The sequence below is a fragment of the Oreochromis aureus genome, linkage group 17 (assembly GCF_013358895.1).
Source record: "Oreochromis aureus strain Israel breed Guangdong linkage group 17, ZZ_aureus, whole genome shotgun sequence".
NCBI classification, from domain to species: Eukaryota; Metazoa; Chordata; class Actinopteri; order Cichliformes; family Cichlidae; genus Oreochromis; species Oreochromis aureus.
Genome location: NC_052958.1, coordinates 1,017,837 through 1,089,925, shown reverse-complemented (window position 1 = coordinate 1,089,925; position 72,089 = coordinate 1,017,837). Strand labels below are relative to the sequence as shown.

The 72,089-nt window shown below is 41.5% G+C and overlaps 2 protein-coding genes across 2 annotated transcripts in view; one reads left to right on the top strand and one right to left on the bottom strand.

The window, feature by feature from the left end:
- Positions 1-19,963: 19,963 nt before the first annotated feature.
- LOC116309636 (transmembrane protein 178B) lies at positions 19,964-51,790 on the top strand. The gene is made up of 3 exons (XM_031726303.2): positions 19,964-20,053; positions 48,897-49,034; positions 50,745-51,790. Exons 2-3 carry the CDS (start codon positions 48,908-48,910, stop codon positions 50,993-50,995), a joined length of 378 nt encoding a protein of 125 aa, XP_031582163.2. The 5' UTR covers positions 19,964-20,053; positions 48,897-48,907; the 3' UTR covers positions 50,996-51,790.
- Positions 51,791-71,543: 19,753 nt separating this feature from the next.
- The window catches only part of LOC116309644 (toll-like receptor 1), a 3,634-nt gene continuing 3,088 nt past the window's right edge, over positions 71,544-72,089 (bottom strand). Inside the window, exon 2 of the mRNA XM_031726312.2 lies at positions 71,544-72,089. This exon is cut by the window's right edge and continues 2,759 nt beyond it. The gene's annotated coding sequence lies outside the window, so the exon portion shown is untranslated.

Here is a 72,089-nt window from a genome sequence, read left to right as displayed (position 1 = left end):
AAAAGAATAAGACTATCATCCCGTACAAGTTCTGGGTAATTTATTATGTCTAAAATTAATCTTATGTTGTTTGAGATATGACGATTCTGCATGAATCCAGATTGACTCTCATCAATAACTTTATCTAATACGGGTTTTATTCTATTAGCCAGAACTTGTGCCAGTATCTTATAATCATTATTCAGTAAAGAGATTGGTCGCCAATTGTCTAAGAGCAAAGGATCCTTTCCTGGTTTTGGAATGAGGGTGATCAAACCTTGACATAAAGTGGGAGGGAGTGCACCTCCATCCATACTTTCCTTAAAAACTTCTAAAAGAAACGGAGCTAAACTGTCAGCGAACTGTTTGTAAAACTCGGCAGTAAGGCCGTCAGTTCCAGGTGATTTGTTAATCTTTAGATGTTTTATAGCATCTGCAACCTCGATCAAAGAAATTGATCTGTCGCAAAGCTGACTTTCCTCCTCATTCAGCTGAGTGATTTTGTCTAAAGAATTAAAAAAAGTCAGACAAGCTTCAGGGCAATAACTAGAAGAATAAAGTTTGCAATAAAAGTTTGAACAATATTTTGCTATGGTATCCTTATCATTAGAAATTGTCCCATTAATATTTAGTTGTAGGATAGAGTTGGTGTTAGATTGATGCTTTTCAAGTCTGAAAAAATAGGCTGAATTCTGCTCTCCTTCTTCGAGCCATTTTCTGCGAGACCGAATAAATGCTCCGTCAGCTTTGCGTTTGTAAATCTCATCTAACCTGTGCTGCAGGTCAACCAGTTCTATCTTATCAGATTCACTGAGGGTGTCTATTGGTTTGGAAATAAGGCATGTGATCTTTTGTATCACTTGTGTCTCATCAGATCTTCTTTTTTTGCCAAATCACTGCTGTATTTTCTAGAGAATTTTCCAATTTCATATTTCAAAAGTTCCCAGTTGCTACAAAATGTAAGCTACACAGATTATGCTACAGAAATCACCACTGTGTGCTGTGCTGCAACAGGAAGAGGAAGTGATGCAATACTGCAGTGAGAGCCAACATCCGGGGTATCCAGTGTTTTTTTCCACCTGCAGTCCAAAGACATGCATGGGTCACTTTAACTGGCAGTAAGTGTGAATGTTCATGGCTGTATGTCTCTCTTTGTTAGCCTGGTGATAGATGGATGACTCGTCTGGGGTGCACCCCATGATGAGGAAAATGAAAAATGAATGAATGTTTGCCTTTACTGATAAAAGTTTACATTTGGTAACAATAGGATAGAACAGAATAGGATAGTCCTTTATTGTCATTGTACATGTACAACAAAATGTTTAAAGTTCATTTGACTGAGAATCGCGTTACTAGAAGAATATTTATTTTTCATCATATTTATCGACTGAAAGCTGAAGGAGCCTGTTTGAGATGGAAGTTCTGTGTGGATCTTTTTACCTTCGTGGTTGTCATGGTACGACCGAATTCTTTTTGACTGATGTTTTTATTTCATAGTTGCATAGCTACATATTGCACTATATGGTACAGGATAGTACAGATGATATGCAGGGCTGTTTTGTCTCACCTTGTATGTAGATGCCGGTGACGCCCTGGAACAGGTATGAATCAGAAAATCAAACAGGCACATGAGAGCAGCTGCAGTTTACTAATGTCAATCTGAGCCCTGCCAGGTGCTTGGGCTTTAGCTTCACACATACGGCTCACTCTATAGGCCTGGAAGCATTTCTAAACAGGATTATAATGTTTATCTACGTCCTCCATTAGACACATAAAATCAGCAAAGTCAGCCACAGAAATATCATACTTCAAGTGTCTGAACACTAACCCCAAAACAGTACCTTAAGAATAAAAGCAAAAGATGTATGAACTTTGTGTGATGACCAGTAGCCCTGTGATAGGTTGTCCAGGGTATACACCCCCTCTATGGCAGCTGGGATTGGCTCCAAACAATCTACAATCTGCAAAGTCAAACAAAAGATTCAAAGAAACATGACGGTTATTGTAGAACAAATACATTTTGTACTGTGGACCCTTGTTGCTAGGGTGACCCGATCCCAACTAAGTAAAAACAGAGCAAGAAAATGTTTGTATGGGACACAGTACTGATGCAAAAATACTTTTGCACACAAATTTGCACACATATGTGTGCAAATCATATCACCAAAAATTTGCATGGCAGACAGTAACGATACAATAAGTGAGAAATGGAGGAAGAAGTACCTACTTATTAATCCCTACCACATCCTCAACACTCTATCAATTGATGTGTTTAGATATCAATTTTCACAATTTTATGTGCCATTAGTCATCAATTTCATTAAGTTTGAATTCTTCCAAAACCAGGTTTCAAAATATTTTTTTGAATGAATAAAACTGGAAAACTGTTCCACAGTTTTACTCCACAAATAGAAATAAAAAAGGTTTGAAGGGTCGTTTGTGAACTAAGAGTTCTTAAGTTTAATTTTCCCTTCTGGTTAGAGTCCCCTTCTCTGTTAAAAAACATTGCATGGTAACAGATTATCAGGTTTTATACATCATACAGTTTTTTGTTTTAGGAGGTCCATGAAGTTTGACTTCAATTCAATTCAATTCAATTTTTAATTCAATTTTATTTATATAGCGCCAAATCACAACAAAAGTCGCCTCAACATGTTTTATATTGTACAGTATACTCTATAATAACAGATACAGAGAAAAACCCAACAATCATATGACCCCCTATGAGCAAGCACTTTGGCGACAGTGGGAAGGAAAAACTCCCTTTTAACAGGAAGAAACCTCCGGCAGAACCAGGCTCAGGGAGGGGCGGGGCCATCTGCTGTGACCGGTTGGGGTGAGAGAAGGAAGACAGGATAAAGACATGCTGTGGAAGAGAGACAGAGATTAATAACAGATATGATTCGATGCAGAGAGGTCTATTAACACATAGTGAGTGAGAAAGGTGACTGGAAAGGAAAAACTCAATGCATCATGGGAATCCCCCGGCAGCCTACGTCTATTGGAGGATAGAGTTATGGTCAACAGTATCGAATGCTGCACTGAGGTCTAGCAGGACAAGCACAGAGATGAGTCCACTGTCAGAGGCCATAAGAAGATCATTTGTAACCTTCACTAAAGCTGTTTCTGTGCTGTGATGAGCTCTGAAACCTGACTGAAACTCTTCGAAAACAGAACTTTAGTGTAGTCTCCAAATCCTGCTTGATTAATAACTTCATTTCTTTTTTCGGAGGTTTCTCACATAAACTATGTGGGTTAAATGTTTTCTATTTAGCATGTGAAGGAGTGAACACAACGCTCATAAGAAAGCCTGAAGAGAAGATGAAGGTTGCTTGGTAGTCTTCTTACATCATGTACATGTCCTTTTTAATCCCAGTAACTGTTTTTACAGATGCTCTGCTGTCTGTGAATCATCAAGTTTCTTTTGAGCTTCACATGTATTATGAAACTGAAATACACCACTATATTCAATAGTACATATAGTAGTGTATATATTACTACTACTAGTATTAGTATTGATAGTAGTAGCAGTAGTAACACTTAGAGGGGGTAACTCTTACATGCTCATTATCATTCCCAACGTGTACCATACCAACGATTTGCCACGCCCCTAGGCGGAGTCCAGCTGTCCATTCCAGCCCTAGCCCTAACCTTAACCCTATCACATGGTGTTTTCCAAAGTGATTAACATACATAATGCTTTGTTAGGCTGATTTTCATGTGACACGTAAAACACATGTATAGATTCATGCCAACCCGCTCTCATGCCTCCCAGTGCGTAACACACTGAGGATCTGTCACAGTCGTCGGTGTGTTACGTGTTGAACCTGGGCAGTGTGCGGTTGGCCAAAACCCATCCTACAGACAATCTTGTGAAATGTTAGTATGTAAGATGAAGATGTTTTGGATTTTTTTCATATAAACCTTCTACCGTTTTTATTATTTAGTCATTGCAGTCTTGTGTATGTCACGATACATTCTCCACGAGTGCACTAACCTTGTTGCAGCTGGTCTGAAGTACTACGTACCTTTGAAAGTGAATGAACTCTAAAATGTAACAAACTCTTTGATATAATTGATTTTATTATGTTGGGCTTTGAAAAATTATTTATCCAATAGATTTGAATGGGTCTTTGCTTTATTCTTTTGTGTTCTGTCTGCTTAATATTTCATTTCTTCTGTAATCAGGAGTGCCTGAGGTCAAAGATGTTCAAAAAAAAAAAAAGTAAAGGCCCTACAAACTCCAACAACATGACAGTCTCCAGTGAGCAAGCAAAAAGCAGCAGTGGAGTTCCTTTAAAGTTTGATTGCAGCATTAGTGAGGCAGTGCAGAGACATTTAGAGGGATGCCGTCCATCATGGGTGTCATGCTGTCCTGTTGAGGTGAATTTGTGGTTTAGTAGACAGCCTTCTGCGGCTTGCTGTGACATTTTAGAAGCCCTCCTTTTAAAGTGCAGCCGGCATCACAGCAAAAGGCAAGAAATGATGATCTGTGGGCTCCGATCATCACGCTGAAGCCAGGCAGCCTCTTGCCTCCTTACCTTTTGAGAAGCTCAGTACTGATAGATGTGTATTTGTTGCATGTACGTGAACTATATGTTTAACTTTATGAAGACCAGTTAGAGATCCAACACAGCTGAACTGGACTAAATTCCTCTCAGTCCCCCACCAGTCACATTTTTTTGAGTTTGTCAGTGGTCCTGGCTTCAAAAAGCTGTTCTTACAAATCACATTATCATGGACACCTCAAATTTGTAAGAAGACACTATTTTAAGATTCATATTGTGTGATAGTCAGTGATGATTGAAGAAGAATGCTAATGCCCCCCCTCACTGAGCTCATCTATCTGCTGCAGGGCCCTGTGGACTACAGACTGCCTGCAGCTGCTGTCTCACTAGGATGGCCTGCTGTGACCGCACGGACCCATTATGTTACAAAGAAATAAATTGATGCAATATAAAAAGAGTAAGCACATATGGTAAACTCCTCTGACACAATAATTCTGTCCAGCAGTGCATTTGTGTTACAAAGAGAAATGTCTTCGTAACAGAGCATTTGATTTTGAAACAGGTTGGTCTTCCTATAGTCTGATGGAAACCATCAGACTATCACTGACTGTTTAAATGACAAATACATCCTGGATTCTAATGTTCTTGACAAGCGATGAGAAAGCTTCTTTATCTCAGTGTGGTCTGATAAAAAAAAACAAAAAACGACCTATCTATCAATACATACAAACATAATCTGGTTCTTAACATGAATTATGACACCATAACAGGCCAGGCACCCCTACAGATGTGGCTGTAGGTCAACGGTAGCGCAGACCACCTACTAATTTAGAAGTTTGGTGGTTCTCCAGTTGGCATGCTGTAACAGCGGTCTGGCAAGGAAGGAGCGGCTAGCAGCTCCAGCAGGCATGTGGTGTGGAGGTTAGGCGGACAACTCGACGGCCAGTCAGTTAAATAGAACAGTAGACCTTTATTTGCTGTTAACAGAACAAGACCATACAAGCCAGGTCTCCACGGCTCTAACCTATCGGTACATACATGTGGCGGGGTTAGGTAGTCGCCACTCCAGCCCGTTACAATGGTACAGTTTCTCTAAACAGACCCATGGAGAGCAGCATGCTCTGCTGTAATGGCTGCCGCTGCACTCACACTAGGAGACTCTCCAACTACCACAACAATAGGAGGACGCCCCCTAGTGGTACTATGCCATAATAAGGGTTGTTACAATGCCAAACATCCTTGGGCAAGATACAAACCCCAAGTTGTTCTCTGATGCATCCATCGAACTATGGATGTGTGTGAATGATAGAGCAGCGGTCCCCAACCCTCGGGCCACAGAACGGTACCGGGCTGCGAGAGTTGAGGCTCGGGTGTGAAATTTATGGTTTTCAGGGTTTTTATCGTTAACTCGGTTTCCCTGGGTCTTTTCCTGTGTTGTAGTTGTGCGTCTTATTTTGAAAGAAATGTTTACGCATTACCATAGCGACCAGAGAGCATTAAGGGGCAGAGAGGAGGATGTTACTCTCAGCTTTGTTGGCGCATTTCAGGAGGACGCTGCTAATAAAGTTACACAATTACACAGTGACTTTGCGTTTATTATTATATTTACAAAATACCACAGTTTTTGTCTCGGTCATATCATTTTATTTAGTTGTATTTATCTGCGACACCTTAAAGGCCGGTCCGTGAAAATATTGTCTGACATTAAACCGTCCGTGGCGCAAAAAGGGTTGGAGAGCGCTGGATTAGAGTGCTCAGAGTAGAAAAGTGCTACCTGAACCAGTCTGTTTACCATTTACCATCCATGTAAACACAATGTATATGATTAGGTTCAAGAAGCATTCTAGTCCTTTCCCCTCACTTTTGTTTGACCTTGAGCGACAGTAATAACATTAAATGACATTTAAGACAGTGTGGCTTGTGTGGCAGTTTTATTCATATCACAGAGCCAAGTTGTTGAAAATGAAAAATATCATTTGTAATAACAAACTGATGGTTCCAGACCACAGAGGGCACACAGATGCACATGTGCATATGTTGACAGGAGGAACATGAGCACACTCATATTTTCATTTTGGTGTCAGGTATGTGATTGTAACTGTGTCTGTATCTGCTGGTTACTTCCTGGATTTGCAGTGCTGGACATCGACACCACAGGTTTAATAATAGCAACAAGCTTAGACTCGAGGCCTGCCAGACCGCTCTCTCGTTGTACGAATAGGCAGGGCACAAAGAGGATCGGAGAGGCGGAGAGCTTAGCGGACACAAAAAAAATCATGAAACAGGAAAGACAGAAGGAGAGAAGAGGCAGACAGGGAGCGCAGTCTGCAGCAGTTCTTGAGGAAGGCTGTCATCATTATGCAAATTTGATGCAAATTTCACACTTTCGACTGATTGGAAATGGGACTTTGCATCAAGGCAGGGACAATATGATGGAGAGCAATAAGCTAAACACATAAAGAGAGGATGAAACCAATCAAGACTGTCCCAGTGACAGAGCTGGCCTCATGTTAAAAACGAGGCCACACCCATCGCTGACAAATTCACCTTTCCACTCCCATCTGTCCCTGTGTTGTAATGCCAAGTCCCATGCCAGTGTCACTATAACTGGACTTACCCATTCAGGACTGAAAGTCTGTTCAATCACTATGAGATGAGGTGGTGATAATGATCATTAGAGTGATTAATACTGTTTTTTTGATACATCCATTACAGCACTTGAATTATAAAAGGTTGATAGCATGTACAGCAGGTAAAATAAGTAATAAGGATGACACAATAACACCTTTACAAAATATATTTGTAAATCCTCACCAGATGTTGGTAACAACACATCCGATCACACATGGGACCATAGATGTCCATAAGTTAATTTATGTGTAAGAAATGGCACCGTGAAAAAGCATTGTACTAAGTATAGTAAGACGTTTACTGAAATGTCTTTAATACTTTGTACAGAGGCTTTTGTTAGTGATGACAGCTTCCTGCCTCCACACTTCACTGTTGGTATGGTGGTTTTGGGGTGATATGCAGTTTCTTTTGCTCTCCAAATATGGTGTTTATTGTGGCCTCCAAAGAGTTTAAATTTGGATTGAGCAGACTATATTCCCCCAGGATTTTACAGGCTTGTCTAAATGCTGTTCAGCAAACTTTAAATGCACTTCAGCGTGCTGTCAAGGCCAGTATGTGAACGTGGACCTAAAAATGCAGAACCAGCAGGAATCACGCTAACACTGACTTTATTTACAAGAGCACAGGTGGAGTGAGTTCATGTAGAATATCACAGGTGCTAACTACACAGGGGTAACTCGAGCGGGGGTCTCTGAAATAGAGGCAGAGAAAGATTATCTGTGGGACCGAGGACTGAAACTGAGGACAGATTAAACTGTCTGATCTGATGAAGCTTACCTCGAGAATGTTGGAGAGTGGCTCGGGAGGGGATGGCTGAGTGGGATCGGGTGACGTCCTGGATGGAGCCTTTTGGGACAGACAGCAAGGAAATGGTCAGAGTGGTGAGCAAAGAGCGACCAATCTCCATAGGCTCGGGAGCAGCCTGGAGCTGAAGACGTGGGAGCAGAAACCGCAAGAGAACTACAGGGTGGTCTGTGGGATCTGTAGCTTCTTTCAGCCTCTCTCTCCTTGAAGTGATTATCATTGCGAAGGGAGGGAGGGAGAGAGAGAGAGAGAGAGAGAGAGCGAGAGAGAGCGAGAGACTCATCATAGGAGCAGGACTGTAATGATCAGGAGGACAAATATACTTCAGCCTAACTCAATTCCATACCTCTCAATCTCCCAATTAGGTAAGATAATTTTAGGGATTATTTTACCTAATTTGGGTAATTGGGGTGATTAGGGAGAGAGCGTGGGGACCAACCAAAAACTAAATCGCACTGTAGTAAGAACCCTCCGCAGCAACCTTGCTCCCCAGCGAACAGCTCAGGGTCTGGGGTTGAAGCATCGCGAAACAACAGGGCTGCCTGGGGCTCACTAGAAATGACATCCAGGGGTGTGGAGCTTTTGGGGGCAATAAACGGAGCAGGCTGGGAAGGAACAGGTACCAAAGTAGGTTGCAGTCCTTGAAGGGATGCGAGAATCTTCTCTTGCCCGTCACTAATAGCTTTATACTGAGTTATCAAAAACTGGATGGATCGTTCATGGCACCTAACAGGTATCCCTGTTTTGCGATCACTGCCCGAACTTGATCTGCAGAATCCATTCTGCTTTGACCAAGGCGGGCCCGGAAGCCAGTCTGTGAAAGAGGACCTAAAAATGCAGAACCAAACATGAACAGCAGGAATCATGTTAACACAGACTTTATTTACAAGAACACAGGTGGAGTGAGCTCACAAGGGGATATGTGCGTAGAATATCACAGGTGCTAACTATACTCAGGGGAATGCTCGGGGTGCAGGTAACTCGAGCTGTGGTCTCTGAAATGGAATGAGAGAAAGATTAGCTGAGTGACCGGGGACTGAAACCGGGGGGTGGCTGAGTGGGACCAGCTGAGCGTCCTGGATACCTCTGGCTCGGAGGTACAACCTGAGATGTTTGGCAGTCCGAGGCAGAGGTGACTGGAGGGCAGGCAGGTGAGTTGAGTGCGTCCAAAAGCACAGCCAGTGCACAGAATCTCCAGTCAGGCCAGCGTTCAGGTGAGGAACAGGCAAACTGCATGACTATGACAGATCTGAGGAGATACTAGGAGCACAAGGAACACAAGGCGAGTCACAAGATTGATGAGACCAGGTTGATGGAAACTCCGCCCAGGGGTGGCCAAAACATGGAAAACCCACACAGCACTCACCAAGCCTGTGACATATGCTTTTTCTTCACCAGTGGAGTCTTACATGGTGAGCATGCATACAGGCCATGGTGGTGAAAGCATTTCTTTTTGTTACTTTCTACAAGTGGGCCTTGCTCTGGGACAACTCTTCTCCTGATTCTTTTCACTTTTCTGTCTGAAGTCTTACAGGGAGCAGCTGGTCGTGGCCAGATTGTGGTGAAATGGGTTTTTTCCACTTCACGATTATGGCCTCAACAGTGGAACCTTCACCAGTTTAGAAATTCTTCTGTAACCAGTGCCACCAGTATGTTTTGCAACAATAAGGTTGTGAAGGTCTTCAGCGAGTGTGTGACACCTCAGTAATGTGAGACCTTTTTATAGGCATCAGGATTGAACCAGCTGATATTAATTTGCTCTAAGTGGTAGGACTGCTTTCTAATTACTGATAGATTTCATTTTCATAACTTTCCATGCATTGTGACATTTCTCGTTATTACATGTAACTTAATTTATGGACATGTTTAGTTTGATTTTAGTCCATGTGTGGTTTGGACGGGTTGTTATCGACATTTGATGAGAATTTTAAGTCAAAAGCACCTGTAGCTACAATTCAAACAACCAGTGATGAAAATAATTATATATGTAAATGTCTCCCGCAGACTGGCTGTGTGTCCATGTAGCATTCAGATTACAGTCAATCAATCAATCAATCAATCAATCAATCAATCAACCACTGCGCTGCAGATGGTGAAGTAGATCATGTATATCTCTCTTTTGATGATTTTTTAGAGAAAAATTTGAAATGAAGGAAGATTGAAATCAGTCTATAATCAGCTGGATTATTGGCTTTTTAAGTAAAGCAATCACTTGACTGTGTCCTCGGTTTTAACCTAGTTTATATGTTTTGTTCACTCTTGGGCACATTTTCAGAGATCAGATTTCTCCTTCCACTGAAACACATGCTCACTAACCATGTTAGCTAGGAGTTCCACTGTCAGGTTAAATAAAGGCTCCAAACAAAATCTAAATTTTAATGGTAATATTGCATAAAGTGCTTTGAGTCACTTCCTTAAAGGTTGTAATTGTGCCACTGACATGAACAAGCTCCCCCACTCATGTGATAAAGCCTCCAACACCCATCTGTGTCTCTGTGTCTCAACTGGGAAAACACAGCATCAGGGATGGCTGTCTGCTTTCCCTTCTAATCCTACTGGCAGGAGGAAGGAGGATGGACAGAGGGAGAGATGAAGTGTGTCATGCAAACATGAGTCCATGCAGGGCTTGAACTATAGCATGACCTTCCATCTGGCAGAGGACTGTCTAACCTTTCTACCATGACCACCAAAGAACAAAGAAAAAGTAAAAGCTCAGGTTTCCACTGGGAATGTTTCGCAGTCTACATAAAACCAGCAACTGGCAAAACCATACTCGTCAGTCGGACTGCCAGGCAGAGGAGTGCGATTCCTCAGCCCAGAGAACACACGTCCTCTGCTCTGATGTCCAGCATGGTTTACAGCAGTGTGTCTGATGCTTTGCTTTTGGTGATGTAAGGCGTGCATGCAGCTGTGTAGCCGTGGAATCCCATTCCCCACTGTTCTCTGGGAAATCTGAATGCAACTGGAGGTTTGGAGGTTGGTGACCTCTGCACGTCCACTGGACCTGCTCTGTGATTTCATGTGGCCCAGCACTTTGTGTCTGAGCTGCTGTCACTTCCACTTTGTTATAATACCACTAATAGTTAACTGTGGAAATCTCAGTATTGAGGAAATGAGCGACCCATTCTTTCACAGATGTCTGCAGAAGCAGTCTGCAGGCCTGGGTGATTGATTTTATACATCTGTGATCATGGAAGTGACTGGAACACCTGAATCCAATGATTTGAATGGATGAGTGAATATCTTTGGCAGTTTGTGCAGTTTGTGTATATATTTGTCTCTGTCTGTCCTTCATAATAATCTGAGAGGATAATCCAATATTTCACTAAATTAATGTTTAAAGGACAATTTTAGTTTTTATCATTTCGCCTGACTCAGAGGTGTTTAAGTCTGAGAGTTAGGAATAAATATAAGCACAGAACTCGGGTTTAGGCTTAAGCTATAAGATCATCAGGCACAGGTAGCTGCTCTGTTCCAGGATCATGTTTAATTCTTATAAAACAATAAAGTTGTTTTAAAATTGTTTGCAGCCAAAACAAGAAAATCCAGGAACAAATTTGTATCTAAGACACTACAGACTACACACTGATGCTCATCTGGGAAACACAGAGACACACACACATTTACACTCTGATGGATGAATCAGAGAGCACCCTGGGCTCATTGCAGGCAGACTGGAACAGCCAGGGATCAAACCACCAACCTTCAGATTGGTACATGACCTGTTCTACCTCTAGAGCCATAGTCACCCCAGATCTTCCAAGAATTTTGACGCAATATTTCAGATTTGTCAGTAGGCAGAGGGCCTTTTAAAACAAAGTTGAAGAATAGTTGTGATAGTCGTGATAAGCAGGAACGCTCAGCTCTCTCTTCACCATGACGGACCGGTACAGCATCACTGCAGCCGCAGCACCGATCCGTCTCCTGCTCCTTTCTCCGCTTACTCGTGAACAAGACCCAGAGATACTTAAAATCCAGGGCAGGAACTCACCCCTGACCCGGAGTGGGCACTCGAACCCTTTTCCCAGCTGAGGACCACGGCCTCAGATTTGGAGGTGCTGATTCTCATTCCCACCGCTTCACACTCGGCTGGAAGTCCCTCCAGTACGAAAGAATAATACATATGAATACATTAGATTCATACAGGAGTGTGGAGGATATTTCAGGTAGGATTTCAGGTAACCATCGAAAGATCCATCCTCTCCTGCAGAAAGTAGCAGCAAGCCGGAGTCTTATTAACTGTATGTACACATAACAACTCTTCATCTTCATATTCAAGTAAGCAGAGTAACAATAAGATTCCAATGAACCTTTAATGTGATGCAGTGGTGTTTGACCTTTGGTCTTCTTCATTCTAAGGCCTTTGAGCCCAAAAATGAAGCATTAGACATCCAGAGACTGAAAACAGGAAAGCACTCACATGAGTGGATGTGCATAGAAATGCACACAGCCCCACTGGTTCAGTATCACTTCCAGTCACTATCAGTAATGGAGAGGAAATGGTGTCTGGCTCAGAGATGTTTGCAGAAGGCTGAAGGGCAATTTAACTAAAATGACTGAGATAGAAATCCATTTGGGTTTGTGGGAGCAGTGTGCCTGAGTCTAACTGCTGGAAGGAGGATATCTCAGTGAAAGGATGTAATGTAATGTGTTTGCCAGCACACAAATATGCCAAAGGGTTGGAATTTGGCTTGCTTAAGCATTTCTGTCCACAGAGACAAGCACTGGAGAGGTTAGCACTTCTCAGGAAATCAAATGTGGAAACACAGGCAGCTTCAGGCGAAGGGGAGAGCAGAAGGATGCCAAATGTTTCATACAAACTCATTCCCTTCCCCCACTTCAAACATGGACTAGATTACCGATTCTCCCCATTACTCAAAACATAACCTGCCTAACCTGATTTAAGTAATTATGTTGATTTAGCAAAAGCAGATTGTCTCCAAATTATTTTGTGTTGGTGAAACACAACAATCCAACAGGTCATATTGAAAAAGTTATTTAAATAAAAAGTCAAACAGAGCTTATAGGTTTTTGAATATACTGCCCCCTTGTAGCAGGAAACATTGACAGTTGCTGAAACTGTCAGAAACAATAACTGTGGTTGAATTTAAGTGACTTTTTAAGGATCAAGAAAATAGTGCAAGCGCTCTTAAAGTTGCAGCGAAATTCAGTTGAAACCAAACACTTTTTGGACAGAGACCAGACTTCTGAATCTTGTCTGAGAGTTGCAGATAGAATCATTTATATTTACTATATGATGGATCGCTGCTGCTGTTGCAGTGATGCTGTACCAGTCCGTCGTGAAGAGAGAGCTGAGTATAAAAGCAAAGCTCTCAATTTACCGGTCGATCTATGTCCCTGCCCTCACCTATGGTCAGAGCTGTGGGTAGGGACTCAAAGAACGAGATCGCCAATACAAGCAGCAAAAATGAGCTTCCTCCGAAGGGTGGCTGGCCTGTACCTTAGAGATAGGGTGAGAAGTTCAGCCATCCGGGAGGGGCTCAGAGTAGAGCCGCTGCTCCTCCACATCGAAGGGAGCCAGCTGAGGTGGTTCGGGCGTCTCACAAGGATGCCTCCTGGATGCCTAATGGGTGAGGTGTTCCAGGCATGTCTCACCGCGAGGAGGCCCCCGGGCAGACCCAGGACAACCTGGGGGGATTATGTCTCTTGGCTGGCCTGGGAACACCTTGGTGTTCCCCCGAACAAGCTCATCACTAACAGCGGATATGGATAACGATTCAAGAGTGTTGTTACCGTCAGCCACCTCCTGTACGTGGATGATATCAAGGTGCATGTCAGAAGGAAGCGAGACATTGAGTCATTCATCAGGACATGAATAGGCCCGTTTGGATAAGTGTGACCAAACGGTTGCAAAGAGAGGAAAGGTGATCCTGACTGAAGGCGTGCAGTTACCAGAAGGCAGATTAGCAGATATACAATACAGCAACAAGAACCTCGGTATCCTGCACACCAAATGGGAACCAGCTATGGCCAAAAACCTCCTGAAGACTTGAGAAGCCACCTGAACAGTATGAATAAGAGTCAAGCCATCATTATATATGCCCTACAGCTGCTACCAGTCGGTCGCAGGAGGAGATAGATGCCACTGATATCAACTCCTCACAGTGTCCACAGTGAAAAGTGGGTTCTTTTTCAGCAAGTCAGAATGTGGTATCGAGGACGTACGACTCCAAGAAGAGGAGGAGACATTAACACCCAAATTTTATTTGCGTTCTATACTTTTGACATCATGGCTTCGTAAAGATCTCAATGAACAAACTGTCGTTTTTTAAAATTATTTTTTCTATTCCAGTGTCATATTAATTCAGTTTCTCTATATTTTGTGTGTTGCTGTGTTTTCAGCTCGGTGTCACATTATAGTCCTTATATGTACTGTGTCTAATAATGCAAGCACCTCTATAGGAGTTTGTTGATGGAACAAACTGACAGTAGTGCAATCTCTGTTATCAAATTTTAACATTGTGTATTTATACACTAAGAACATACAGTAGTGCTGTGCTTCTTTTCATCTTTCCAAACACTGATTGTTCTGACTCATGCCAAGGCCACGCATCACTCCTATATGATTGGTTCTGATTAGCAGCACATGGTGGAGAGGATGTTTATTTTCTAAATACTTTGCCTGATTGACTTCAGTTACTAATATGTTAATATATTTTGCATTCCAACACTCATAATTTAATTATTTCAATGTTAATAGTATCAGAGGTCATGACTAAAACCTAATATCTTATATTTCTGGGATTACTTTTTTATTAATCTGATTCTGTTTGTTGTGTTTTAGATATAAAATTAGATTGCTAATTGAACAAAAGGAAGCAAAAGGACAACGATGCCAAGTGTAGCAGAAAGCATTGAATTGAAGTGAATTGAAGTGAATTCAGTTTTATTTATATTGAGCCAACTTACAGTGGCGGACACCTCAGGGCACTAACTTCAGCTGTCGCAGTGGCCCAACGTCCAGACCTTAACCCAACTAAAATCCTGTGACAGAAACCTCAGTGACCTGAAGGAAAGTTGGCCATAATTCCTCCATAATGATTATGTGACACAGAAAATTATTACTTCAAGTTACTGATGCTAAAGGTGGTTCAATCTATAAGCCCGTTAATCATGAGGCGCACACTGCAGAGACCTGTGTGAAATGCTCTTATTGAACAGCCTTTTCACACTGAAACAGTAAGCGCTCCTTTGTATTTATTTAGCCAAGCAGAGTTTTGTAATGTAGTTTGTTATAGTTGATCACAGCTCCTCTCTCGCTCTCTCCTCTCAGCTCTATCTCTACTAAAATTACAAAATGTTGCCACTTTTGAGCAAATATTTGGAAGATAGCGAATCAAACTGCAGTGTGTCAACAAAAAACAAACAAACAAACAAGGCAGCACGGTGGTTAGCACTGTTACCTCACAGCAAGAAGGTCCTGGGTTCAGTTCCACCATCAGGCCGGGGTCTCTGTGTGGAGTTTGCATGTTCTCCCCGTGTTTGGGTGGGATCTCCCCGGGTACTCCGGCTTCCTCCCACAGTCCACAGGTGTGAGTGCAAATGATTGTGTCATGTCTACGTGTTAGCCCCGCGACAGGCGGGCGACCTGTTCAGGGTGTACCCCGCCTCTCGCCTCTGGGATAAGCTTCAGCGCCCCCCACGACCCTGAACAGGATAAGCGGAGGCGAACAGATGGACAAACAAACAAAAACTGACTGCTCTTCAACATGGAGGAGTTGTGTGACAGTGCTGTCAATCCTCCAGAGTAGCTCTGTAGGGAAAATGTATGTGGAAGTATGACCTGCTTATCTGCTTTCCACACAAGACATGGAGAACGTGATTGCAATAGAAGAGCCAAGCTCGATGTTTACAATGTCGGCCAAATACTTGGCTGTGATGCATTTAATGTAGCTTGAATTGTTCATTATAGAGACCATTTAACTCCTCCTTCCTTTGTTTTCTTGAGTACAAAGCTTGATACATTGTAAATAAAGATGAAAAAAAAAATTTGCTCTGCGTTATTTTATTTAAAGTTTATTTAAAGAATCTCTGGATAATATTAAATGTTTTCTGATATAGATATAGTATTTGAGCATTTTATTTAGTCTTTTAAAAATAATGTTTATGAAGTAGCTGTGCTCTCTGTGATTGGAAATACTGGTAAATGTCACTGGATTACATTAATGATGAAGAAAACTTAAAAAAATAAAAAACAAGGAGATTCTTGGCCAACCAATGCTGTAGACTGTCCTCGCCTCTAAGTGATTAATAGTGATTAATCCTGCTCTGCCCATTTGTAAATAGCATTGAAGCAGAAAGTGGGAACTACTTGTTTTGTAAGTTTTCTTTGGGTAGGGAGTTAGGGGTAGGACTGCTTCAGTTTGCTTGTTTTGTTTGTTATTTGGTCCTTGGTTCACCGTGGAGTTTATGCTTTCGGTATTATAGGCAGAGCAATAAACGTCACCTTTATCTGTGAACTGGCCTTTGCTTTTCTGACTTTGGGGAGCAGGACGGGGACACCTGTTTGTTAACCCTTATGTTACGCTCACATAAACCACGGTGTAGCAGTGTGTGTGTGTGTGTGTGTGTGTGTGTGTGTGTTTTCAGGGCTGAGGAAATGCATGTGGTGATATGATTGTCTTGTTTGTGTAATTCAAACCTCCAAAGAGTCTAACACTATAATTTTTAGTGAGCCACGTAGCCTTGCCAAAGAGAACAAGAGCAAACATGAGTAATGGTGTCAAAAGGAAACGGCTCTTTTTCTACCAGCCAGGAAATTACAGCCTCATTATGAACATACAGCATCACAGTCACTGTGTGTGGGACCAGGCCACAGAGCTACAAGAGGAATGTATGTAAAGGCTACACTAAGCTAGAAAAAATCAGACGAAACAATTGCCTTTATCAAATAGTTGACAATGGAGCAAGCAGAAAATGCAAAGATGGAAAGATATCTTCATCATATTCATGAAGTATTTTAACTTTGGTAACAATAGAAATTCCAAAACATGCCAAAAAACCCTGTATTTTTCCAATTTATTGAGTAATTGGGCTTTAAATGTACGTAACAACAGCACACATGGGAATTTTTTATGTGCAATGCTGCGGCAGTGCACAGTATGAAGATGTTGGAATTAATTATGGAACATCAGTTAGCTTAAACATAACCATTACACTTAACAAAGGGTAATAGAAAAACAATGAGAGTTGGATAGTCACATAGCCAGCCATGTGTGTCCTGTCCAGAGTCACATGCTGCCAGGGTGGCCACAAGTTTCCAGTCTAAGAGCACTGGAGTGATGGGTGGTATGCAGTAACACTTACGTCTGACAGCGAGGCGGATCCTCGTTTGATTCCTGGTTAGGGTCTTTCTGTCAGGTCAACTGATCTCTGCTGGTAATGGTCATGATTTTGTGATGTTTGAGTAATAAAAGACATTTTTCCTCTGTGTGGATTTTATTTATTAAGTGCTCTGAGTAGTGAGTCAGACTAGAAATGGACTATTTAAGTACCAGTCCATTCTAACAGCCAAATCCACATGTGGAGAGGCTTCAAAGCAAACAAGCAGCCCACTACCATCACCTGCCCCTACACCTCCCCAACAGCACCCTCCACCCAGATTGTAGAGATCACAGTGGATAACAGCGATCTCAGCGACTGACAATGTAGTGTTTATGCCACTGCTGCCTAAATTAACAGTATTGGTAATTACCATAATAATTTGTTATCTTTCTGTAATGGCCAGTCCACTAGTATGCTAGTGCACTAGTTCTTTAATACTATGCACAAGTTCGGGCAAGGACGTGTTGCGGGTTCAAATATTGAGGATGAGCACAAAAACAACAATGGTCGAGAAGAGTTGGTCAAACAATGATTTTTACTGAACACACGAGTGGGGAGATGAACACTGCACACACCAGCATTGATCTCCGCCCAAGACTACACAAGCAGTTGTTTTATAACATCAGGGTATTAGAACGCCCCGTCATGCGTCAAGCAGGTACAATACAATCAATGTTGACGACTTTTGACACATTTAAAAAGAACATTCTGTCCGTCTCGAGGCCAGGTGCTTCCTGTTAATCTTCTAACTCTCACTTATCTCCTGGAACAAACTGCCCCTTATGCAGACATCATTTTGCAGCTACAAGGTTTTGCAAACTATTATTTGAACTCTTACCTAAACATGAGTCTAACGACTGTTTGTGTGTGTGTGTGTGTGTGTGTGTGTGTGTGTGTGTGTCTCAACCTCAAACGCACTCTGTCTCACCCCGCCGACAACCTTACAGACAGAGGCCACTCTCATGTGTGTAATAACCTAAATGAAACTATATATGTAATATGTTGAATAAATGTTTTAATCAAATGCCACTACTCGAAGCTTAATAAAAAGGATATAAATGAATAAAAGATAATAATGAATAACATGGTATATGTGTTTAGATTGTTTGGACATAGCGCCAAACAAAGCTTACGACCCTCAATTAACTGACTGAGCTTCAACTCTTTAAATAAGCACAAAATGCAAGGTGTGTAGAAAATGATTATGACTGCACCTGTAATAAAGATTAATATGTGATTATGATAACACCTGTAAAACAAGTTTTAACGTAAGGCCAACAGCTTCAATAAATGCTTTGATGAAATGATAATAAATGTAATGGTAATGATGATGGTTATGAATAGTAGCAGTAAAATATTTGTCTAAACTCCACACTCCCGCTCTTGACCTCTTGACCACAAGAGGTCACCATATGTTGCGTTGTGTCACTCCTCGGCCCACTCAGCTGCTTCCATGTCCATCAATGGCATCATGGGCCCGGGTCACCGTTCCCAGGTCCACTGTCCTCATTCTGACCCTCTCTAGCCGTCCTCTGGCCCAGGGGATGAGACAACAACCTCTGAGACATGAGATAAAAACAAACACCTTTCCCTGCTACGCCTCCCTCACTTATTATGTTCCTCAGTTGGTCTCTTAATTATTTAAACTTGGTTCAAGCTATCATGTTTGGGACTCTCTAATGGCCTTGGCTCCCTATTTCGTCTGCCTTCAACAACGGTGGGAGTGAAGCTCCCGTGGAATGTGCTCTCTGTCTCCTCTACTATCAGAAAAGGCACGGTCCTGAAAACAGTATTTCTTATAACTCAGCAGTATAATGCATCATAAACAATATCATTCATTCACACTGAATCAGCAGCCTAATGCAATACAAATCAGTCTAATAAGTGTAATAATTATCACCTTCTTCTAATTCAGGAGAATAATGCAAACTAAAACTACATAATAATTTCACAATCATTAATCAGGGGTATAACATGGCATAAGATAATATCACAATCTCACAGACGCCTCCTGTGTGAGGTGTTCTGGCCTAGGGCAGACCCAGGCCAGCCAAGAGACGCCTTGGTGTTCCCCCGGACCAGCTGGAAGAGGTGACCGGGGAGAGGGAGGTCTGGGCTTCTCTGCTTAGGCTGCTGCCCCACGACCCGGCCCCAGATAAGAGGAAGAAGATGGATGGATGGATTATATTTAGTTTTTATACACACTTGCCTTCCTGAACGTGAATTTAATTTGCTATTTTCCTCATAAGTAATGATATAATTTTTAGTTTTGAACAAGTATTTGACAGATTTCTAAAATATTTGTGCTTTCTTGTTTTTATGTTAGATGGTCTATCCAACACTGTGCTGTTATGAGTGCACACTGAGTGGCTCTCCTGATTGATTAGTTAATAGTTTTAGAACAACATAATTTTTCACGCAGCCATTGCGTTACCGCTGTAGTTTGTAGAGATGTTAAAAGAGTTTCTTCACCACTGACACAGGAAGCTCTTATTTCAGGGACGACACCTGATTGTGTGTCCACTGCAAACGCAGCCTCTCCAGCTGAATCACATCTGTGCTGAAGCTTCTGTTCAGTCTGTGTATCGTTAGAGTGAATGTTTGTGTAAATATTCTGTTTATAAAAACAAACAAACAAACAAACCATACAAAAACCTTTTGTTCCTTTGCAGGTTCCATTGCTCGGTGCTCCTACATCAAGTATCACTATTCCTCAGCGACGATACCCAAAAACCTCTCCTACAACATCACCAAGACAATAAGGCAGGACGAATGGCACGCCCTCCGTAAGTCTGCTACTTTTTTTTCCTTCTGAGACTTAAAATCCTTTCATTTTATGTAGAGATGATTTGGGTTGAGTACATTTGTTTTCTGTCCCTACCACGCAGTTACATGTTCATATTTACTAATGAACAGATTCAGAATTCTTCTGTCTCAATAATGACTTTACTGACTTTTCTCCCTTCAAATTACAGTTTCAGCCATTAATAATATTCAAAGGAAAAAGTGGTTAAAATGCAGGAAACCTCTACTACAATTAAACCTTAATTAAATCAATCAATGCATTATTATTTTTCCTTTAATTCATCAACACAGGTTCTCACTGCTGTTCTGCTGTTGACTAAGAGACAAATTGTTTTCTGAAATTTACTTCTGTGGGACAAAGTTCGCTGTAGATGAATCAAAGCAGGAGGTCCACCATGGCGCGCTCACTTCTTCCGTTCATCTGTTCACCACTTTGTTTTGGAACAAGAAATTCTATCCACTTTTGACAATAATCCAATAATTAAGGATTAATTAAGGACTGCTCAAAGAGCGGTCATCTGATTTTGGGGTATTTTCAGGGGGTTCTGTCTATTATTGTCGGGTCTTTACTTTAAAATATAAAACATGCTGAGGTGATTGTTGTTGTGATTTGGAACTAGATGAATAAAGTTAAAATTAACTGAAATACTAGAAACGATCTTTAACATCAGTGTCTCCAACAGCAGTGTGGTGACTTGTAGAGATTCAGTCACTAAGCCACTGAGCCAAATGGAAATACACTCAAACTATCAGTCTGAAGAGTCTTTACCTGTCAGGTGACAGAAAAGCTCTGCTCTGCTATAAAACCACAAAGGAGTGTCATCTTCACAACTTTGACCCTCAGATCTTTCTAGAATATGTTGAAGGTTGAAGCTATGGATGTATTTGCAATTTTCTTTTTATGTTATCTGAATAAATAGTTAGTGTGCATCAAGTTCTTGGACTTGCACCATAAATGACAGAATTTTATAAGAAATTGCAAAATTTACATGTAGAAACTGGAACTTCACCCACTGATTCAGTCCAATGTGAATGTCACTGCAAAACCATGAAAGAAAGAAGAAGAAACAGCCTCTGACATCCTGATGAAGGCAAGACAGCTAAAACACTGGACACAGCTAGCTAATGCTTAGACATTACACCGAAAGCTTAGTGCTCAGAGTTTTTCTGGCAAGGCCAACACTGCAGAATGATTGTTGACAGGAAAGTTCTAGTTTAATGCTTAATCTTCTCTAAATATGTTGACACAGTTTTTTGCTTTACAGTCATAACACACTGGTGTCGGGGTGGGGGGATAATGTGTTCTCAGGTTCAGGATCGGGCCTTTTGAAGACTTGCACAATCACTGACAGCATTAAAAGCTCTTAGGTTATATTATGTAAAGGTGTCTCATGCAACCAAAACATCTGTGAACATCGAGGCATGGACACTAGACTCCAGAAGGTGTCCTGTGGTGTGTGGCACCAGGACACAGGGCACATGGGACACCACTCACAGAAAACATCAAACTGTTCTTGATGTTTTTAAAAAAATGTTTTTCTGTAATATTTAATTTGTTATGTTTAGTATATTCTCTGTTACTTTGCAGTTTATGTTTTATTTACCCTGCAATGATAAAAATCCTGGTTCTGTAGTTGGTGTGGCCTTTTTGTGTCTTCCTCTGTGGTTGTTTTCTTGTTTAGCTTTGTATTTCCAGTCATTGCTGGTTGATGCACAAAGACAGCAGTAAAGTCAGTGTTACCGCAGACATTAGCTTTAGAACTGTAGTCCACTGTGAGATACAAGAGAGGCTTAAGTTGCAATTATAGGCGTAATCAGCACTGTGTGAACACATTTAGTTAAAATGTAACAAACATTCATTTACATTATAGTTCTGTGTTGCACTTACTTATAAATACAGTATATTTTCTGCAGTCAGTAGCAGATCCTCTGTTTGTTTTTCCATGTCTTTGGCAGTTCATGGCTTTACATTCTGCAGACTCAACTCTATCAAGTTTTAAGAGGAGATTATTGAGCCCAAATCATATTAGGCTTTTTAGTTGCAGCCGAGGACAAAAGCCATCACATTGGTCTCAATAAGGGAAATAGTGGATGTATCCAACATCTATAAAATGCACTGTAGGTTTGACTAACACACATAGAAATGGGATGGATGCATCTCATCTCTATTATCTTGGCAAAGACAAAGAAACATGTAGCTCATAGTTATGACAGGAAGGTCAAACCTTTCCAGTCCAAGATGTTTAATATCTTTACTTCAGTGACAGGTTCGGTGACTCGGTGAAATATGAGTGTGGTCCGATTCAACAGATGGACAGACAGTAGCTCAACTTGCCTACAAACCACTGGCTCAGTGCATCACAGTTAGTTGCATCTGGGGCTGCACAGCCGCAGACCTGTCAGGGTGTCCACGGCTGACAGTACCAACAGCAGGCACGTTTGCATCAGAACTGGACCACGGAGCAAGAGGGTATCTGGGTCTGATGAATCATGTTTTCTTGTACATCATATGTGTAGCTGGGCTGGGGTCGGCATTCATGAGCTTTAACATCACTCTGAGTTCTTCGCTAGCTTAGCTCTGGCATGCCGTCTCTGCAGATGCCTGTACAGATCCAAAGTTGTATTTGCAGTATAATGCGATTGTTTCCTGTGCGGACTTTCCACTTTATTAACGTACTCCTGTCCTTTTGTGCAATAAAAATAAAAGTCATCTCCATATGTCTGCTACTGAAAAGCGATATGTCTTTAACACGCCTGCACACAAACTGAAACCTGCACAGGAAGAAAAAAAACCTGTTTTACATATTTTATTTCTTTCTATCTGCCTGACATGCAGAGAACTGAAGAACCTTTGTAATGCAAGTAATGACATAATTGTAGCTGTAATGTAATTTTAGTACAGCAATACTTTACATTACTGCATTAATGAAAAATGTAGTGTGATCAAAGAAGCCCAACACTGCCAGCGAGTGGTGCTGAGGTTAGTAAGGATAGTCCATGATGGAGTTTGTTCAATGATTTCTTCTTCACCACAGCTTCAAAGGTGTCCAGTTAGCAGCCAGTCACAGACCAGCTTCTCTGGTCTGTTTATTCAGTTTGTTGATGTCACCAGCTTTGATTCTGCCTCCCTAGCAGACTACAGCAAAGCACACTCCACTTGCCACAGCGAACTCATTGGAAATCTTCAACATTTTGCTTCACATGTTGAAGGATCTGAGGTTACCGAGGAAATAGAGCCTGCTCATTCCCTTATGCAGCCTGGGTCTTGCAGTGCAATCAGTGTAGATGTAGAAGCACCTTGAGGTGACTGTTGCTGTGATTTGGTGGTTTACCCTGGTACCTGTACTCCTCCATCACATCAGCATCCGGTCCCAGGATAGAGACAGGCCGTGTAATTGTTGTCTTCCTTCTGAAGTTGATCATCATCTCTCTGGTCTTATATACATTCAGAAGCAGACGATTTCTCGCAGACAACTCCCTAAAATCATCCACTAGCTGTACTGCTCCTCCTGTTCCCCACTAATACTTTCAACCACTGCAGAATTAATAGAGCATTTCTTCATGTTGCATGACCCAGAGCCATGAAAGTTCGAGGTGTACAAAGTGAAGAAGAATGAAAGCAGCACTGCCTCTCGTGCAGCTCCTGTACTCCACATCTTCAACTCAGACATGCCCAGTTTTTTCAGTACTGTCAGGCACATAGTAATCCATGTTTACAGACATTTCTTGTAGCTTTTCTCTTTTTTCTTTAGCTCTATGTGCAAAACTACTGCAGCTGGTGGCGTGCCTCAGTTGCTGGGTGATTCTTATTCACCTGGGGTCCTGTCCATGGCTTGTGGTGGGAGTGCTGGTCTTGGCTGCCCGTTGCCTTTGGTCCGCCGCTCTTGCCACTGGCCATCAGGGCTCCGTGTGAGTCCTCCATTTTCCTTTGTCATTGTCACTGGGACGGACGGCCTCAGGTCAGTAGTCTTGGGGACTGTGACAGGCGTTACCTGCTGTCCGGCAGCTGAGTACTCTAATGAGTATTTGTAGCAGCTTTGCTTTCACCATGAGATTATTAATACTGGCTGGACTTGGTAGGAGTAAAGTATGTGTGTGAATTAGACAGATGGGCGTGTTTGCACCTTTCTAACATCATCATGAACAATAAACAGCTTAAAGTTGAACAAATTCTGTTTGTTGATGGGCCAATCTTTGTTTTATATAATTAAAACACAGATTGGCCCAAGCATACATATCTATGTGCAGCCTGTCTCTGGAAGTGAAAGACCAGCTACTGCTCTTAACAGCTGAGTAACCCCACTTCATCTCAGACTTTCTAGGCTGTTTGGTCAGCAGGCAAAGTTTAATAGTTTTCTGTTCATCTTCACAGATGTCAACAACCAAATCCACCCACACTGCCTGAGGCCTTGTATGGATTAAGTAAGAATGACAACGTAGCCTCGACTTTCATCAAGTGTGTGAAATTGAGCTCAGGCTGGGCTGACAATTTCTTTCACTCCTATTACATAGATTTAAGGAAACAGTGGGGTGACACTGACAGCGCTTCAAAGACTCGAAGATGAACATGTTACTCATTTGTTTCTGTCAGTCAAACAAAGCTGCAGTGACTCGCAGCAGAACTTGTGCAGCTGAGAACCAAAAAGCCTTTTTCTGTTCCTGCTGAACATCAAAGCAGCAGCAGAGCGAACAGAATATCCTTTCTTTCCATCAATGCTAGGACGTGTTTTCATGCTGGAGCTCAGGGATTTCGTTTCTTCAAAAAGAATAACAAGCTGTAGAAAGCTGCCAATGAGTGACAGTGTACCATCCAAGACAGCGGCTAAAGGTTGTGGCTGAAGCTAATTGTTCACCAGGCAGCCACTCCCACTCAGTCTTATTGCACTGATATCGTAGCTGCAGTTGGTAATTATGCGGTGGAAGCCCTGCGAAAAGATGACAGGGGTTTTACTCATTCAGAAGCATTGGTTTACTGCTATTTAAAACATTCAGGCCACTGCTTTTGGACTTGTAAGCTGAGGAGGTGTAACCTGCATCCGTGCACTTCATCACTACTCCCACATTAACAAACAGAGATTGCCTCCCTCAGCATTTGGCTTATACAGGAAATTAAGTCATCCACGGGACTCTGTGACTCTGTGTTTGTGGAAACCAGTACACACCATTTGATATCAAGTTATGTTTATCTATGTAGACAGGTTTGTCAACAGCATTGGTGTGAGTTGGGTATCTGTCTCTCTGCCAGTTGTTGACGTCACTGTCCAGAATATGTTGGTGTTTCTAAGGTACAGCATGTAAATGAAATTTCCGTTGTTGCCTGGTCTTTTACTGTTTATGAGATGAGATGATGAGAGAGCCTTTATTTGTCAGTTGCAGGTCTTTTGCCCACAACCGAGATGACAGACCTTGCCGACCGTACATACATTACAAACATCACATTGGGGAGACAGGTCAGGCTAGGTAGCGAGGAAAAAAACATCGAAATATGTAACACAAAAGGATAATACAGGAAGGCACAGATATCAACACACCATAGCACAATAAACACAGACAAGCAACATGGGAAAGAGTTCCAGTGTGTACATCTGATCTGGGACCGCTGCAATCTTCGACTGCGCCTCCAACTGACCCGATGTCCACATCAGAGGGGAGGTAAGCGTTGGAGGTGGCGTTTGGTAGGGAGGGTGATGCGTCAGTGAGTGCTTATCAGTATCAGTATATGTATGTGTGTGCGTGTCCATAGTTCAGCTGAGACAGTGTCCTTCGCCCTGCCAGGCTAAGTAAACAGTCTTCCAGCCAACCCAGGTGGCCTTGTATGGAATGGGAAGGAACAGACTCAACACAGTCGTTATCAGGGAGTTTTGTTCAGCTCCAGCCTTGAGCCCACAGCTGGCGCCAAAGGGGTAGCCGCATTATGATGGTGATTTTTCTTTTTGCAAACAACTCATGAGAATTTCAAGCTGTTCTTTAACACTCCGACACTGGTCTCTCAATCTCCCGTTGGATAGCTGCGAGTTTCTCCATGATGTTATTAGCCGAAGATTCCGTGATCTTGTCACTCTTTTGCTCACAGAGCAGATTCTGAGACCTCACGACCGCAGCCAACTGATCCGTGATGTATTCCAGCTTCCGCCCATAGGTGTTGTTCTGAGCGGATTCTTCCCTGATGTATCCCAATATCCGCTCAGAGATGTTATTCTGAGTATTCACTGTAGCTGCTAGCGCCTCCAAGCTCTTAACCATGCTGCCTTCCGTGAGCCCTTTCTGAGAAGCCGCACCTCGTCCCATCGTTTCAATCCCAGCGGGCAGCCTTGTGGGGGTTTGAACAGCCGGTTCCGCTTTCTTAATTCTCTGATAAGCCAGGGCCAGGCCAGCTCCGATCAGCAAGAACCCTGTTATCATGGTTCCAAATAGGTAGATATCTTCAGCGTCCTCGATCGACAGTCCCGCCAGGCACACGATCCTCCATGTCTGCCACCCGTCCATCGTGTATCCGGCAGGGAAAGTCCCTCCAGGGCACTCGGGCTCTCCCGAGCCCAGACTTCTCGTTGAGAAAAGGGTGTCAATAGCAGTCAGAGACCAGTTGATCAAATCCATAATTCTCTTTTAGGTTTTAGACACAGACTGTGAGAGAGTGTTCCAGGGAAAGTAATACACACGAGACAAGACAAGGACATAAGAACTAAGCAGGGAAGATAAGGGAGAGGAGAGGAGAAAAAGTGCGTCGGCCTCCTCCGAGAGCCAAAGCGAAAGAAAAAAAAAATGCTGTGCTAGGTGAGCCTTCTTGTTGAATTAAATTCACCCGTTGAAAAGTTTCCCATCTGGGTCAATGTCAGGCTTGGCCGGACTTGCTGCTTTTCCAACAAGTAAAAATAAAACAATGTTTGAAGGTATAAGTTAAAGGATAAAGGGAGGGAGAAAGCTGATATGGAGGAGAGAATGAAGGCAGACATATTTTGTCAGCAGGAGACCAGGTGGAAGTTAAAAAGGCCAAGATCACATGGGGTGGAGTCAAGCTGTTCTATCATGATATAGTAATAAAGAGGCAATAGAGGTAATCTTGACCCCCCCCCACCCCCCAAAAAAGAACGTGTTAATAGTGTTTGAGGGGATTACGAGTTTGAAGATGGAAACTGAAAGGATAATGTTGATTGTTGTCACTGTGTACGTCTATTAGAAAGGAAAGAGGAATTCTAGAGTAAGTTGGATGAAGTCGTAGAAATGTGATAACAGGCTAAAACTAGCTCCTAAAACTGTTAAACCAATTCAATTTTCAATTCAATTTTATTTATATAGCGCCAAATCACAACAAAAGTCGGCTCAAGGCGCTTTATATTGTACAGTAGATCGCACAATAATAAATACAGAGAAAAACCCAACAATCATATGACCCCCTATGAGCAAGCACTTTGGCGACAGTGGGAAGGAAAAACTCCCTTTAACAGGAAGAAACCTCCGACAGAACCAGGCTCAGGAGGGCGGGGCCATCTGCTGCGACCGGTTGGGGTGAAAGAAGAAAAACAGGATAAAGACATGCTGTGGAAGAGAGACAGAGATTAATAACAGGTATGATTCAATGCAGAGAGGTCTATTAACACATAGTGAGTGGCTGGAAAGGAAAAACTCAATGCATCATGGGAATCCCCGGCAGCTCACGTCTATTGCAGCATAACTAAGGGAGGATTCAGGGTCACCTGGTCCAGCCCTAACTATATGCTTTAGCAAAAGGAAAGTTTGAAGCCTAATCTTGAAAGTAGAGATAGTGTCTGTCTCCTGAATCCAAACTGGAAGCTGGTTCCACAGAAGAGGGGCCTGAAAACTGAAGGCTCTGCCTCCCATTCTACTTTTAAATACTCTAGGAACAACAAGTAGGCCTGCAGTGTGACAGCGAAGTGCTCTAATAGGGTGATATGGTACTACAAGGTCATTAAGATAAGATGGGGCCTGATTATTTAAGACCTTGTATGTGAGGAGCAGGATTTTGAATTCAATTCTGGATTTAACAGGAAGCCAATGAAGGGAAGCCAAAACAGGAGAAATCTGCTCTCTCTTTCTAGTCCCTGTCAGTACTCTTGCTGCAGCATTTTGGATCAGCTGAAGGCTTTTCAGGGAGTTTTTAGGACATCCTGATAATAAAGAATTGCAGTAGTCCAGCCTGGAAGTAATAAATGCATGAACTATTTTTTGAGTGTCACTAAGAGACAGGACACCAGCTTAAATATTACTGTTGACCATAATATCCTATTAGAGCGATTAGAACATGCTGTAGGTATTACAGGTACTGCACTGCAGTGGTTTGTATCATATCTATCTAATAGACTCCAATTTGTTCAAGTAAATGGAGAGTCCTCTTCACACACTAAGGTTAAATATGGTGTTCCACAGGGTTCAGTGCTAGGACCAATTCTATTTACATTATACATGCTTCCCTTAGGCAGCATCATTAGAAGACATAGCATAAATTTTCACTGCTATGCAGATGACACGCAGCTCTATCTGTCCATGAAGCCAGGTAACACACACCAATTAGTTAAACTGCAGGAATGTCTTAAAGACATAAAGACCTGGATGGCCGCTAACTTTCTGCTTCTTAATTCAGATCAAACTGAGGTTATTGTACTCGGCCCTGAAAATCTTAGAAATATGGTATCTAAGCAGATTCTTACTCTGGATGGCATTACCTTGGCCTCCAGTAACACTGTGAGGAACCTTGAGTCATTTTTGACCAGGACATGTCCTTCAATGCACATATTAAACAAATATGTAAGACTGCTTTCTTCCATTTGTGCAACATCTCTAAAATTAGAAATATCCTGTCTCAGAGTGACGCTGAAAAACTAGTTCATGCATTTATTACTTCCAGGCTGGACTACTGTAATTCATTATTATCAGGATGTCCTAAAAACTCGCTGAAAAGCCTTCAGCTGATCCAAAATGCTGCAGCAAGAGTCCTGACAGGGACTAGAAAGAGAGAGCAGATTTCTCCTGTTTTGGCTTCCCTTCATTGGCTTCCTGTTAAATCCAGAATTCAAAATCCTGCTCCTCACATACAAGGTCTTAAATAATCAGGCCCCATCTTATCTTAATGACCTTGTAGTACCATATCACCCTATTAGAGCACTTCGCTGTCACACTGCAGGCCTACTTGTTGTTCCTAGAGTATTTAAAAGTAGAATGGGAGGCAGAGCCTTCAGTTTTCAGGCCCCTCTTCTGTGGAACCAGCTTCCAGTTTGGATTCAGGAGACAGACACTATCTCTACTTTCAAGATTAGGCTTCAAACTTTCCTTTTTGCTAAAGCATATAGTTAGGGCTGGACCAGGTGACCCTGAATCCTCCCTTAGTTATGCTGCAATAGACGTAGGCTGCCGGGGATTCCCATGATGCATTGAGTTTTTCCTTTCCAGTCACCTTTCTCACTCACTATGTGTTAATAGACCTCTCTGCATCGAATCATATCTGTTATTAATCTCTGTCTCTCTTCCACAGCATGTCTTTATCCTCTACAGACACAGAGAAGTGGGAGCAGGCAGGCACAGAACAAAACCCTAACAAATGGCAAACCTTAACAAAAGACATAACAGAATAAACAAGAACATAGAATAATATAAAGAAACACAAAACACAGAGCCGTCAGACTCAGGACCATGACAGTTTCTTTCTATAACTGACCACCACATTAAAGCTAAAGTTTAAAGAAAGGTGATTTAAGTGACTTTGAACATGGCATGCTTGTTAGTGCCTTGTTGATGCCACGGGCCAGATGAGAATTATAATCAAGTAAATGGTAAATGGGCTGGTTCTTATATAGCACTTTTCTACTCTTAGCACTCAAAGCGCTTTACACAACGTGCCTCATTCTTCCATTCACACAAGCACTTTTTTCTCTGCTTTGTGTAAGTGCTTCTATCCACCATTCACACACATTCATGCTCTGATGGATGCACTGGAAAGCAGCTTGGGGTCAGCATCTTGTCTGCTCCCTGCAGACTGAAACAGACAACCACCAACCTTCCCATTAGTAGGTGACATGCTCGACCACCGGAGATGTAGCCACCCGACAGCATGCAGAAGAGCATACATGCACACCACATCCAGCCTTTTTACTGATGAGCTAGCAGAAGACTACACCTGAACATTACCTGAGATCACCTGAGAACAGGAAATGAGGCTATAATTCATACTAGCAAAGCAAAACTGGACAATAGAAGATTGGAAATACACCCGGTCTTAAGAGTCAAGTTTTGCTGCAGTGTGGGGTTAGGGTTAGGAATGGGTGTGAATGTGGGAAGTTTTGTGAAGTGCTTTGAATGCTCAGAGTAGAAAAGCATGTTTTCTAAATGTTCATTATATATATTACATGATAAAACCCCCACACGAGAAGCATTATTACAGCAATTCTGAACTCTTAGTCATGCAGTTTTCCCACATAGTGTTGAATCCATCTATTATCACGATTAGCAGACCCAGCCTCTCTGAGCTGCTTTTTTAAAATAAGGAAATACACTATATTGCAAAAAGTGTCTTGATGCATGCTCAACCATCCAGGTAAGTAAATCCCAAAAGGTTGACTTTGTTCATCTGGACGTTTTCAGTAGGAGAACGCTACGTTTAATGAACAGAATCAACCTTTTGGGATATATTGCCAAAAGTATTGACTCACCCATCCAGTGTATGAATCCTTTGTTCCACTGAAAGGAGCTCTTTATGCTTCAACACATTTTGGGCAATTTCATGCTCCCAGCTTTATGGGAACAGTTTAGGGATGGACCCTTCCTCTTCCACCACGACTGTGCACCAGTGCACAAAGCAAAGATATGTCCTTGCAAAGACTTGCAAAGAGTCCTGGTCTCAATTAGAGATGGACCGATCCGATATTACGTATCGGTATCGGTCCGATACTGACCTAAATTACTGGATCAGATATCGGCGAGAAATAAAAAATGTAATCCGATCCATTAAATATCAAAAAAACACCTCACAAAACTTGCGACACGGCGTAACTCGGCTCATAACCGTAGCACGTAGGAGCAGTGTGCTCACGTGATAGAGCGGCTGTGTGTATTTGTAGCCTGCTACCAAACCAGCATTTCATCTCCGAGGAAGTTATCCCAGAGAGAAGTAAAGCAAGTGTGTAAGTTCATCTCTGAATGTTTGTAAAGCGTTCCCACGTTAAGCTTAACAACCGATATATGGAGCGACTGCCTCTCTCTCTCCCTCACCTTCCTGCGGCTACTTCAATCGTGAAACTGCTTAACGATCAGCTGATCGGCTTTTCTGTCGCGAGTCCGTCTCTCTTCTTTGTTTTTGGCCCACTTTGCACCAGAAAGAGGAAACCAGCGGCTGAACAACAGCAGCACGTTTAAGCTTGATAAGCTGTTGTTAGAATTTATTTAATATTACTTTCTACACCAGGATCCTTTTCTACGTAGCTGACGGCTGGTAACTGTGCAGGGGCGGATCTAGCAAAGTGTAGCCAGGGGGCCGATAGGGCATGAACAGGAAAAGGGGCACAAAGACATACTTTTCTTTCTTATTCTCATTTAAAATGTCGAGCTTTTAATAAATAATTATCTGAATCTTACACCCAAAGTTTTAATCTGATTTAAAATGTATAGAAGTCCATTACTGTATATAGTAACTGTTAAGTCTAATATACCCTAGTAAGCTATAGTACTTTTTTCTTTGAGAAGGTACCATCTGTGAATTCTGCAATTCTGTTGAAGAAAGATGTTGAATCTATTTAATTATTCTTGAAAAATAATTTATTTCTGTGCGTTTTTTTTTTCACCCTGCATCAAATTAAAGTTGATTACATCGATTAAGCATCATGAGGTGGAGGGTGGGGGTGGTTCCCAATTTTTTTTGCTGGGAGTTTGCACCCCCTATTAGTTAGGTTGCTTAATATTTCTGCTAAGTACTCTTTAAAATACCAGAATAGGGAGGATTAAGTTTATTAGATTGATCAGTGTTCCTGAACTATGAAATATTTTGGGTGCAGTGTATTTTTTTTTTTTTTTTACATACAGGTATAACAGAATAGCTTTAGTGTTGTTGTTTATTTAAACTTGAGTATGAACTTATACAAAATGCAGCAAGATATTAAAAAAACAGTTTTATTGATTAAAAAACACACTATATCGGATTCATATCGGTATCGGCAGATATCCAAATTTATGATATCGGTATCGGTATCGGACATAAAAAAGTGGTATCGTGCCATCTCTAGTCTCAATCTGATAGAATCCCGTTGGAATGAATTAGCATGGAGAGTGTCTGACCTCACAAATGTGCTTGTGGAAGAATGGTCAAAAATTCCCATCAACACACTCCTAAACCTCGTGGAAAGCCTTCCTGTTATTGCTGCACAGGGTGGGCCAACATCATATTAAACCCAGATTAGGATTGGGACACATTCCTAGTTCACATTCATGTAAATCCAGACTGGTGAAAACTTCAGGAAATACAGAAAACGGTTCAATTTAGTATTCCATATCCAATGCTCTTTTATTGTATTGTACTCAGTTTACTTTGAGTCTAATTCAAAAGGAGCATATATATTTTATTTGTGGTGATCCACACTGTTTAAAGACACAGTGAGCCACAGGACTCAAGTCAGTTTTTGTCATGAAACATGGTGTGCAGGCAGGAGAAGGACCCAAACACAGACTCTCGGACACAAGGTTTAAACTAAAAAAAACCCCTCAGCTTTATTTGCTGGCAGGGGAAAAACAAAACTACACTGGGAAATCTAAGTTCATGAGGAAACACAGGGAGCGTAACACACAGCAATGAGGGAGGACACGACACTGACACAGAAAAACACAGGGCTTAAATACACTGGGGAATAACGAGGGGAATGAGACACAGAGGGAGAGCACAGCTGGGAGAAATCAGACATGACGAGACTAAAGGGAAGCAAAACTCAATACATTCACCTAGGACACAGACCTTCAAAGTAAAACAGGAAATGTTACACTGAGACGCAGACTTGACTACAGGATACAGCTGACAGGGGAGACAGAGCAACTAAAAAACACAGAGACCACTAGGAGGGAGGCACAGAGGCCACTAAACACTGGGAATGATCACAAATAACATCAAACACTGGGTCAGGACCGTGACAGTTTTATAGCTGTGATGCTGTAAAAGTTTGGTGTATTTGTGTAACCTCAGTTTAGAAAAATCACAGATTTGTAACAGAACGGGAAAGTAAGAGACTTGTGTGTCCCTGTTAAGATAAAATGGGTTTGCACCAGTGAACAGTGGTGGATGTTACTATAATCCCATTACTTTTTTCAAGTAAGGAGTAAAGTAAGGGATTACTATTGCAAAAAAGTAATTAGATCACTGATGCTTTCTCGTAAGCACACTGCATTACTGCGTTACTAAACCGTGATTTTGCATTTAATTTTTGCTTGATGCAATGTGCATAAAGTTAAAAGATTAAAACTAATAAAAGCAATTTTTAAAAAGAAACTTTTTCATTTCATTCAATTGGATATGATGGATAATGCAGAAGAAATAGAATTGGGTTAAAATGTCTGTTGCTTTATTACGTATTCAGGTTGTGTATCGTGTTTTTCAAAAGTAACTAAGTAATAAAGTAACCAATTACTTTTGAAAATAAGTAGTCAGTCTTACTTGGAAAAGTAATTGGTAACTAAGTACTATTTTCAGTAACTGGACCAACACTGCCAGTGAACACTGAATCTTGCCAGTAGAAAGTGATCTATTATAAATAAATCTGTGCCAGTTGTCTCTAATCTTCATTTGTAATCTTTGTCATAAAGGTTTATGAAATATATTTAATAGATGGCTCTCTGATGTTGTCAGTGTTGCTTCAAACCAAACCTGCTTTCTCAGAGCTAAACTTCTTGTTATGGTTGTGAACTGTATCTGGAATAAACCGTCCAATAACGTCAGCCAAACTGAAGCAGCACTCAGGTGCTTTTGAACAGTTGCCAGCTGCATTGTGTGAATTTCTTCTTGCAGAATATGATCATTTTCAAATTTGCCGTTTCAGTCTACCATATGTTCAAAGTTGATGAGAGAAGGGCCGATACATGCAGCTATTTATTTACGAGATCCAAGACTCATTGAGCTGCAGGTACGAGGATCTCCTTACACGTGTCTCATCTGCATCATTGCTGTTGGTCTTTTCTGTCCTTTTCCCTACTGTCAGTCTAGGATCATCTTATTCTGTGTCACCAGTCATCTTGTGTTGTGACAGGGATTAAAGCTTTAAAAATATCCTGCATGCACTGTTGCTGAGTTAAATGAATTAAACTTTATGATGATAACAACTGGCACAGAAAACATCATATTTAAACCTAATGAAAAGGGTTTCTGATTGACAAGAGAAACATTACTCACAAACACACAGTGTAACATATAAGCATGCAGTATATCTGCAGGTTTCAGGCTTGAGCATCATCTAATCTTCCTATGGACTCATCCTTTCTTGTGACTAATAGGAAAAATAATTAAGTATAATTAACAAGGCTGAAACGTCGGAGAAACTCACAGCTGTCAGTCCTGGATGACCTCATTAAAATTTTATGTTTCAGGCACTCGCGATTATTGGTTCAGTTCTATTCAGCCACGTGACCACAACCCCTGCAGGCCAAGTGATTCATCACTGCTCACGAATACAAACCCTTAGTGAAGGGGGAAAAGCTCTAAACTATCTCGGTCCAGCAGATCAACAACTGTCTAATCCAGACAGCTCACATGGAAAGCCGATTCACTGGTACGATTCTCACGCTGATGTTTGTCAAAGCGCAAGTAGGGCCAGCTCCAGTCCTCCTCCTTGTCCATACAATGTACACTTTAGAAAAAATACCTAGATCGAGTCAAATACTGGACTGACTTTCTAAAATTGGTGGCCTCTGAATGTTCAGGAGCCTGGGTTGGCCCCAACATGAAAAAAAACTGTTGGTGTAGCAAAGAAAATTGGCAGCTATAAGACTGGCTGATCAAACAAAAGCATAGTTTTCTGTGAGAGGGAAATGTCTGTGTCGGTTCTCAGTCATCCAGGCCATGGTAGTCTAAGGAGCTGGGAAAGAAAAGCGACTGGACTTCTTTAGGTTTCTTGAAGACGTTTCTCTCAATGCACCTGCTAGTTAGATGGCATGTATGTGTATGTATATACGTAGATGTAAGCGTGTATGTGGAAATATGTGTGTGTGTATGTAAGGATGCAAATATGTATATATACATATATGTATGTATGTGCGTGTATGTTTGCAGGTGTATGTATAACTCGTACATATCTTTCTTGTGTAAATGTAAATTTGTCTGTTATTGTGTAAATACTTACGCTATTGTGTACTTCACACACACGGAGAGATGCCAAACTGCCTTTGGCATCTCTCCATGTGTGGAGAGCTATTCTATTCTATTTACCTCTCATCTGAGAAGCTTCTTCACTTCTAAACCCAAATCATGGAGAATCCCAGGTGTTTAAACCCTAGTGGGAGTTGTCCCTTAGGAGGGTCACAGACCCACTATTGATCATATGCCTCACCATCATTATCAGCAGAGGTTCTTTTCTTTTCCCCCGTCCTCTCCGGCAGTGTAGCAATCAGAATTGTTGTCTGAAGGCAAAAAATGCTTAACAGATTTGAATTCAGAAGTGGAGCATTAAGCATTCACTATAATGATCCACCTGATAGACATGTTTTATTAGAACTATTGAACCAGTTTGTGTGTGAGTGTGGGGCTGGGTCTGAAGTGCACTGGGATGTCGAGTTCTCTCTGATAAACCTGCTTGATAATGAATGACAGTGTTGTTCCATTTCTCCCCAGTTGCTGTCTGAGCTTCTTTCTTTGTTCCCTTTCTTTCCCTTCTAGCTTCAAGGGAACATTTTCTACCCGGTGTTGTAGGGTCCTGATTATTCCAAGTTTGTGTCCAGAGGGTGGTGGGAGTCACAGAGGAGGTACTGGTCTCTGTGTGTGGGCTTCAGGTAAACTTCAATGTTGAGGTTTCCATTCTCCTCAATGCGCACAGTCCAGGAAGGTCAAACGATTATCCTTTGTGTCTTTCCTGGTGAACTTTATATTTCTATCTACCACACTGATGTGAGCAGTGACAGCTTCTGCATCTTGGGTTTAATTTTGACCCAGGTACATCCATGTATCCACGTCAGTGGCTAGGTGCTGTTTCTTTTTTTCTTTTCTTTTTTTTTTGTCTGTCCCGTTTGGCTCTTTTGCCATCAGAATTATTGTCTAAAGGCGAAGAAAGATGCCCAACGGATTTACTTTACCAAATGGACCATCCCAGCCTTGCCGTAATGGTCTATTTGATTCACCTTTTATTGTTTATTTTATTTTTTTTATTTTCACTTGCTAGATACGGGACAGACTTGAATGAGGAAAAGAAAAGGGAGAAAGAAAGAGGGGGGGGGGGAAACAGTGGCGAAGAGGGATGGGGATAAAGGGCAAAAAACAAAAACCAACAAAATAAGCAGACAAAAAATACATATATCGATCACCTGGATCACCTGTTGAGAAAGAAAAAAGAAAACAAGCAGAAGAAAACGAGAGCAATAGAATAAACAACATCACGATGATCTGTGGGAATATAACAGTAAATACTAAATATTAAACATTATTGTGCAGCACGTAAGATCGACAGCGCACAGTGTGCTTTGAGGTAGGAGCCAAAAAGGGTGTAGTTTGTGTGTGTGAGCACCCGTGTGTACACCTGTGAGCATGGATGCGCCAGCTTCGCGCATCACCGGCCGTTTTCTAGGCTACTGGCTGGTTATTATCGCCGTCGTGGACGCCCTCCTGAACGGGGTTGTCGCCGCCACTGCCTTCCCCGTGGCCGGCCTCCGGACTTCTGTCGCTGCCACTGCCTTCTTCAAGGCCGTCCCCCTGAACTGTTTCAACCTGGCCATCTGTGCTATCGGCCCCCGGGCCGGCCACCTGAACTATGTTTTGGACTCTGCTCCCCTGTGACTGTTTGGGACCTTTTGTTTGGGACTCTGGGGCCTCCGTTTTGGTCCTGGTCCGGACCCTCCGTCCTGGGCCTCCCACCACCCACCCGGGCTTGGTGGTTCATTTGTGTTTTGGGGCTGTCGGGAGGGCTGGACTGGGACAAAAAATCGGCCCGGGCATCTCAATAGAGATTGAAAATGTGACGTCATTCAGGGGTAAAACCGCAAAGGATTCTGGGAACTTGTGGCAAGAGGTACTAGCGCACGCAGGCTTTCAATTGAACTCAATTACACAGCGATAAAAAGAAACCCAAAAAATGGCAAGAAGCTGTTGTATTATTAACTGCAATAGCCGGTCGCATGACAGCCACGGGAAGCCGACGGGTAAAGAGATCGTTTTTTTTTATCGGATTACGTCGTTGAAGAGAAATTTTTTAAGCCATGTTTCCGAAGTAAGAGCCGACGGATGGTCTGGATATACCAAATATAACGTCTCAGAACACTCCAGCTCACATGTTAGTCTGCTCCAAGCATTCCCACAAAGGTCAGTGTTTTGTAGCAGTTAATACGTCATTTTTCTTAACATAATTGGTGATATAGGTTACAAGCAAGTCTGGCGCTGAACAGAAATTGTCGCGCTGCTCCTTTATTTAATGTGCATAAACAGTGAATTGTCCTGACACAATATTGCGTTTTGCTTCTGTTATTACCACGGTACATTGACAAAAACATATACTTTTATTCACAGGATAAAACAGTTGTTTTGTATCACTAATTGTCCAGGGCGATTACAGCATACAATATTATTGTCACTGCTACATTTCTGTAATGCGTACCAGAAATTATTTCCACTACTAATTAATTACCGTTGAGCTCAAAGGTTATATTAATAAACGGTTAACGATTGTGTATTTATGACGACGATTTGTGAGACTGGTAAACTTACCTTTGTTTGTCCGATGGTCTTTCGTTCTACACGGTGCATTTCAAGGTCCTGTACCCATCCGTCGGTAAACTGTACCTGGGCTTGTTGCAGTGACCTGAAGTTACTAAACTTCATGAGTGTATGCACTCACCCAAGAACCGATAATTATAAATCTGAGCGTGGTGAAAGTTGGGCAGCACGCTAACATCTTTTGTCCACTCTGTGTGCTCATAAGGGTCTGACCCTTTCACTCCTTTGATTTTTTCCTCGTATCTTTTCTTTGCCTTTTCGTCGAGTCTGTCTTTGTACGGTCCGGCATTATTCTCCTTAGTTTTGTACATTCCTTTTTTGTGCAGCAAAGAAAAACCAAGAAGGTATTGGAACCGGAGAATGAACGTTTTGCAGTGCTGCAAATGCTTGCATTTGATGCGGTACTTGGATTGTTTTGCCACGAGTTACCAGCATGCAATGCACGAAAGTCACGTGATCTGTCAATCGCTATAGGAAAAACCATAAAGCCTTTGCATGAAAACAACTGCTTTGATGTACACTGCCTTGTTGGTATGTATGTATCAATCTAATAAACTTAAACCTACACCATCCTCCCTGTTCTGGATTTTAAACAGTACATAGCGGAAACAAAAAGACTGCTTGGTCGAGTTAACCTCCTGAACTATCTACAACACATGGTAGAAACCTTAAATTAAGACCAAGAACACTAGAGATGAGACATGATCATTAATTAATATTAAAATTAATAAATGGCAGATTTAGTGATATTTTCATAAACACCTCCTTTCCTTTTTTTGTTCTCCATTTTCTTTACTTCCTCTATAATATTGCTAAACAAGGGGGAGGGTGCATCCGTAATTGGCCAGCCCAGAGTCGATCATGACCAATTGGCCAATCCAACACCTTTCATTATATATAGCCTTCCTAAAAAAAAAAAAAATTAAAAAAAATCCATTGGCCAATAAAAACAAAAAATTGCCCACCGGGCAAATGCCCGGTATGCCCAATGGCCAGTCCAGCCATGGCTGTCGGGAGCAAGCCCTTGAAGGGGGGGGGTACTGTCACGGTCCTGCGTCGGTGACCCAGCGCTTTAAGTTTATTATTATCATTTTTCTAGTTTATTCTGATTTTGTATTTGTTCTTTGGATTTGAGTTGTGTGTTTCTATCATCCCTACCTGTGTCTCTCTCTGTGTTCTGTTCGTGTCCCCAGCTGGTTGTGTAAAACAGTCTGTGAGTTTCCTGTTTTACTTTGTAGGTTTGTGTCTCGTTATGTCCATTAGTTCCAGCTGTGTCCCCGCCTGTCTGCCATTTCCTAATTACCTGGTGTGTGTATTTATACTGCGTGTCTGCCTGTGCTCCTCGTCGCGTCGTCTGTGTTTCTCTGTGAATCTCTATGTACTCAGCATTGTTCCGGGTTTCTCCATGTCTCTCTGCTCCTCACTCCGTGTCCTCCTTTTTGTATTAGTTTCCCCAGTTTAGGTTTATGTTCGGTTCTGTCCACACCTTGGTTTTGTGCACTGTAAATAAAACCCACTTGCACCTCCGCCACTGTCTGCTATTGGATCCTCCTTTCTCACCTTCACTCGACTGCTGCCCCAGTCGTGACGGGGATATGGTTTAATTTAGTTAGATCTGCAAGGTTGGGAGAAACATTAATACCTAAATATTTTATATTTCCCGATTGCAGTGGTGTAGAAGAAGAATTATGGAAGGAGCAATTAATCGGAAGGACTGTAGATTTTGACTAGTTAATTGAGTAATCTGATATTCTTGCAAAAGAGTTTATCAATTCAATCACCCCAGAGAGATTGGTTTGTGAATTTTGGAGAAAAAGTAACACATCATCCGCATAAAGGCTGATTTTATGTTCTACGTTCTTGCATTTTATGCCCTTAATTACTGAATTCTGTCTAATTGCTGCTGCTAGTGGTTCAATAAAAATTGCAAACAGTGAAGGGGAGAGTGGACATCCCTGCCTGGTGCCCCTCAGGAGACAGAAGCTGGAGGATGTCTGGTCATTTGTTCTGACACAAGCTGTTGGGGAATTGTATAATATTTTTAACCAGTTTATGAAAGAGGATCCAAAACCAAATTTGTGTAAAGTTGCAAATAGAAATTTCCAGTTAACTCTGTCAAACGCTTTTTCTGCATCTAAAGAAAATATAGTAGTTTCAAGGTTTTTACTGTATGAGTAGTCTATCAAATTAAGTAATCTACGTGTATTTGTTGATGAGTGCCTACCTTTTATGAAACCAGTTTGGTCAGGATGAATTAAAAGGGGGGTTATTTTCTCTAATCTCTTTGAGAGAGCTTTGCAGATTATTTTAAGGTCTACATTTATAAGGGATATTGGACGATAGCTTGAGGGATATACAGGGTCTTTGCCTGGTTTTAGCAGGAGATTAATGTTTGCAGAATTCATATTTGATGGAAGTCTGCCTTTTTCTTTGGTTTCCAACAACGTTCTGTAAAAAACTGGTGCTAGAATCGTCCAGAATTCTTTGTAGAATTCTGCAGGAAAGCCGTCTGGACCTGGAGCCTTATTATTGGGCATACTTATCAGGGCTTCCTGGAGTTCACCTGGTGTCAGTGGCGAATCCAGTGCTGTTGCTTGAGTGTCTAATAATTTTGGGAGAGTTATGTTGTCTAAAAACTGATCAATTTCCTTTTTAGACGGGTTTATTTGTGGTGAATACAACGTTTTATAGAAATCCCTAAAAATGTTGTTTATTTGTTTCGGGTCATATATTGTGTTCCCAGATGAATCTTGAGCAGCACATATAGTTGTTTTTTATTTATTTATTTTTAGCTGGTTTGCTAGAAATTGACTGGATTTATTACCATGTTCATAATTTTGTAAGCGTAGTCTTTGTACTAAGAATTTTGTTTTTTTATCAATTATCTCATTTAATTCTAGTTTTGTTTTGCATATTTTGTTCAGTGTTTCCTGATCTTGGTGGGACGCGTAGGCTTCTTCTAGGGATTTGATGGTTTTTTCTAATTCCTGAATATTTTTGTTTTCTTTTTATGTGATGAGAAAGAAATGATTTTACCTCTCATCACAGCTTCCCATAAAACAGAAGCTGATGTTCCGGGAGTGTCATTAAAGTCTAAATATGAAGTCCACTCTTTTTTAAAATATTTAATAAAGTCTTCATCTTTAAGCAGTGATGTATTAAATCTCCAGTTTTTACTTGGCGTAGTATTATTCTTGTGCATTAGTGTTAAAGATACAGGAGCATGATCGCTGACAGCTATAGGATGAATCTCAGTGTCTGAGATGTCCCTCAGCAGTGAGCTGCTGACCAAAAAATAATCCAGACGAGAGTAGGAGTGATGAACATGTGAGAAGAAAGAATATTCCTTACTGTTGGGGTGGAGGGAGCGCCATGCATCGCAAAGACCAAAGTCGCTCATATACTGTTTGATTATATCTGTGGACTGCCAATTACGCTGAGTTCCTGCTGTGTTGAGCCTATCCATTTCTTCATTTAGTCCAAGGTTGAGGTCGCCTCCAAGAACAAGTGTGCAATCTAAGTGCTCAGAGAGTGCACTGAAAAAAACTGTGAAAGAATGAGGGATCATCAACATTTGGACCATATACACTTACAATACATAGCTTTGTATCAAGTATAGATAGTTTAATGATTAAGAATCTGCCCTCTGGATCTATAACTGTATCGAGTACTGTGAAATTAATATTTTTATGTATTAAAATTGCTACTCCCCTTTGTCTAGAATTATAACAAGCTGAGAACACATTAGGAAACTCAGGTGTTTTAAGTTCATTCGAACCTCTAAGAGGTCTGTGGGTCTCTTGTAAAAGGACAACATCTGCCTGTAGTTTTTTGAGTTGGTTAAATATTTTTAACCTCTTTTCTCTGGAGCCAGCTCCATTTACATTCCATGTAACAAATCTTAGTGCGCCCATAGATGTCTGTGTATAACTAGGGGTGTGTGCTGTGTGTGTCGCTTAGACAGGTGGAGAGAATACATCACATGTTCGTAAATAAAGAGAAGGAGAGAGAGAAAGAATGTGTGGCGAGATGCTCCCTGAGTCTGACTATGTGTTTGCATATTTACTAATATGAGTATGCTTGGCTTAAGTGTGTGTATCCTGTAGGTCTGTGTGCGCTGTCTGACTGATGTAAATGTGCTGCCGTTGAGCGCATGACTGTGCGTGATCGTGCTGTGTGTATGTGTCGAAATAAAGGATGTTGTTTGTGGATGAGTGTGGAAGCAGGTGATCGAAGCAGTGAAAGAAAGAAAAAAGAAACCAAAGACAAGGGTGAGCAGCATAAAAACAAGAGGGGGGAAAAGAGAGAAGAAAAAACGAGATGGAAAAAACCCGGAAACATTCCAATCAAACCACTGACGGAGAGTGACGGTGTTCATTCTGCTATGATGTCACACTTAAGATGTGATTTGATATTAGTAAGTTAAACAGATGTTAATGCAAGTTAGTGTGAGTGGATGGGGAAAGGGTGTAGCGGATTCTTATCTGGTGTGAAGTTAATACAGCCACGGAGTGGTGTCGGGGTCGCGGTAAAGCTGTCCGTCCACGTACAGCCGGTCCACAGCGATGACAGCGCGGGAGCCCTTCTGGATGAAGCCGCGTCGGATTGGGAAGAGGACCCTGCGTCGTTCCAGGATCTCTTTGGGGAACTGGTCGTTCACGCTGAAGTCCGTTCCTTTTAATTCCCTGCCGCGGCTTTTCACATGTTCCTTTTGTTTGAAGTGGCCGAATTTGGCCACGATAGGACGTGGTCTCCCGGCCGCAGCCCGCTTGGGGCCGAGGCGATGCACCCTATCGAAGACGATGTTCTTCACCGTGTCCTCCGGCAGCTAGGTGCTGTTTCTTTAAAAGAGCCAAGAGCTTTATTTTCCACTCCCTCCATGAAAAGGTTGGACACTTGGGAGTCTATGGCACATCCATGTTTTTTGACTGTAGAAACTCTCTTTGTATTTAAAATATTCATGAACAACCCTCTTAAGGGACAACTCCCACTAGGGTTTAAACACCTGGGACTCCATCATTTGGTTTTAAACCTGAAGAAGCTTCTCAGATGAGAGGTAAACGTCTTCAAGAAACCTAAAGAAGTCCAGTCGCTTTTCTTTCCAAGCTCCTTACAGTACGGTGGCCTGGATGACTGAGAACCTTCACTGACATTTCCCTCTCACAGAAAACTATGCTTTTGTTTGATCAGCCAGTCTTATAGCTGCCAATTTTCTTTGCTACACCAACTCTTCTTTTTCATGCTGGGGCCAATGCTGTAGATGTGTTTCAGTATTAACAGTCCAGATACCTGAATGTTAGGAATGGAAGAAACTATCTTCATATCTGAAAACTGATGTTGAAAATAACACTGACTTGACACTCATCCACAAAAATGTTACTATATCACATGCAAAATATGAGATAATATCAGATGACTTGTGTGATGTGCCTAATAACACGCGTGTATGTGTGATGTTACTGCACACATGAATGAAAGGGGTTCCTTCATATTTGCACAGAGCTACGAGCCACAATTGAAAACTGAAAGAGTCGTCTCATGGTTGTCTGCAGCATCACTTTACAGACTTCAAAGCGGTGCCACACTACAGCCCACTTAATCTCCTTACAGAGACCCCTCCTACCTGTCAGTGCTCAGCAACTTGTCCCTGGTACACAAAACCCTCTCCTCCAGCTCCACCGACTTTACCATTCAAAGCTGCATATTCAATAATCGCTCACCTGTTTGTCCTCTTCTGTACCATAAGCATTTCTCTCTGTGTGTGCTGGGAAATCTCCAGGACAGGAATCGAGCACAAGCTCAGAAAACAGTAAACAGAACTATAACGTTGCCCTTCGATTTCTTGTTAAATTTCAAATATCCAAGAATAGAGTTTAGCTGATCTCATTATCATTGTTGAATCAGCTAATGTCAAAGTTCACCTGCAGTCAGACCACGATGGGTCAAAATCCAAATGACAGCTTTAATATCAAAATTTTGATATTTTGCATTTAGTCATGTAACAGAAAAACATGTCAGAATGGAAAATGTTTGGATGATATAGCTCAGTGAAGAAATGTTTAACATCTTCCTCGGATTTTAATGACTGGGAATCTGACCATGCTGCCAAAGAAAAGGTCAGAAGGTTGCCAAAACATTAAGTAACAAACAAACAAAAAACACATGAATCCATCTTTTCAACAGAAGAATGAAGGTGAATTTATGAAAGGGCTAATCCGACAACACGTCACTGATCAGGTATGCAGTGATAGTCTGGGTATGAAGGCAGATAGATTTCTACTTCTGCACCCGTGTTGCCCAAATAACAGAAGAGCTCAGGACGCAGTCAAAAGGAATCATGCATCAGAAGTAAACACTGATATTCTTCTTTAAATAAACAGATTCTGTTGTCATAGTCATACCTGGTAGATAATTAATGAGTTTCATCAAAACTGTGATTTAGTGGAAAATTCCAGTTTAAAAGCAGAATAGAGAACAAAGTTTATTTTATCCTGTGTGGTGTGTCAGTGCATTGCTGTACTTCCCATACATTTAATGTGTTGCCATAGCAGCAGAAAGATGGTGAGTCCGTGCTGCATTTTCTTCCCTTACTGCTCCCTATTCGTTAATCCGGTTAGTCACATCACAGAGCTTCTGTATCCACCAGCCCAGAAATCCTCGAGTCATTTATGGTGACTTAAGTAAGGAAGAAGAGAAGAGAGAGAGACAGAGCTTAGCTTACTATTACCAGCTGCCACAGAAGATTTCACAGTGTCGCACGATGTTCTTAGTATACTGTAATTACCTCCAAGTTAGCCACCTAAAGCGCAGCATCATTGCTCTTTATTCACAGTAAAGTATTTGGTGAACAGAACGCTGGAGGAAGCTCATCAAATACATTAAACCCTGTTTAATGTATTAAACGGGGGGGGGGGGCAATCCAACAGAGGTTAACAGGAAGCAAGAACACTAGACACAACACAAGGAACATAAGGGAGACATAGAGAACACCTAAACACTGGAAATAATAACCAGAAAACATAAACACGGAGTCTCAGACTCGGGTCCGTGACATGAGCTAAAACAAACGTGAGCAGCTACACGGGGGATGCTTCTCACAGGCAAGTGGCAAAATATGCGCATCGACAAAGACTGTCGAGCAAACTTCTCATACTTTCCTTCACAACTTCTCTCAGCCCATCTACGATCACAGCCACGCTCATTTCCTCCTACAGTCAGGAGCAAAACAGGAAACTTGTAGAAATGAACCTTATAAAATGCAAATGCTCTTTTAAACTTAGTAAACACACTGTACTCCTTTTAAAAGGGAATTCCAAAAATACTTTAAGCATTTTAACATGGATTTCAATCGCTTTCCTATTTCAACACATTTTAATAAGTGCCAGTTTTAACCTGGTTACAAATAAATAACTTAAAGTTGCTTTAAAATGTGACAGAAAATCGAGCAGATAGGATGCGTTTGTGTGTGGGTTTACACATTTTGAATGCAAGCATCACTGAGCCAGGACCTCAGTGTAATGGAAAAACTGTGTTGAGCTTTAAAGCTGTGTGGCATCAGGTTTGTCAAGTTGGCTTCTCAGCACTGTCGCTTATCTCCCCAATGCACATGGGCAGCAGGATAGCGCTGCAGTCTGGGAAACCAAGGTCATCTCCCTCGTCTCTCTCCCTCTGTGGTGTGTGAGAATAGAAACAGTACTGCTCAGATGCAGCATGCACTGCCAAAAGACAAACTGCTAGATGCTGAAAAAAGCAAATAAACAGGTTTATTACATTTGTCAGAACGTCACTATTTCAGTTGTTTTCCTGTACAGTAGGAAAAACAGATGGAATTTCTCTCCATTTTGGAAAAGACTGGATAAACGTATCTGAATGGCTGCAAAGAGAAAGAAGGAGGTCTGCCCAGCGCGACCAGAGTAGACCAGAATAGCAGACATACAGGATACCTGCAAGTACCTGAACAGCCCACAGACCAACAGGAACCGTGATAAACATGCACAAAGGTCATCCACAGCCAAATACCACCAGAGACAGGTGCTGAAAAACCAGCTAAATGTAAGGAATGACTGGCTTCTCCCTTAGAATGAATGAATAGAGTGAACGAATAGTGGAATTGTAAAGCGCTTTGGGTGCCTAGAAAAGCGCTATATAAATGCAATCCATTATTATTAGAGATACAGCAGGTTCAGTGTGGATGGCGAGGTGCCCGTAACACCTCACCCAGAGCCTTCTGTTATAGCCTTATGCATCTCTATAAACCTTAACCATGACCAAATGTTGTAGAACTCTTGAGGGACAAGTCATGAATACAGAGTTGTGTGGAATCTTTAAAAATTCCATTCTGTCTGGGAAGAGCGATAATTTCATTAACAAATCGATATTTCGGTTGTTCCCAGAAACAGCATCATGTAAAGTGCATTAAAATGCATTTATTAGGTTGAACCACATTCACAGAGTGACAGAAACACTGGATATAAAAACACTCTCACACTTGATCTCAATCATTTTCATTTTTAATGCATTTGTGGCTGCGAGCGAAAACTTTAAGCTTGGCTCAAATGTGTTTTAAAGGGCATAGAAACACACCTGTGTTCACCTTTTGGTCCGTTATGTTTTATTTTCCAAGACTGAAACTGACCTAACAGTTAAACCCACACAAAAGCAGCATGTTGAAGCACTTTGCTTTGGCTTCCATATCATGTCCAGACAATCAGCATTTTTATTCCCTTCTGTGTCCAGCTGGACTTCTTAGACATGGTCAACCATCACTTTGACAAAGGTCAAAAACAAAGACTCATCATTAGCACCTCTGGTGTGTAACGATGTACACCAGACGAGTAATCCTGATTGCTGTGATCTTTGCCCAAGCACCAGAGTATTCAGTGCCACTTTTTCATAAGCAGAATTTCTAAATGGTTTGAAGCGGTAAATAATATCTTTAGTTTTGCTCACATGATTGTGCACCATTACAGTGATCTGAGGTCTTTGTTTTAGTTTTCATGTGTAATAGGATGCCTTAATCTACTAAAATTAGGAAACTGTGTGTATGTAAACTTTTAAACAAGCTCTGACGACGACACAAAACTTCCAAATGAGTAACACTCACTTCCACGCTCAACATCTAGAACTTTACTATCATAGTGTCTTTGAGTTCTACCTTTAAGTGTTCTCTGCCTCCTCCTCACTCCTGCTTTCTCTCCTGCCTTTGACTCATTCAGATGGCTTTCTGGCTCCAGTCTGGAGCGTCGCTCACTTATCAACTTGGCAATGGACCTGAAAAGATTAAGAAAATCTTGTGTCAAAAATTGCTGAGTCAGACAAGTCTGGCTTTATCAGCAGTGCCAGAAGAGTGGCCTATCAAAGGGACACACAGCAACCAATAAGACAGTTCTGTGCAAAACCAATGCCTTAATAATGCCGTGCAGCCATTGTCTGTCAGTGCCTCTGCACAGTCTGCTGCATTTGGCCTCGCTTAGTTTCATGGCCTTTTAGACACAGACTCATGTTGTACATTGGAAGACAAAAATCCCATCCTGCTTGGCAGAAGAGAGCAATGACATCCAAGGCACCAGACTGGATCATTTCCCTTTTTTCCAGCAGGTTTCTTTCTCTGCTTTACAATCATCAGTAATTTAAAATATGAATTCATTTAGCAAAGATGCTCATTTTACTCACTTTATCCTTTGATCGTAGTTGACACTGATGTGCAGGCCTCATGACCCTGGTTGTGGGACACAGGTTTTGCTACCCAGTAAAGCTGGCAAAAGAGCTTAGAAATGCTAGATGTGAGGATACTGTTATTCCTCAATCTTCAGCTGTAGCTGATAGTCCTTGTTTTGCTCTGCTTCCTCAATTATCTTAATTACATACTTGTTATTAATCTCTGTCTCTCTTCCACAGCATGTCTTTATCCTGTCTTCCTTCTCTCACCCCAACCGGTCACAGCAGATGGCCCCGCCCCTCCCTGAGCCTGGTTCTGTCGGAGGTTTCTTCCTGTTAAAAGGGAGTTTTTCCTTCCCACTGTCGCCAAAGTGCTTGCTCATGTTTTTCTCTGTCTGTATTATTGTAGGGTCTACCTTACAATATAAAGCACCTTGAGGTGACTGTTGTTGTGCTTTGGCGCTGTAGAAATAGAATTGATTCTAGTTCCAGATCAGGTTGACCTGTCGCTACCCCCAGAGGGGTACTCTGTCTCCATCTTCCTGTTTCTCTGTTTTGGATGTTGTAGCCGGTCATTTGCAGCAGAGCTTCACCAGCTATAAACATTTTTATAATAAGCCTGCACCAAGAGGCTTCAGCTTCTCTCCATGCTTTTAAGAGTGATATATCTGTTTGGATTCGCCCTGTCTGACCACCCCACTCGCCGTGTGACCACGTGGGTCCTCATCACTTAGAGAGTAACTTTGAGCTGGATAAAGGAAGCAGTACAAGCCCTTTATCTCCTGATGAAAACTGTCTGGTTCGAGCTCCTGTGCTGTACAGGTGCTGCTGACGTTCCTGTGCCCGAGGCAGATTCTCTCGTGATAACATCCCAAACACGTGTAGCTTTCCTCTCAGGTCCAGAAAGTATTGGATTTCACTCTTACTCTTTACAACAGATCCATGCTTTTGGAATATATGCAGGGTGTAGTCTTTGCAATAATGCTGGCAATAATCTTTACAGTATTTTGTTGCCCCTTTTCTAACTTTTTCAGAAGATGTTGCTAGTGTATAAGTTAAATGAAGCACATGCCTATTTAAAATAATACATTAAAAAAACAAAGTGTTCATTTGCAACATGCAATAAAACAAAGCCACGAACTATTCAAGTGTTGTTTCTGTCATGACTACTATATTCTGACTTCTCGTCACTCAAACAGAATAAATAAGCTGCAGTATTTAGGCCAATGATAACCTTAACACTGAATTTCTCATTTATTGTCTTTCCTCAGACTTGCGGCGAATGACAGCTGGTTTCATGGGCATGGCTGTGGCCATCATCCTGTTCGGCTGGATCATTGGTTTGCTTGGCTGCTGCTGGGACCGAGGCCTCATGCAATATGTGGCTGGCCTCCTCTTCCTAATGGGAGGTGAGTCTCAGAAACAAACAAACACACACACACACACACACACACACACACACACACACACACACACACACACACACACACACACACACACACACACACACACACACAAATTGCATCGGGGTATGCGTGATGGGGGCAGCAGATGCCTGGACCTCTACCTCAAGGACCTATGCAATTTTCTCTGCCTTTATGTTTGTTGAAATATTTTTTTATCATCATTCAAAGTCCATATTTTCTTACACAAAATGAACCATGGCAACAAACCCCGGTGTTTTTTTCTCCTGTTCCCTCACTCCCACTTTGATACATTTTAGAACTGCAGTCTTCTCCACATTGTCAATCACCACTGCCTTGCTACTGACACTAACTTGGCCCTGTTGCTCTTAAACACCTTTGGTGGGTTCTTCCATCGGGAATTGGGTTCTTATAATCTATGCACAACAGTCTCTCCAAGCACTCAGAGGAGGGGACAATCCAGGGAAGGTCTGTACACAAGGGGAAGAACGGTTAGTAAAGGCAAAAAGGCAAGGAAAACACACCAGACTAAAGAACCGGGGCTTTATTAACAGTGTTGCTCAATGATCCAGCAAAGACTGAACCTCAGCCACCATCTTAAGTAGTGCCTCTTGACAAAATCATTGGGAAAAGGTAACTGATTCATCAACATCAACATAGACACACAAGCACAGAGAGAGGACAGGGAGACACAACGAGAAAGCAGATTCCAAAAGGTTGATTCTGTTCATCTGGACGTTTTCAGTGGGAGAAACGTGCCATCATCATCAGGTGACTTCTTCAGTCTCAGCTGACTGCAGGTTTCCAACCTTATAAACAGGACATTTGCACAATGACTGAAACCAGCACACTGAATGAACAATGGGCTGGGAGGTCAGCTCATTGATCAACAACAATGTGCATAGTATATGGTCTTGTACACCTGTTCAGAGGTTCCTACAGAGGATCTGTGAAGATGGGAAAATAACTATTTGATCGCCTGCTGAATTTGTAAATTTACTCATTTCCAAAGAAATGAACACTTTTACTTTTCTGATAATTTCATTTAAGTGTGAGAGAGAAAATTTCAAATATAAATCCAGAAAGAAAACATGACATAAAAGAAATATTTGAAAAACTATACTGAAGGGATGAAAAGTGAAGGATGGAAAATGTTCACAACCAAGTGCTTCAACAGTTTAATGTAACAGTTATATGTATACGGCCTTATCCCAAATCTTATGTCCTTGTTGTGTTTGCATCATCCAGGGCTGCACTAGGCTGTGGTTAACACATGCAGGCACTGATTTAGGGTGTGTGTGATGTTTTTTAACTTTGCATTTGAAACATTGCTCAGTCAGGCTGATTTTATTGTGGGAAGTCAAAAACATAATTCGAGAACGTATTTGAGATTAATATTAAGGTAATTTTGCAGCCCTACCGCAGTCCATTGTAATATTTTCACTGTGAATTCTCTGTAGCTCACAAATACTTCATGCATACTTAATAATAATAATAATTAATGCAATAGGTGAAGCATTTCCAGTGAACACAATGTAGGGAAAAAGTTCCAATGTGTTTTGGATCTATTCAAAGATAATTGGCATTAAAAGTATTAAAGCAACTGCAATTGTTTTTTAAATTTTGCATGATATGACCTGTTCAGTTCCTGCTGCTGGTGCTCACCATCTTTCAACATCTTGTTGTTTTTTGTAGGAACCTTCTGTATCATCTCCCTCTGTACCTGCGTCGCTGGCATCAACTTCGAGCTTTCCCGTTACCCTCGGTACCTGTACAGCTTGCCCGATGATATCGGCCACGGCTACGGCTGGTCCATGTTCTGCGCCTGGGGAGGCCTCGGCCTCACACTTATCTCTGGCTTCTTCTGCACTCTCGCACCCTCTGTTCAACCAATACCGAGGTCTACCTGTCCCAAATCCCGACAGGAGAACGGCACCGTCTGTTAAAGCTGGGTGTGCCGGACCAGCTGAACCCACAGACAGACAAAAAAACAAGCTATTCCATGTTTTCATGTGTCAGCTCATATCCACTCTATCCTGGTTACAGATTTTGTGTGTGTGTGTGTGTGTGTGTTTAAAATGGGTGTCTTGATGATATCTTGAAAATACAAGAAAAAAACCTGAAGAACTGAAGAAATATCAAAAATTAAAAGTTGTGTTTATTTTTATTTTGTGGAGTAGATGCAGAAATGGATCATGACCAGGAAAGACGTGAAAGAAATGACATGGAGACCACGAAAGACTAAAGTGTAACGAGTGAGTACTTGTGGAAAAATAGTGGCTCCCAGAACAAGAACGTCCAGCCTAAGGACTGTTTCTGTTTACTGGTCTACTGTGATTGTGGAGACGATTAACAGATTGTTCAGAAGATCAAGTAAAGATCCGGTGGAACCTTCTTATGATCTTTTAAAGCTTTTTGTGGAATATTTCACAAGCCAGTGGATCAAACATGAAACCATGTGACTAGCGGGGGTGGGATCACATGAATTCTCCAACTTCTTGGGTCCTTCCAGTTACTAGTAACGGGCAGGCACAGAGAAGATCCAGGACTTCCACTCATGTACATTATTGTACAGAATATTCACGAGAAATGACAACCAGGCATTGTCATGTTGGACCATTTTCATTTTTGTGTAGTTGCAGTACATTCCAGCTAATGATCCTATTGCCATTTAGCGTTTCATACATGCATTCCTCTTTTACTGAAACTGTTTTGCTTTTTACTGAACCTTCATGTTGTGAATGAACTGTTGACTCGCTCAATGCAAATGTGTTTAATTTTTTCATTCTAGTCATAAAGCTAAATATGTGTGTGTGTGTGTGTGTGTGTGTGTGTGTGTGTGTGTGTGTGTGTGTGTGTGTGTGTGTGTGTGTGGACATGTCAAGACATGTTATTTTCAAGTCTTTACAAAAAAGTGATCAATATGACAAAGCAGCGCCTCAGTATGTAGGAAAACAGAAGCTTTGATCAGCAGTGAGTTGAAACGGGCAGCTGCAGTATCCCGTTTAACCAAACTGACATCTGCCTCGTCTTTTCTGGAGAGCCCCAGTTGACCCGGCAGATAAAGAAGTCGCTTTAAAGGGGGCAGCACGTTTAGCTCTGCTGAACATCTATGAAACGTTTAAGTAATTACATCTAATGAGAACACTTTTTTCCCCTGGGGATCAGCAGAGCCAGCAGGTTTTCTGCAGGGCCTTCTCGAAACAGTATCTAGGCATAAGGTTGAAAAAGGTCTCATCTTAGAAGAAGGAAGAAAGATCTCAGCCATGAACCATGAATCACAAATACACGGGCTTGAATTTACTCACACCATTAAAGACCATTCCCCAAGATTGAATCCAGCAGGCAGTTGTTGACAACATCCAGTCTGTGAAAATGGAGGCTTTAAATACAACAGTACCGTACCAGGGACAGACAATTCAATTCAATATGGTTATATAGCGCCAAATCACAACAACAGTCACGTCAAAGCGCTTTATATTGTAAGGTAGACCCTACAATAATACATACAGATAGAAAACACAACAATCATATGACCCCCTATGAGCAAGCACTTTGGAGACAGTGGGAAGGAAAAACTCCCTTTTAACAGGAAGAAACCTCCGGCAGAACCAGGCTCAGGGAGGGGCGGGGCCATCTGCTGCGACCGGTTGGTTAAGGGAGGATTCAGTCAGTTGATCCAGCCCTAACTGTATGCTTTGGGTTTTAAGTCTAAAGTAGAGCGGGTGTGTTATATTGGGATGATACAGAACTATGAGGTCTTGAAGATAAGATGGGACCACTGAGAGGCAGTGAAGAGACATTCATTTCATTTCCCACTGGATCTATCTGCTGAAATGTTACAATGTATCCAGCTAAAACTTAAAGCAAACACTGTACTGGGATCTGTTCAGAATAATTTAGGTTAATTACAACTTGGGTCATGTTTTTCTAGCTTTGGAAATCAATTGGCCATTACTGATACTCATCTTTTGACTGTGTTGTGTTTGTTCTTGTTTATAGTTTTGTCTATGTGTTGCTTAAGAAGTACTCCTTCACTTTTCAGGAGTACTCTGACACCAGGTTACTGTGACACGTGGATGCGCATTAGCAGCTACTGTCAGAAACTGCTTAGTTTGAATTTACTAAGCAGTTTCTTTTTCTTTCAGCACCGATTGTCAGCTGGTCAAACAATCTTCTTACTATGTCTTATAAAACTTATACTCACATACAAGTAAGCTGACATTTCCAAAGAAACATCTTTTTATCTCAAGGTGTATACCGTAGGTGGCCCAATACTTTTGTCCACATAGTCTATCTCAGAGTTTCAAAGATCCACATCGTATGGGAGCCTGATGGCAAAGGTCACAGTCAGTAGAGGAGCAAGAACATAAACAGCAAAAACAGATGAGACTATCTGAGACAAAATCTAAAATGAAAATATATCTGCTTAGAATTGGGAATGTTGTTTACTTGTATGGGAATATTTGTGTAGAAGACAGGAGCGCTGTTATTTAAAATGTTCTTTGTCTCTTTTCATATAACAGTGACAGCAGACGTGTATCATCCTCAGAAAGAAGCTTGTTGTTTCTCAACTTTTTAGACTTTCTTTATCAATTTTATTTTATTATTTAGTTTTTGTCCTGTAACAAATGAATTCAGCATTATGAATGGTTTTCAGGAGTGTAAATAAAACATGGGGATGTAGTGTCTGATATTCCCAACTCCCAGTTTTATAAGATTATCATGTTTGGCAAAACAAAGTTACCTGAAAGATGTTCTTTTTTTAGTGTTCCCAGAAATTTTGGACCTTTATGGTAAAGTGACAACAATTCCAACAATAACTACAATTTCACATATGCCATGTACAGTAAGTAAATATTATACTTAAAAACATACCCAGAAGAAAACATGGGTGTAGCTTATGTGTCAGAAAAATAAAGCCAATGTGGAAGTTCATGAAAACCTGCATTCTATCTGAAGGCCACCAGATGGCAACAGCTGTGGTTGCAAACAGACTTGCAGTCCTAAAGAAGTCTATGGGGAAGTGGCTTTCTGACTTGACCTCTGTAAATACTTTCCTGCTGAGTTTATTCGCTCAGTCACTCATTTTGGGTCATATTGACTAAAACAGTCTGTTTTGTAAATCTTGGTTATACCATGGTTCCAAATGGAAGATTATCTGTGACAGGAACTCACATGTGGAGGGATCTCAAGACCAGATTACAGGTGGCAGACGTATGAGATGAACATAGCCATCAGGTTGGATCAATGAGGCCTTAAAGTGCGACACCACTGAAGGCTGCTAAAGGCAATGAATCCCGAGTATCTTTGGCTCCAATGGACCAAAGTTTTAACAAATACAAAGGAAAATAAACTTCTGTCATTAAATAATGTCATTATAAATTAGGATTACTCTGAACCCTAATCCTAACTGTAACTCTCGTCACTGCTGGTTTAAAAAAGCATTATATAACTTAGATTTTAAACATCATAAACAAATATGTGTACATTGGTTCGAATAAGCTTCTGGCTTCAATAAACTGAGATGTTAATGATGAAGGTTCCAAACCGACTGAAAGTCAAATCAATGGGTGATGTCACGACAGCTATTTTCACTTCTCTTACATGAATCATGACAGTCAGTGTTTTTGGTTGTCTCTGTGTGTACGAATGGGGGAGTATGACAATATATATAACATACAATATTATAAATCTAATGTTGTGTGGAGACAGTTTCAGTATATTGGGGCAATCGTGTTCTGTCCATGTCGGTTTCATCATGACGTCTGACACATGGCAAAAGCAAAAGTACGACATGTTTAGGCAGACGTCATCATCACATATAAACTGTTTTATTAAATAGTTCAATGTCAGTCAACATTAAAAAGACAGTCGTCCAATCGTCTTTGCCAGTCGATTGCGTGCAACAGACTCCAGTTTGTTAGTCTGGTGATTCAAACAGGCTCCCCTCCAAACTCCTCTCATTCATAAACAACCCCAAACATTAAAGCTAACAGGTGGATTTTCCCATTTAAGTCCACCTTGAGACAACTATTGTCATCATAAAAGTCAATGTATTGGAATTTGTCACTCACTGAACCGAGAAAAAAACCCTTTGGAACATTTACATTACATAAAGGTCCATTTAAATCCAAAGCCAGATATTTCATTGACCCTAATAATGTAGCTAAACTTAACTAAACAATGACTTAAACCAGTCCATTGTGGGGAAGAGTGAGCTGAGAGTGAAAATAAGGCAGTTTAATGCTAGTTGCATGCCGGTTTATTTTGGATTTTCTTACTCTGTCACAGTCTGGCTGAAGCTGACTGTGGAGTGAGGAGGGGGACCCAACTGCACACACATTATGGACGAGCCGTTTATTTAAGGCAAAGGTGAAACTAAACAATAACCTAGACTGGGTGAACTAAGATTAAAACATGAAAAAACCCTGAATGTGAACATGAAGATGTGGCATGCATGACAAACCTAGAAACATGACATGAACATAGCAGACAAGGAGTGAATGAAAACACACAGACTAAATATACAGAGGAGGTGATCGGGGGAAGTGGAACACATGAGGAAACAGCTGACTGGAATGAACATGATGACACCACAGGGCAAGTAAAACTAAACACAGTGAACACGGGACACCAGACCTCTTCAAAATAAAACAGGAAACATAATGGGATGCAGACATGACACACATGAACTTAAACACAGGGGTGAAGACACAAGGGGAATCTAATGAACAATGAAATATAACAGCAACCAAGGCATAAGACATATTAACTAGATAAGCTAAAATGAAACTAGAACATAAATGGATAATAAAATACAATGAAACTCAAAACACTGGGTCACACGAACCAGGACCGTGACAATGTCCAGAACAGCTCCTGATCAGGATGCATCCTAAGCAGATAAACGACCACCAACTGGCTCCTTTTACTGAGGAGTGCAAACAGTAATAGGATATTTTCTCTCGCATGTTCAGTAATTTACTTACAAATTGAGAAGCCAACAGCTGTAAAATATTTCAGCAACTGTAAGTAGCTGTATAATAATTGTTTTGTGCAGTAACTATAGCATGCAAGCATCCGAGATGGTTCTGGCGTTCTGAGTTTTGTTCTGGACTGGTTGGTTATTTCTTTGAAAGTATGAAGTATTTATGTTCTAGTTCCTTAGTGTGGTTCCCTCTTGTGCCTCTGAGTTTCTTCTTGATTTCTTGTTTTATTACATTAGTTCCTTTTAGGGTCCAGTCCTTCTCTTTCTCATCTCTGTGTCCTGTCATCAGTATCCCCGTGTTTACCTTCTTTCCCTCGGTCATGTTCTGTCTCTGTGAATACGTTAGCAGTCCTGTCCGTCTGTTTTCTCCCTTCCTTTTCCCGTATTCATCTTCCTGTGTTTCATCTGAGAAGCTTCTTCAGGTCTAAGAACGCCCTATGGGAGTGTCCCCAAGAGGGTCATGGACCCCCTATTGATCCTCCACCTAATCACACAAGCCAAGGTGTGAAAACGGGTGTGGGTCACAATCAGCCAAGGTTTCGGGTGAACCCACTGTGAAACCTAGGGACACCTAGGGGCACCTGGCCACTGGTACAGATATGCTGTTGACACCTGGGTCAAAATTAAAACCCAAGAAGGAGAATCCTTCACTGCTCACATCAACTCAGTGGATAAAAACATAAAGTTCACCAGGGAAGACACAAAGCTCCAACAGCTCTGAGCTGAGGAAAGATGATAAATTTGCCTATTTTGTGCAGAATATAGCAATGGCATTATGTTATATTGAGCAGGCAGCCGCCTACATTAAACTGTGACTTTCACCGGTCCTGGGTGTGTTTCCTAAATCAGCAGCAGATGCTAAACAGCTGACAGAGTGAACAGGATGTACACAGCTGACCATTCTGTGAAAATAATTAATCTGCAGAGGCAATGTCTGAAACACAGAAAGTGGAAGATGTAAACTGACCAACTCAGTTAATTTAAAAACAGTTAACCTTAAATACCAGTGATACTTTGTTTACTCTGATTCACAGCTGGAGGGCCTTTGACAAAATGAGCAGTCATGCACTACTTCCCCAAACTGCAGCCTCATTTCATCTATTATCTACCAGAAGTGCTGTCAAATCTAAACCACTGTGTGGTCTCAGATAGTGAATTGGAGATTATTTATGTAAACTTCAGGAGTTGGATCCGACCTCACAGACTCGTCTTCCAGGTTCTCTGTTTATATAAACCTTCTGCACTAAAATCTGTGTGTTCTTGTTTTCGTGCCGACTCTGCCTTTTTCAATTCATTAACCTCTCATTAGTACACGAGGCCTTCCCAAACCGTAACTTATTCCATCTGCAATTATCTACTAGAAATGCTGTAAAATCTAAATGAGGCTACAGTCTCGGCTTGCTAACAGAGTAATCTGCTTTCTCATGGATCATACAGAAATGATTTCAGACCATGCAGCTCTGCTCTCCCAGTTTGTAGCTGTCCACATTTCTGCAGCGATCTCGTTTGCAGCTAGTGGTCTTATATAATGTTTATATAATTGTTATAGGATATTAGTTAAAGAAGATGAGTCTCATTCTTCCAATCATAGCACTCATAAAACACATCACCTAATGCAGTGCTAAATAATTCATTCCTATAAAAGGAGTGGCGTTCGACACCTTAAGAGTGATTTTGAAGTCTCATGAATTAAACATAGTGGCTCTTGTTTGTCTGTGGATGCAAATGGCAACATAGGTGGTGATGTTAATGCCAGTGATGCTTCCCTGAATGACAGCCTGATTAAAATGAAGAAAGGGCCTTGGTGAGGGCTATGTGAGGATAACAGGGGAATACTGATGGAGGATTGCTTTTTATTGCTCATTTTTGGGGTTATTCCTTGACAGTAATTAATTAAAAAGCTGAATGTAAGTAGAAGCTCTCTTAGACAAAATGTACATGGTAAAGACGTCTCTGCACATGTTGTAGTAAATGATTTCCATAGTCTGTTCTGATCCTCAGTGATGTTGTAGTTATGGAGGTTAATGAGTGTTTTCACTAACAATCATATATCAGTATTTATTATGCATAGAGCCATGGAAACTGGCTCTCGTGAGGTCTGCTCTCTGCAGTGTCTCAGACCTCAATGATTTCAGCTTTTAACCACAGATCACATATTCTACTTTTGAGGCACAGCAGAAAATATACCAGTGCCCAAAGGTGCATGCACTCCAGGCTCATGCCAGTGTTGTACTTTTTGCAATCATGTGAGGCTGCACTTGCATTCAAGTCATGCAAATGTTGTCATTAGTGGGTAAACAATTTTGTTTGGAAGTCCACGTGCCTGCAGTGTACAAGCAGTCACTCCAGTACAGTCCCAGACTACACTGTGCAACACATTCTGGGTGTGTCCTCCAAATACACTACAGGAATACACTATGACATAATGTAATAAGAACACCTGACTGAGTGCATTTCTAATGGTGAGTATAATCCTGGACTCAGGATATGAATCAGATCTCAGGTCTTACTCAGATCACATTGTTCTTGGGAAGTGTGATGTAATCACCATACTGTTGTGTACAGTTTGAGGAATATATTCAAAATATACCCATATACTCTCACCCCCAACTAGTCACAAGAGATGGCGGCCTGTCCCATGTTTCTGTATATTATGGGTGGCATAGTATACAGAAACATGAATGGCCTGGAAGTCCCGAGGTCAAAGTGGGAGACGCCCCCAAGGGTGGTGGAGAATGACCGAGCTAAGATGCTGTGGGACTTCCAGATGCAGATGGATAAAATGGTGGTGGCTAACCAACCGGACATAGTGGTGGTAGACTAACAGAAGGAGATGGCTGTAGTGGCTCTGGCTTGATACTTGTTCTCTGGCTCTTGGAAGAGGCGGGCGCATCTTTCACCCTCTCCTTCCCTTATCTTCCCTGCTGCTGCTTCTATGTCCTTGTCTTGTCTTGTTTGACTCTAACCCTGAGAGAGCCTCGCATTCTCGCTCTTGTTCTCTAAAACTAAAGAAGAACTATGGATTTGATCAACTGGTCCCTTAATGCAATTGACACTCTATTCTCCACGAGAAGCCTGGGTTCGGGAGAGCCTGAGTGTCCAGGAGGGACGTTCCCTGCTGGATACACGATGGATGGGTGGCAGAAATGGCGCGTTGTGTGCCTGGCGAGCAGTGTTGGGCAAGTTACTTTGAAAAAGTAATTAATTATAGTTACTAATTACTTCCTCAAAAAAGTAACTGAGTTAGTAACTGAGTTACAATATACTAAAAGTAATTAATTACTTGAAAAGTAACTATTGCATTACTTAATCTTTAACCCTCTGGGGTCCAGGGTATAATTGGCCATTTTTAACTACTCTTGATTTTCTCTCCACATTTCACCTTTAAAAACTGTTTACTTTGCCTTGTTTGGTATCATCCGTTTCAGCACAACCTCACGTGTCTGAATTTACAGTCATGTTTTCATTTTGACATACTGTATTAACACAATTGATCTAAAATCAGACAAAAAACATAAAATCAGAGTAGAAAAAGTGATATTTTTAACTGTAGCAACCACAAACATGTTTAATGAATCATATTTCATAACTTTAAATGCAAATATAAATTGTCAATTTTAAACTCATATGCACAAGTTTTGCAAACAACAAAGTTATTTGCATCCATTTACCTTTTACCCCCTTTTTTTTATAACCATTTCAAACTATTTACAGAACAATCAGCTGTTCTTCAATAAGATGCCACAAATTATTTGTGCCACTCCAAAAAAAAATAATTTCTGTCCACTATAAAGGAGAACATCACAGCCTGATACCTGCAGGTCTGACAGCAGCAGGTGTATCACTGCTGTTTCTACCTGGAGACAGCAGTCGCCTCATTGTTCTGACACACAACACAAAACTATCCACAACACTACACACTAACTACACAAGACAACACATTAACTACACACTGCAAACACGCTAAACGTCACAAATCTCTCACATCTCAAAACTCGCTCTCTCTCTCTCTCTCTCTCGTCGTCACTCCTAAAACTTCCCCCTCTTCCTAAACAACCAAATGCCATGTTGCCATATCATTTTTTGATTGGTCGACATGGTGCATTTTTCCACCGACACGAACGGGCTGTGTTAGAGTGAATTGTTAAATGTTTGTCATTTTTATTCTTAACATTTGTACTTTAACTGTGTGTTGAAAGGAATTCTTTTGTTCTCCCCTCCCCAGATTCTCGAGGTTCTGAGTGGGGGGCTGTAGTGTTTTATCACAGGCAAACATCCTTGTGAAGGTCTGATGTGGTAAAACTTCCTGCCCTTTGTATGGCTTCACTGTGTTATCTAGGGTGAACCATAGATTGGGTGTGGGGAGGTTACCCTCTTTATGACCTAGGATGTTGTTCCTGCTTTATGACCCTTTTGGTCAGCAGCTCACACACACACAAGGTATTCCTTGTTCACATGTATACCTATAAGATGTCATATGTTAATGAACCTATGCATATTCATGTAACCACAATAAAAGAGCAGTGTTACGGGGGAACGGACGAGAGTCTGACGGAGGTCAAGTGGGTGGAACGACACTTGGCTCCAGGCAGGCCTCCCTCATGCATGAGTAACACAAAGAACATTGCCTACTCGTGTCTTGCTTGCTGTGTGATTACATTGCCTTCAACGTTCCAGCGAATAGGTTCAAGCTACAAACCTATCATTAATTGGTCCTCCGAGCCGGATCCCTGGAGTCGGCATTCACCGAGGAGAGAACCCTGACGTCAGCGAGACGTGAGAATTTGTCATCGGGCCGGTGGATTAGCTGTCTGTTTTCTCTCCCCGACGAATGACGATCGGCGGGATCCGAGGCTGATATTACACGCTAAGCAACGCCGAGTAAGTTGAGAGAGCGACTCTATAGCCGCAGAACTGGGTTAGGGTCCCGAGAGAGAGGTTTTGGTAAAATCGCCCAAGGGCCCAAGCGTCCGGTGAGTGTCCGGTTTTGAAATCGCCCTGGGTTTGTGTCCCGAGCGTCCCTTCACTGGGTTTAGAGTCGCGCGACTGGGTTCGGGTCCCAGAAGAGTGTTGCTGTGTTTGTGTTAATGACTGCGGAGCAGGCGCGGTCTGTGACACGGTTGTGGTTATCATGGGTTCCCGAGCAAGTAAGACTGCCTCACAGGGAGACAACACATTTTTGCAAGAATTTACTCCCAACAGTGCGAGGTATTTATATTCTCATAACTGTCATGAGCGTAACCTAGTCACGGGAGAATCTCAAATGTTGGAAGTTTTCAGGAAAACAGCAGCCTTGAAGAGCGTGTGGAGAAGGCCAGTCCACATCAGCAGCAGTTAAGCTATGCTCTGGTGAATGGCTTTCCCCCACTCCTTGCTGACACGAAATGTTTAGATGATTTCCCTGATCAACAACAGCCTGTGCTCCAGACCATTACTTTAACCAGTTGTTAAAAGTAATCTGCATTAAGCTTAAGGTTGCTCAAATTCAGTACAATGACATATGAGATGAAGTAAAATAGGTAAATATTTTACCTAATTACATGCATAGAGGCACTTGACCTGTTTGAAAACTGTCATCCTAATATGAGCCATTGTTGAGATATAGAGCACAGATATGAAAACAACTATTATGCTGAACCCTGTGTGAAGCAGCTGAAAACTACATGATGGAGAAGCTGAGTTGAATATGAAAGTGTAAGTCTTTGCCACTGTGGGCAAAGCACGCAACCACTGTGTGAGGTTGTGTTGCTGTCTCTTCTGAGCTGATGAGCAAGCTACACATTTTCAGATCAGGAGCTGGCTGAGAACTCATCAAAGAAAGGGGAAGAGAACTATGATAACTCGAGTATGTAGCGTATCCGTGAGTTCAGCTTCTTCTTTCAGATGCGCAGCAGTTTTCCTGTATCTTGATTCATGTGTGTAGAGTGTTCATAGCATCAGCATCATGTTTTTGTTTATTTCCTTTGTTGGGTTGAAAACTAACTAGATAAACCTGTGATCATACTTATGGATCACCATCATCAGCCATATGTTTTATTTATGCAGATGAAAAAGTGAGTGTGAATGTGCCTGACGTCGCAGTGTGTGTGTGTGTGCGTTGTGTAAACGTAATTGTCACAAATTGTGAGAGCGGTGATTCTGCAGGTCACCAGCTAGTGTAAAGAAAGAAAGAGAGTAAAAAAGAGACAGAATCTACATTGTAGATGGAAAATAATAGGAAAAAGGTTTTGTGTTTATTAGCCAAGAACAACTACAATCTCATTTTCTGTTTTTAAGAAAGGAGAGTTCTGTGTGTTGTTTTAAGCAGTGATAAGAATGATCAAAATGTCTCAGTGTGTCACTTTCAGATGACAAGCAGACCCGGATCAATTTCCCATATGCAGCAGTCGGAAGAAAGTTATAGTTTAACACTATTGGAAACATTCAGGCCAATTTCTGGCTGACTTATTTACAGCACCATGTGTTCCTCATCCTCACAAGTGAGCTCTCACTCCTCCCTGAAGACAAGGAATGCAGCCCCAAGAGCAATAACATGGCAGATAAAGAGACAGCAGCAAAGTCCTGAGCAAAGAGACCCAGCAAGCAGCAGCAGTGTGGACAAACAGCAGTGGAGAAGAAGAGCAAACCATCATCCTGACTGATTGGATGAATGACACTGTGTTTCCAACAAGCTGCAAAGTCACCGTGCTTGTGAAAAGGACTTTTGAGGAGAACTGAGGAGACTGTTGGAGGTTGACATTTGCCACCTTTGGAGAAAATGGCAAGAAGAGACAGTGGAACACAGGACAAAGCTGAAGGAGAACTGCCGGCTATTGGACTGTTGAAGTGGGAGAGGACAACAGAGTGAGAGTAAGTAAGGACACAGAGGAAAGCTGTTGTTTAATGTGGGAAATCAAAATTTGGGTTAGTAAACCTGGGGAAAAGAAAACTGACTGCTTAAGTGGAGAATTGTGAAGGAATCTGAAACACTGCAAAAAGAAACATATACAAAATCTCACACACACAAGCAGAACATGCATTAACCCTACTAACACAAACAAGAGAGCCCATGAAGATTAGACAACATCTTAAGCATGTGAGTCTGTTTATCATCTTGTCCAAGTCGCCGTGTGATGAGAAGTGATGCAAACACCGTGGACTCATAGCACATTAGTTAAAAATGATCAAATAATAGCAGAGAAGTGTGTAGGAAAGGCAGCTTTAAGAACATGCCCTGTTGGAGATGCAGCTCCACAGACATTGATTAAACCTGCCTAATAACAAACACACATGCAATGAAAATCAGCTTATCTCTCATCAGTGCTAAAATAGTGTCAATTTAGCAGACACTTGTTATCAAATGCTGAATTTATCCAATGCTGACAGTTAACTCTCTAGGTTGCAGGACAACAGTTTAATTTTTGTGGGAAAAAAAAGATTCTGGTTTGACCAACCAGTGATCAGACAATAAATTTAGTTGTTAATATAGTAAATTGGGAGATGCTTTCTGCTTGACTGATGCAGCACAAGTAATTTACTGTATGGGGGAAATTCTATTTTTGTGATAATATTTTGAACATGCATTTCTGTTGTCCTGTCAACTTAGTGGGTTAATAGCTGATATGCAAATTAGTTGGTTGTTCTTAGATTAATGAAAGGTGATTGAATTCTAGCACGAGTGAATGAGACGTGTTGGAGTTTGTTGGAATGGAGACTCTAAAACACTGAGTTCCCTGTTGTGATGTGCGAGTGAATCCTGCACCCAGATACACAACTCTGAATACATAAGAACAAACTTCTTTTGCGAAATGCATGACAACATGTCACATGTTTTATGATGACGGGAAAAAAGGAAAACTAAATAAAATCTGTGGCCTAAATGAGTAAAAAGTACAGTCCTGGGGATTAAAATTCATAGCTAATGAGACATGAGGCTTATGTTGTGTGTTGTGCGGCTAATGGTTGGGTTGGTTTTGAATTAATCTAGCTGATGATTTTTCTTTTGTTGTGAAGTTGAGCCTGCCAATTAGTATGATGGTTTGATAAACCATGCTAATGGTATGATTTACCCTCCTGAGATGAGGAGCATGTGTCATGACTTAACGAGGCCTTTTTATTTTGATACTTTCATAGTGCACTGAAAGTTTTTTGTTTGATGATCTCTGTTTGAGCAGATCTGCACGATTAGAACTGAAGCGCTATACGACGCGTCGTCGAGAAAATTGTTGCAAGTGAGTTTCTCCACATTAAAATGGGCTCAGGAGAAAGTCACTTATCTGGGACAATTAGGAAATAAGTTCCTGTCCAAAAGGATTCAACGAGAAAATCCAGTCTAAATTCTTTTCTTTTTGAAATGACGTCATTTTGCTAAGAGTGGAAACTAAAGGCGACAATAGGTTCCACTATCAGCAAAGAACGAATGAATGAATGCGTGAATGAATGAGTGAGAGAAAATAAAATTGACTGACTGGTAAAAGCGGACAGAAGCTGACAGACTGACTGACATCACTGTGCGACGTTAACCCCCACCTGACAAAGGTGCAGATGAATCTATGTGTGTTTCTTTTTACAGGAGCAGAAAGATGACAGCAACATTTGAGGTTGCGTGAGCTTTGGCCATACCAATTTAACCTTTTAAATGCCACTTTCTGTGTCTGTGCATCTACCAGGGGTGTTATTCATTACCTTGTGTTGCTCACAGAGGTAACTGTGAGAAAGTGTGTATACACCTGCGCAGCGCTAACTTTTCTACAGCATTACAGTTCTTCATGTGATTTGATCATGTGATTTATACCAGGATAGCTGGTTGATGTTTTCTACTACAGGATTTCTGAGTTCATGTGTGAAGAAAACTGTGTTTACAGGTTATGAGTTGGTGATGCTGTTACACTGTGTTGTTGGGGAAATGTGAAGGTTACTTTAATGATATGAATAACATGCAAGACATTCCCTGTGTTGAAACTAGTGTCAGTTCTTTCCACAGCTATGGATGGCTAACTTTATGGTCTTTTTACAGCACCTCTGGAACCTGTCAATTTGTGCCTGACCTCCAGGATTGTCCATAGAGACGGACAAGTAACATGAGAAAGCAACTAAGAGATGCAGTGTTTGTGGAATATTTTAATATGGGGCTCATTAGCTGGCCACTACTGAGCTCCTAGTGTTAAATACATGGAGTGACTTTGCTTAAGGGAAGTCACCGATTACATTAATATTAACTGAGTACATGGGATAATCCATGTTTGGGGCGAATTATGCCAATAATTGTAGTTTACTGATTTGAGAAAACCTGCACATGATACTTGTCCTGCTGATGCTGAGTGCTTTATTACTCTAATGATACAATTGTTTATAAGTGTGAAGGTTGATTTTACTTCCAGATCTTGTTTTCCAGGCCATGATGGTGTGTGTGCAGGCTCCAGGCGGAGCCAGGTTTTGAGCAGACTTACTGTGCGAAACACACTAACGTCTTTTATTGCAGGGTTACGGAGCTGCTCCAGAGGAGATGCCCTGATGTTGCCTGGGACATGATCTAGCTAACCTTTTTCTTTTAGACAGGAATCTGGTTTTGATGAGTTGACTCATGGGAGTGTCCATGCATCAAGAGGAGGGGTCCAGAATTATAGAGTTACATGAAACTATCTTTTTTATGTTTTCTAAACTATGTTTTTATGATTTTTGTGTGATTAACAGTTCATTTACGGGTATTAAACTTATGTAAAGTGGTGCATCCATGTTCAGATGAGGCTTTGGTGGTTCATAAATGAAGCTCACTGAACTAAAGAATGTGGTTTGATGATGATTGACATGCTTTAGGAGTTTCTCCTCCTAGCAAGGAAATACAGGTGCAGCAGTCAGAGTATTGCTGAAAGGAATCTCCTGAGAAATCTTCAGAGGCCCAGTGAGAAGCAACCCATTCTAGGCATAGCTGACAGTCCAGGCAGTGGTTGAGGTCAAAGGTCAAGCTGTTTGGGGCCCATCATGAGATCAGACTTTGGAGCCACAGCAAGGACCACAAAGCTGCGTTGGAATGAGAGCTGTGCCAAGGGGGCTTTTCAGAGGCCAACAGAAGAGATTGTGGACAATGGAGGATGGACAATGGAGGAGTCATAAATATCCCCCACAGGACAAGGAGGCCTGAAGTGAGGTGATGGGGGTTGGCAGAGGGCCATAAAACTAGACTGCTGGAGAGGTCTGCAGCTTTCACGATGTTGACAAACGGTAAACTCAATGTATGTTTGAATGTCTATTCTACATACATTTGGACTCTGGTCCTATGAACAGTGATGGGAACATCTGGAAGAGACAATTATGACGCCCTATAGAGCTTAAACCACTCTACAGCGAGACATGCTATTTACATGTCTTGCGGAGGAGCACCACCAAACTGGAGTGTTTTTGAAGTGTTGCTTTCTTATTTTAACTATTAAAGTAACAATTCATTTGTTTGCTTATGTATAGGATGCATTTTACCATGTATAAGATCACTGTTAACTAAAATGATTTCTGATACATTTGTTAATTATGTACTTTTACAACAATATGAAATGACTGAAATGAATGACGTGACAGAGGCCTGTGTGTGAATGACGCCTGCACTGAAAATGTTAAGCAAGAGGTGCATTACTGAGAATATACTACATAGGAATAATTTGGAGCATAAAAATTACAAAACAGGAGGGAAATGTTAGAGTGAATTGTTAAATGTTTGTCATTTTTATTCTTACCATTTGTACTTTAACTGTGTGTTGAAAGGAATTCTTTTGTTCTCCCCTCCCCAGATTCTCGAGGTTCTGAGTGAGGGGCTGTAGTGTTTTATCACAGGCAAACATCCTTGTGAAGGTCTGATGTGGTAAAACTTCCTGCCCTTTGTATGGCTTCACTGTGTTATCTAGGGTGAACCATAGATTGGGTGTGGGGAGGTTACCCTCTTTATGACCTAGGATGTTGTTCCTGCTTTATGACCCTTTTGGTCAGCAGCTCACACACACACAAGGTATTCCTTGTTCACATGTATACCTATAAGATGTCATATGTTAATGAACCTATGCATATTCATGTAACCACAATAAAAGAGCAGTGTTACGGGGGAACGGACGAGAGTCTGACGGAGGTCAAGTGGGTGGAACGACACTTGGCTCCAGGCAGGCCTCCCTCATGCATGAGTAACACAAAGAACATTGCCTACTCGTGTCTTGCTTGCTGTGTGATTACATTGCCTTCAACGTTCCAGCGAATAGGTTCAAGCTACAAACCTATCAGGCTGTTTTTTGGTTTGTTTTGTTTCTTGTTTTTTTGCTCATAAGCAGAGAGTGCTTGGTAGCGCTGTCCTTACACAGTAAAAGTGATGAAACTATTGAGGAAAAAACGCCGCGTATATCTTGTTTATCATGACTCTGGTTTTACGTGGCCTATCGACACAATTTAAAAACTGGTATATGGCACCTTGTTGCTTTGTCATCTTGAAGTGGTCATGTGATTGGCTTATCACGACTACTTTATTCTTCCTCAATCAAACAGCAGCACTCATGCGATTGTTTTGCCCCCTTAGCTCCAGGTGTTGTGCCAAAACTTGATCGTCGGGCAGAAAGTGATTACCGTCCGCGGGAGCGCGCAGCTGCTTAAAGCTGTAGCGCCCAGATTACTTACAGCTACTTCCGTGCAACTGATATAAGATGCGGTAAGCTGAACACAGCTTCAACCGTCTGTTTGTTGAGAATTAGTAATGCAACCACACCGCATTTTCTTGTTAGTAACGGTAACGGTGTTGTAAAGATAGGAATAGTAATTAGTTAGATTAGTTGTTACTGAAAAAAGTAACGGCGTTAGTAACACCGTTACTTGTAACGCCGTTATTCCCATCACTGCTGGCGAGACTGTCTATCGAGGACATTGAAGACATCTACCTATTCGGAACAATGATAACAGGGTTCTTGCTGTTTGGAGCTGGCTTGGCCCTGGTTTATTGGAAATTGAAGAAAGCGGTTACTGCTGTTCAAAACCCAACAAGGCTAGCTGCTATGATTGAAACTGTGGGAAGAGCGGTGAGTGCTCAGACTGTTCTTACTGAACGAAATATGGGAAAGACCATGGAGGAGCTCACTCCCTTCCCCGGATCCAACGCCTCCTCCCATGCTTACCTCCGCCGATGGACACAGCAGCTCAGCTGGAGGCGCAAGGAATCGCAGCGACCATGACCACTGTGTACATCGGCGTACCCCCGCCCTTATGTTGCTTGTCTTTGTTTCATGGCGTTATAGTGTGATGATATCTGTGCTTCTTTATGTGCTATGGAGTTTTTTGTTTTCTCTTCATGATGACTCCCTTGTTGGAAGTCATCATGGGCAGAAACCCTTTTTTTCTCCTGAATTTTTGCCCCTATGTGTTACATATGTGTTACATATCTCACTGTCTATCCCTTTTTTTTGCTGCCTAGCCTGATCTGTCTCCCCAACGTAGGTTTGTATATTGTATGTAATGTCTGTATGGTCGACTAGGTCTGTCATTTCAGCAGCAGTTGCCTGCAGCTGACAAATAAAGCTTATCCTACATGTAGATACATGTAGCTTGCCATCACCAGTGTGTGAATGGGTGGATGACTGGATGTGTAAAGCGCTTTGGGGTCCTTAGTAAAGCGCTATACAAATACAGGCCATTTACAGGCCATCCTTATCCTTAGTGATAGATGAGGTGATACTGAATGACAGCAACATCAGGAAGAAGGAACACCAGAAGCTGGAGAAGTACCAAGGGCTCAGAGAAGAGCTGGAGAAGATGTGGAGGGTGAAGGTAACAGTGGTCCCAGTGGTAATCGGAGCGAGTGGCTCCAGCAGATCCCGGGAACAACATCGGAGATCTCTGTCGAGAAGAGCGCAGTCCTGGGAACAGCTAAGATACTGCAGGACCCTCAAGCTCCCAGGCCTCTGGTAGAGGACCCGAGCTTGGGGGATAGGCCGCCTGCAGGGGCGAGAAAATTTTCTGAAATCGTTTTTCTTTTTAATCAGGTTTGTACAGTTGTTGTTGGGTTAGTTCTTGGTAATTCTTAGTTGCACTGCAGTGCAGCAGGTGGCAAAAAATACACTTTAGCTATGAGCAGTGGCTCATGGACATGATCGTCCCTCCATCTATTTTTCTTACCTTGTTAATTTCACCTTTCGCTTTCTCTTCTCCTCCTGCACTTCTCTATGGAGTCACAGCCTCCTGTGCCCGTGAGGACTCGTTACTAGCTGTTACTACTGTTGACTGTGCAGCAGTAGCAGCTCCAACAACTAACTTGTCTGTTAATTCTGACACATTTTGCTGCTTTTATTTTTAGTTTATTTTTATTTTTCTGCATCAGATTTTCAACTCTACCTTTTCACCACTTCATCTACATTAAACTCTGTTCTACAACCTGTGCGAGTGCACAGAGAAGGTATGGGAAGAGCTGGTGGCGTTAAGAGATTTAATCTGGCAATACAGTGTCTGTAATGAATTGAAAAGTTTAAAGTTTAAAGCAGCATGAGGGTCTTATCTGATGTGATGTGGACTGGAGTGGAATAATTTATGGAGGTGTTTTTAATAAGTAAAATAATTATTCATCATAGGATTTACAAACAGATTATTTCCATTTCTTCACAGCAGAGTGAAACCAAGTGGTAAAAAAGAGACTGGACGTTTGTTTGATGGTGTTCCTGCATGCAGTGCTGCCACCAAGTGGTCCAAATGAGCATATGTCTACCCACAAAGAAATTTAAAAAATTATGTTATGTAATGAAGTTAAGAATTATGAATTGAGTTGTTGGGTCTGCGCTTCCACAGGCCCCGCTGGTTTAGAGACTTATTCCCGTTAACGAAGCAAGACGAACAGCTCAACCGGTTTTTCACATGCTAGCAAGGGAAGGTTCTCAGAGCAGCCCTTCTGCCCTCGGTGTCAGACCACTTCGAAGAACCAGCTTCCCCTTCAGCCTTTTATTCTGTGACACACAGTTTACACAAACACCCATTGTAACCCCCCCTATGGTTATAAAAGATAAAGCACTGGGTGTGTGTGTGTATGTATGTGCGAGTGTGTGTGTGTGTGTGTGTGTGTGTTTGTGTGTGTGTAGTTGCATGTGAATGGAGGTGCGTTCGAGTGACTTCCTGCTCACCAAAAGGGTCATCTCCCCCACCCTGTATATGGCTTAACTCCTGTAACGGTCTCACATACACAAACACAGGTGAGGTCATAAATGGCAAGAAGTTACTAAACAAGAAAACAGAACCTTCACATAGGATGTTCCTATAATAAAACACTACAACCTCCCGCACCATTCAACAGGCTGGGAGGGCAATAGAAACAGGAGAATGTCTTTGATCAATTTAAGTACAATAATGGCAACATTTAACAATTTGACTCTAACATGAGTTTTATTAGTTTCATGGCAGTGTTCTATCTGTCTCACCTGTAAAGCGTAACAGCAATTAGAATCCATTAGATGTGTATTTTCTTTTTGTTTGTATTCAATCTTTATTTTAAACATGTTAAAATAGTACAACAACAACAACAACAGAGAAAAAAAGAGACAAAAAACAAAGCAAAGAAAAGGAAAAAAAACAATAATAATTATAAATAACTTACATGTTCAAAATGGAATAGGAAGAAGCATAAACTTATTTAATCCCACCCCCCTTTCCACTATTTGGTAATTAATAGTCTATCTACACGTTTTCTTCCTCTTTATATCTTCCTCATTACAATTACATTACATGTTACATCATGTTACATGTATTTTATATATATCTATATATATATCTATATATATATATATATATGTGTGTGTGTGTGTGTGTGTGTGTGTGTGTGTACATGTTTCACGCCTACTGGCTGAAGAGAAGCTGACTGCACTCCACGAACATCTGGCAGCCTGTGGACACCTCTCTGTTGAGGAGGATGACTCTAAAAAAAAAGTCTCAACACAAATCTGAGATGGGTGATAAGTAAATGCAGCTTTTAGGCAGCTGTTCCAAATAGCTTCCATCTTGGAAAGCCACTGGCTGCTGTCAGTCCTGCCTGAAGTCAGCAGAGTTTAGCCTGTAACCTTTGTCTGTCACAGCGTAGCTCGTGTTCCCTCACATACTGGTATATTAGTGTCTGAGTTCATGCAGTTCTGGATGTTGCTTCGGCTGAACAATCATGCATCTTTATTGCCTAGTGTAATTTTACGCTGTTAGGTTATTTTGTGGCAGTGTTGTAAGAATCCCAAATCCAAACAGTTCAAGGACAGGACAGACCCTGCTGTACATGAAGATTTCTCTACATGAGCTGCTGAGCTGCTGGGGCTCAGTCACAGTTGTCTTTAGGGAATAGATGTTTGTTTTTTTCTCATCTTTATAAGATACTTATGTCCCAAAACACTATTTTACACAGCATGCATCGAAGGAATAGTATTGAGTTCTCAGAGAAGGGCTTTGCCAAAATATGAAAACACACACATTTTTAATGAAATGTTTATTTAACAAACAAACTAACTAAAAGATATAAAAGATAAAATAATAATCTACTGATGACAGTTTCTATAAAACACCTAGTTAGTGACTAGATAACATAGCAGTTGTACCTAGCATTATATAACCAATCAAAAAGTGTAAATAACATATATTTATTCACACAGACAAAATTCAGTCTTCTAAAGTCATTGTGATCAGAGTCGTTTCTGCAGTTTGTACAATGGCACTGATGAGCAACGACTGCCAACATAAACTGAGAGCAAAGACATGACACGGAAATAGGCCTCATTTCTTTTTCACTCACTCTGTGTTTATCTCGCTCTGCCTTTAATCATTTGTTATTATTAATCTCTGCCTCTCTTTCACACTGTGTCTTTGTCCTGTCTTCCTCTCCTAACCCAGATATTTGCCCCTCCCAGAGCCTGTTTTTGCTAAAGGGTTCTTCCTGTTAAAAGGGAGTTTTTCCTTCCCACTGTCACCAATTGTTGGGGTTTTCTCTGTATTATTGTGATGTCTCTACTTTACAATACAAACCATCTTGAGATGACTGACATAGTGATTTGGTGCTATATGGACAAATATGTCACCTGTGCTGTACAGCA

Coding starts and splice junctions, on each gene's coding strand:
- LOC116309636 (XM_031726303.2), top strand. CDS start 48,908: ATGACAGCTGGTTTCATGGGCATGGCTGTGGCCATCATCCTGTTCGGC. Junction 49,035..50,744: donor CCTCCTCTTCCTAATGGGAG/GTGAGTCTCAGA, acceptor TGTTTTTTGTAG/GAACCTTCTGTATCATCTCC.